The sequence below is a fragment of the Trifolium pratense genome, linkage group LG5, assembly GCF_020283565.1.
Source record: "Trifolium pratense cultivar HEN17-A07 linkage group LG5, ARS_RC_1.1, whole genome shotgun sequence".
Taxonomy (NCBI): Eukaryota; Viridiplantae; Streptophyta; class Magnoliopsida; order Fabales; family Fabaceae; genus Trifolium; species Trifolium pratense.
Window position 1 is genome coordinate 4,559,521 of NC_060063.1, and position 72,089 is coordinate 4,631,609.

Sequence of the window (72,089 nt, forward strand, 5' to 3'; positions counted from 1 at the left end):
TTTCCTTTCAGTCAGAAGAAAGTAAATCAGATGACGATGAGGCCACGAGATAGTATCAGTACCACCAACTCTTGGACTGATAGTTGACAAGATAATCTTGAATAAGACCCTGCACTCATCTGTCAGACCTTTAACCTTTCCCTTCAACTTCATATCAATGCACATCCTGTGCAGAAGTTCTTCTCTGAATCTTGTATCTTTTTCAAAATCATCCAGCACCAAACCAGAGTTGTCCAGACCCAACAACGCATTGAAGTGTATTGAAGAAAAAGTAAGATTGATACCACAGATGTTAGACCTAATCTGTGTACCAGTGAACTCCAAAAGACCCATCTCCTTCCTAGTTTTTCCTTTCAGACTAGGATTTCTTTCGATTGCGGCAAGTTCCTCTTGCTTAGCTTCATACTTAGAGAAAACTCGCGCTTTCATCCAGAATTTCTTCAAAAGATCTGGATAGATAGGGCCATTCAACATGTCGAAATACTTGTTCCATCCTTGAGCAGAGAAGTACGGTTTCACATCATACCCATTTTCTTTCAAACTGTCAAAGTCGACCATCTTCTCAGGTAGTAACGTTAGTTGCGATTCTGGGAATTCCATTTCATTTCCAACAACCTGAAGATGTCTAAACATGAACGGTGGAATCTTTGATGAAGACGAAGACGAAGCACCAGCCATTGTTGGAGATTAGGGTAAGGTTTGGAAGATTAACGAGAGAGAAAGAAATTGTGTTGGAGGTTTAGAGAGAATATGAAAGTGTAGGTTGTGAAAGTGAATAGTGTGCAAGTGTATTGTGTAAGTTTATTTAAATGAGTACAGTTAACACGAAAATAGCAAATTTGGGAAGTTACGCTAATTGACAAAAAGTTGAATACCAAAAATCATCATTAACCACCCACTACCTGACACACGTAGACCACGTGCAGAAAATTTACTCGGTAACTGCTATTTTAATGGACAACTGTTCAGCAGTGAATACTGAACGTTTCCCACTAAAATAATTCAGAGCCTCTGAGTTATTTAAAATTCTCTATCAGAGTCAAGTACTTCAGAGCTTGTGTTTCAGATGTTCTGAATCATAAGTTCTGATATACATAACCTCTTACACTTTAATTGCCAAAAACAATTTTTCATTCAGAGATTGAAAACATGTTCAGATGTTTCTTTATAAAATCAAATCTTTCAACAGATAAGGCTTTAGTAAATATGTCAGCCCATTGATTTTCAGTATCAACAAACTTAATATCTATAATGCCTCTCTGAACATAATCTCTGATAAAATGGTGTTTAATTTCAATATGTTTGGCTCTAGAGTGTAGGATAGGATTTTTAGATAAATGAATGGCTGCAGTATTATCACAATATAAAGGAATATTGTTACTGCTTACCTGGTAATCTTCTAACTGATATTTTAACCAGAGTAGTTGTGTGCAACACTTAGCTGCTGAAATGTATTCTGCTTCTGCTGTAGACAAAGCTATAGTAGTTTGTCTCTTACTAGCCCAGGAGATAAGGTTTTCACCAACAAATTGACAATTGCCACTTGTGGATTTTCTTTCAATTTTATCTCCAGCATAGTCAGCATCACAGAATCCATTTAGCACATAATCATTGGATTTCTTATAGAGAAGTCCAAGATTAGTTGTTCCTTTCAGATACCTAAAGATTCTCTTTACAGCAGTAAGATGAGATTCTCTGGGATCTGACTGGAATCTTGCACATAAGCAAACACTGAATAGAATATCTGGTCTAGAGGCTGTCAGATAGAGTAAGGAACCAATCATACCTCTGTAGATCTTTTGATCTACCTTTCCTTCATCATCTGACTTGCCCATGTTGGTAGTTGGATGCATAGGAGTATTCATTATCTTGCAGTCATCTAGATTGAATTTCTTCAGAAGTTCTTTAGTGTATTTTGATTGATGAACATAAGTTCCTTCCTTCTTCTGATTGATTTGAATTCCAAGAAAGAACTTCAACTCTCCCATCATGCTCATTTCAAATTCATCCTGCATTATCTTAGAAAAATTCTTGCACAAAGCAGCATTAGTTGAACCAAAAATAATATCATCAACATAAATTTGAATAATTAAAATGTCTTCTTTGGTTGTTTTTCTAAAGAGTGTGCAGTCAACCTTTCCTTTTTCAAAACCTTTTTCAAGAAGGAAATTACTGAGTCTATCATACCAAGCTCTGGGAGCTTGTTTCAGACCATACAGTGATTTCTTCAGTTTGAAAACATGTTCTGGGTTTGAGATATCTTCAAAACCAGGAGGTTGCTTAACATACACTTCTTCAGAAATAAAACCATTTAAGAAGGCACTTTTAACATCCATCTGATATAAGGTTATTCCATGATTAACAGCATAAGATAGAAGTAACCTGATTGCTTCAAGTCTAGCAACTGGTGCAAAGGTTTCAGTATAGTCAATCCCCTCTTGTTGACTATAACCTTGTGCAACCAATCTAGCCTTGTTCCTTACCACTTCACCTTGTTCATTCAGCTTGTTTCTGAATACCCATTTTGTTCCAATAATGTTCTTGTGTGAAGGTTTAGGCACTAGAGTCCATACATCATTCCTTTGGAATTGATTCAGCTCTTCTTGCATTGCTACAATCCAAGCATCATCCTTCAGAGCTTCATCAATCTTTGAAGGTTCCATCATTGAGATAAGACCAACTAATGATTCCTCATTTCTCAGTTGAGATCTTGTCTTTCTTGGACTATCCTTGTTGCCTAAGATCAGTTCCTCTGGATGTGATGACTTGTATTTGAACGTATTTCTTGGGGGCTCATCATCTTCAGACTCATCAACATCAGGTTCAGCAGATGCTTCTGTTCTTGGTTGTTCAGAGTCTGTAGGAACTATTGTGTTCAGAGGTACTTCAGAGAATGGATGTTCTGAGTAGTTTGGAATATCTGAATATTGATCCTCTGATACCTGAAATCTAGATAAACCTTCCACAAGCTCTGACACTTGGTCAGGCTCTTTGTCATCAAATTTGACATGCATAGTTTCTTCCACAGTATGTGTTTCAGAAATATACAGTCTGTATGCTTTTGAGCGTTCAGAGTATCCTATAAAGATACCCTTATAACCTCTAGCATCAAATTTCTTTAGATGGACTTTGTTGTTTAAGATGTAACATGTACATCCAAACTGATGAAAATAAGAAATATCAGGTTTTCTTCCTTTGAACAATTCATAAGCAGTTTTGTTCAACTTAGATCTGATATAGATTCTATTTTGAACATAACATGCTGTGTTTACAGCTTCTGCCCATAAAAACTTTGCTACATTTGTTTCATGCATCATGGTTCTGGCCATTTCTTGCAGAGTTCTATTCTTCCTTTCTACAACCCCATTTTGTTGAGGAGTTCTAGGAGAAGAGAATTCATGCAAAATGCCATATTTTTCACAAAAGTTTTCAAAAGGTTCATTTTCAAATTCTCCACCATGATCACTTCTAACTTTTAAAATAGTGTAGCCTTTTTCATTTTGAATTTGTTTGCAGAAGATGCTAAACTCATCATAAGCTTCATCTTTTGTTCTAAGGAATTTTACCCAAGTCCATCTACTGTAGTCATCAACAATCACTAATCCATACTTCTTTCCATTGATAGAGGCAGTTTGAACTGGCCCAAAGAGATCAATGTGAAGAAGTTCCAATGGTCTTGAGGTAGAGACAATGTTCTTAGGTTTGAAAGAAGATTTTGTAATCTTTCCTTTTTGACATGAACCACAAAGTGTGTTTGAGTGATATTTGATTTTAGGTAAACCTCTGACAAGGTCAAGCTTACTAAGCTTAGAGATTAACCTCCAGTTAGCATGGCCTAACCTCTTATGCCAGATCCATTTTTCTTCACTCAAGGTCAAAAGACACATCACTTTTTGTTCATTCAAATCAGAAAGATTAATTTTATAAACATTGTTCTTTCTCAGACCTTTGAATATCATGGAGTTATCAGATTGTTTAGACACAGTACATGATTCCTTATTAAAGACAACTACATAACCATTGTCGCAAAATTGACTTATGCTCAATAGATTATGCTTAAGTCCATCAACTAACCAAACATCATTAATAGATAGGGAGGAATTACCTACTGTACCTGTACCTATTATCTTTCCTTTCTGATTTCCTCCAAAACCAACAGAACCTCCTTCTTTCATAGTCAGCTTAGAAAATAGTTGTTTATCACCAGTCATGTGCCTTGAACACCCACTATCCAGATACCATGAATGATTCATGATACTTCTTTGAGTGACAGGCTGTATGAGAAACAACTTTAATCACTACGGTGGAACTCTTTATCACAGTTAATGATAAGGTCATCCCAATATTCTTCCTCTTCATTTATCAAGTTCTGATTGTTCACTTGAGAACTTGTCAGCCATTGGTCAAGGACATAAGCCCTTCTTCCTTTGCATAGGACTTGTTTCCATACTTTAGGTAGGACATATCCTTTCCTAGTTGGTAAATCTGAATGATACATGATTTCAGCTTTTGGTACCCATCTTCTGGGTCCACGCTTGTTAGTCCAAACATGCTTATTATGTTGTCTAGTGTTAGAGAAAGACCTTGGTTTGGAATAATAACCTTTTTGAAATCTTTTCTTTGTTTGAAATCTGTTATTGTTCCAAGATTTGGATTGTTTATGATCCCAGGGTTTGTATCTATTATCAATCCCATTTTCTGATTGATTATATCTACTGACTCTAGAATCATAAATAGTCTGAGTCTTGTACTTCATCTGAGATTTAGAATTTTTCCTTTTAAAAACTTCTGATGTTTTAGGTTGACTTGCTTCAGGTACTGAAGTTCCTTTGAATCCAGAATTTGAAGTCTCAGATGTTGAAGCTTTCAGAACTTCTGAACTGATGTTCTCAGGTTCTGAACAACTTCTATCTTCTGAACTTTCCTTTCCAGATCCTGAGGGACTAGGTTCCTCTGAGCTATCAGCTTCTAAATCACTCAGATCATCATTGTCATTTTCACAAATGCCAGGATTCTTTCCCTCTTCACTTGTTGGAACAACATAATAAACCCAAGATTTTCCAACCTTTTTGGCAAAGGTCTTCAGCTTTGAATATGTTCTACCATATTCATAGCCAAGTCCTTCTCCTCTATGTCTCAAGACATTATAAATTCTATTAGCAGCTTTGCTCTTCCCAAGGTTGAGATGCACAAACTGTTGAAGAGCTATTTCCTGCTCATCAATAGGTTTGTGACAAACAGCACAACCCTTTTCAAAGTCATCTACTCTATTCAGAGTTTCTTGATATAGACCTTGAAAATGTTCTGCTTGCTCAGTCAGAGTGTTAAGCTTTTCTTGTAAAACTTTTTGTTTACTTAACACTCTGAGATGTTTCTCAATGACCTTGTTAAGTGCAATTATAAGTTGAGATTTAGAGCAGTCAGAAAATACCTCATCAGTTACTTCTGAATCTGATTCTGATTCATCATCTGAGTCTACATCTGAGTCAGCTGAAGCCATCAGGGCTAGATTTGCCTCTTCTTCTTCCTCAACTTCTTCCTCAGATGATAGCTCTTCAAAAGTAGCCATCAGACTCTTTTTCAATTTGCTCTTGAATTGTTGCTTCTTTGAGCTGTATCTTTTGCTTTTGTCTTTAGCAGACATTTCTGGACAATCAGCAATAAAGTGTCCTGGCTTCTTACAGTTGAAGCAGTTCTTCTGATCATCCTTTTTGCTGACAAAATTTCTGGAGCTGTTACCTCCTCTGAAATTTCTTTTGTTAAATCTGTTCCATTGCTGAAACTTGGTGAATAAAGCAAACTCATCCTCATTCATCTCATCCTCTTGACCATCAGCAGAAGATTCTTCTTCAATATCAAGAAGCTGAGTCTTAAGAGCCTTAGAAGTAGTCTTAGTTGACTGTAAAGCCACTGACTTAGACTTCTTCTTAGTTTCTGAGTCAGCATCCAGAACCATCTCATGGCTTCTGAGATTACTTATCAGAGCTTCAAGACTCAGAGTCTTGAGATTTTGAGCTTCCTCTATTGCAGTGACCTTAGGTCTCCAAGCAATAGGAAGACTTCTCAGAATCTTCTGAACATGGTCATAGGTTGAATAACTTCTCTTAAGAGCTTTAAGACCAGATACAAGGATTTGAAACCTTGTAAACATAGTCTCAATGTTTTCATCTTGTTGCATAGTGAAAAGTTCATATTGCCTTATCAAAAGACTAGCTTTAGCCTCTTGAACCTTTTCATTACCATCATAGGTAGCACACATAGAATCAAAGATAGATTTAGCAGTAGACTTGTTCTCTATTCTGACATAATCCTCATGTCTAATAGCACCAACAACAATGTCCTTTACTCTATGATGTTTTGTGTAGATTTTTAGGTTAGCTGGTGTGAGTAACTTTCTATTCTCCATGGACAACCTACCATGTTCATTCAAGTTTTCAAAAGTTACTCCCAACTCAACCAAATCCCACAACTCATGATCAATAGCAGTAATATTGCTGTACAGTCTCTCTTTCCACCACTCAAATAATGAAGCATCACCATTGAATATAGGGGCTTTTCTATTGCCACTATGTTCATGTGATTCATTACTTAAGTAGTCATAACCAAAGGCATTTCTAGGACCACCACCAGCACCACTGGCCTCACCTTCACCAGTAGTTCTAGTACTACTATCATCTCCTCCAGACATAGTGTTCTCACAAGATCTTTACTGTCTCACTGTTAAGTGAAAGTAACAGACCAGGCGCTCTGATGCCAATTGAAGGTGTGAAAACACAAGAAGGGGGGGGTTGAATTGTGTTTTAGCTAAGTTAAAACTTTTTCAAGTTCTTAACTCAACTACGTTAGCAGCGGAAAAGTAACACAATAAATAACAAGTTAAGGAGATAGAGAGAGAGAGATCACACAAGCAATTTATACTGGTTCCTCTCACAAAACGAGAGTAGTCCAGTCCCCTTGCACTTCCAAGGGAGTTCACTATAATCACACAAGATTACACCTGCTCAAGCACACAAGCAAGAGACTTCACAACTATGCTCAAGCACACAAGCTTAAGACTTCACACTTAAACACACAAGTTTAAGTCTCACACTTAAGCACACAAGCTTAAGTTACACACGTAACAATAAAGTATATAAAAATATACAAGTGCTCTTAGATGAACCTAAAGAGAGCAAATACAAATAGTACAGAGTATTTGGCTAAAGTGCAAAAACACTTGAGAAAGGTTCAGAGCTTGTATATCACAGAGTTCAGAGTTTGTTTGTTCAGCGCACGTTCAATTCTTGATAATAAAATTTATTGCAGCTGATCCTTCTAGTATATATACCACTAGAAAAGAGTCGTTGCAAAAAGGAGCCGTTGGAGTTGATAACCTTTTGTCTTCAAGCAATCTGTCTTGATGCAGTTTGGTTGTATCCAAAACTAAGAAAGAGTTTCAGTTACTTTGACTACTGCAGAGTGGACTTTCCTTATTCAGCTAACAAAACTGAAGACCCACGTTCTCAAGATAGGACAGACAAAACAGAGATAGCTGAACTGATCAGGCTTGAAAAGTCCTTTTCTCCATTGGTAGAAGAGTTGACTAGCAAAGGGAATCTTCACAACTTTCAAAGAGATCTTCAGAGTTTGATGAAGCTTGTAGACAGACAGGAACTTCTGAAGTCTTCATCCTCTGAACGTTGTAACCTCTGAAGTCCAACATCTTCTGAGCGCTTGTGAACTTCTGAATTCACATCCTCTGAACTCCACTCAGGACTTAAATGATGCTTATATCTGCACACTTAAAGTAAATTTTTAGTCCTTCCAATTGTTTATTAATACTTTGTTATCATCAAAACCTTTACAGATTTAGGGGCAAACATTTTTAAATCAATTTTGTTCCAACATTAAGCACACAAGCTTAAGTTTCCTCAAGTAATAGAAAAGTATATGAAGATATACAAATGCTCTTAGAAGAACCTAAAGATAGCAAATACAAAGAGTACAGAGTATTTGACTAAAGTGCAAAAACACTTGATAAGAGGTTCAGAGCTTGTATAAACAGAATTCAGAGTTTGTTCAGCGCACGTTCAATCCTTAATAATTGTTATATTTAATGCAGCTTATCCTTCTAGTATATATACCACCAGAAAAGAGTCGTTGCAAAAAGAGCCGTTGGAGTTGATAATCTTTTGTCTTCAAGCAGTCTGTCTTGATGCAGTTTGTTTGTGTCTAAACTGAGTAAGGGTTTCAGATACTTTGACTACTGCAGAGTAGACTTTCCTTATTCAGCTAACAAGTCTGAAGACCCACGTTCTCAAGTGAGGACAGACAAAACGAGAGTAGCTGACTGATCAGGCTTGAAAGGTCCTTTTCTTCATTGGTAGAAGAGTTGACTTGCAAAGGGAATCTTTACAGCTTTCAAAAAGATCTTCAGATGTTGATGAAGCTTTAGTCACTCAAGAAGTTCTGAAGACTTCATCATCTGAAGGTTGTAACTTCTGAAGTCCAACATCTTCTGAGCGCTTGTGAACTTCTGAATTCACATCCTCTGAGCTTCACTCAGAGCTTATCTGATGCTTATATCTGCGCACTTAAAATAAATTTTTAGTCCTTCCAATTGTTTATTAATACTTTGTTATCATCAAAACCTTTATAGATTTAGGGGCTAACATTTTTAAATCAATTTTGTTCCAACAATCTCCCCCTTTTTGATGATGACAAACATAAGTATTAATTGACAATTGTTGTTAAATTAACTTATCATGTTTCTCTTAGGTTTATGAGGTTTGCAAGCTCCCCCTAAGATTGATACTCCTTAAAGCCAAAGCTTTAAGTTTTATCCATGATATTTTAATTTAGTATAAGATTAAGATAATTTGAAATAAAACAAATTTCATATCTTTCTTCAGAGTGAGAGGTTTGCAAGCTCTCCCCCTAAGTCTCATAAGGCTACGTTAAAATTGCACTTTTAACTTATCCTTACTTATGAAATTTATTTCAGTTTCAACAAACTTAGTCTCCGCATTGAAATACGTAAAACAACTTAAAAGTGACAACTTATAACTTAACGGATAAAAGCGAGATAAAAGTGTGGTTTCAGTTTTGGAAACTTATCACTTATCAATTAATGCGTAACTACTCCCCCTTTTGTCATTATCAAAAAGTAAAAAAAATTTATATAACCAAGACAGTCAAAGAAAAAATCCAAAATAAGACTTTGTTCAGACAAACTAAGGAAAATATAAATATCAAGTTCAGAAAATAACAGGAAAACAAAACAACTTAAAAACTACAGTGCATAGAATCCTAGGGTTTCTTAAGGAAGGCTAAGAGTTGGTCGAATTTGTCATTTAACGATCCCACATTGGAAACTAGACCATCCACCTTGGTTTCCAATGTCTCTTGAGCAGCTCGTTGCCTTTCCAACCCTTCCTGTTGTTCCCTCAGAGCTTGTTGTAGATGTAGCAACTGTTCTTCAACTTGAGGAGCCTGTCCTTGATCAGAGGAGGGTTCACCTTCCTCTTGATAATCAATCATAAGGACATCATCTTGATTCTGAACAGCCAGAACATCATCTTCTGGGACATCCTCTGGTTGTAGCTCATAGGCCAACTGGGCAACTCTTGCAGCAGCTTCTTCTAATCTTTCATTCTCAGTCCTCTGAGCTTCAAGACTCTGAAATAACTTGGAATCAATCCAGCAGACCTTGAAAGCATTTAAACGTTGTTCAGTAGCAGCAAGGGCTTCAAGCTTAGCACGCTCAGATTCTTCATGATTGAAGGACGTTAACCTTTTCAACTCAGCCCTAGCCAAACTGACCTTCATGAAGCTTAAAACATCCAGATCTCTTCTTCCAACGACAGCCTTAATCTCTTCAGCAGCATCATCCAAAGCATTGCAAATCCTTGCCTTAATGCTTGACACTTCTAGGTCCACATCAGAAGGACATACTAAAAACCTGTCCTTTAGCAGAGATAATCTAACCAAGTCATCATGAAACTGAGTGGATAGATTACTAAAAGGGTTAGATAATGAGGGTGAAGGATTGGGAATGGTAGAGAGGTTTGGTGTTTCAGTAGCAGGGTTGTCAATAATAACAACTTCTGCCTCTGAAGGCTTGGGGGCACAAGTATGAATACGCTCAGGAGAAGCATATTCAGCACTTGGTTGAGGTTGAGGTTCAGGAATTGGTTCAGAAGTTGGTTCAGGGTTTGATTGTTCAGCAGGTTTAATTGGAGATGGTTGTTTTGTGGTTGAAACTTGTTCAGGGTTAGGAATAAGGGATTCAGGTTCAGATGGTGAGATGATAGGTGTTTCTTTTTGGGGTTGAGGTTGAGGTGATTTAGGTTTAAGGGGTGATGAAGGTTTCTGGGTGAAGGTTTGATTATTTAGAGGGTCTGGACTAAGATGTTTCTCTAGTTCAGACAAAGAGTTGTCAGAGGTTGGAATATTAGAGGTTGAAAGTACAGTTCTGAGTGGTTTGGTGTAACCTATTCCAATCTCAGTTTCATTAAAGATGTACTTAGAAGACTTACCTTTACCTTTAGGAACAGGAACAGGTCTTCTACGAAGTCTTTCAGCCAGTGTCTCTTCATCAGACTCAGTCTCATCTTCAGATTCAGACTCTTCAGATGAACTGTCAACTTCAACAACTATAGGCTCTTTGGAAGCTCCTTCAGCAGCCTTGGTTGCAATTTCTTCATGCTTCTTCTTTGTTCTCTACTCAGCCAAAGATTTTTCCACCTTAACCCTCTTCTGAGCCAAAAGATCTGGCTTAGGTTGATCAGCTTGAGGTTCAGCCTTTCTCTTTTGTCTCCTAGAAGGGTTATACAAATTTGCAGGAGCAGGAGGAATCATACTCCTATCAACAATGAATCCTTCTTTTCTGAGCACCTCTAAATAATCCTGAATGACATGCTCAGCATCAGCTTCTGATATTACAGGGTAACCTTCCACATACAGACGATCTTCAAGTTTAGCAGATAGCTCTTGTGAAGGTGCAACAGGCTTAGATGCAATAAGACGCATCTTAGTGAGGAAGCTGGCATTCAGAATCTCTGGTGAAAACTTCTTCTGAACTAGTTCTGGGTGGAACTTCTTCAGATTCTGAACCACATGACCTTGATATAGAAGGTCTGACAACAATCTAGGATAAACTATAGTAGTTTTCCTCTGAGATTTACTTGCAAAAATGGCTTCACAAATCCTTTCAAAGAAATAATCTCCAAGATTTACCTTCTTCCTTGTCAGAAGGAAATACAATAAATGACGGTGCGTCCAGGAGATTGTATCAGTCCCTCCAACTCTTGGACTGATAGCAGCTAAGATGATTTTGAAGAGAACTCTACATTCATCAGTCAATCCTTTTACTTTCCCTTTCAAGGAGAAGTCTGTGCAGATGAGATGCAGAAGATCATCTCTGTATCTTGTATCCTTTTCAAAAACATCTAACTCTATCCCAGAGTTAGGCAGACCAAGCAGAGCATTAAAATGAATGGGCGAGAAACCCATATTCATTCCACAGATGTTAGACCTAATCTGTACACCTGTATATTCCAGCAGACCCATTTCCTTCCTAGTTTTACCCTTCAGACTAGGATCCCTCTCTATTGCAGCAAGCTCTTCCTTCTTAGCTTCATGCTTATCAAACACCTTTGCTTTCATCCAGAATTTCTTCAGCAAATCTGGATAGATAGGACCATTAAGCATATCGAAGTACTTGTCCCAACCTTGAGTGATAAAGTACGGCTTAACGTCGAAACCATTAGCTTTCAAGCTGTCGAAATCTACTATCTTTTCTGACAGAAACGTGAGTTCAGATTCTGGAAATTCCATCTCGTTCCCAACAATCTGAAGGTTCTTGAACATAAATGGTGGAATCTTAGTTGACGAAGAAGACGAAGGTCCGGCCATTGTTGGAGATTAGGGTAGGGTTTGGAAACTAACGAGAGAGAAAGAAAGTTTGTTGGAGGTTTAGAGAGAAAATGAAAGTGTAGGTTGTGAGAGTGAATAGTGTGCAAGTGTATTGTGTAAGTTTATTTAAATGAATACAGTTAACACAAGAATGGCAAATTTGGGAAGTTACGCTAATTGACAAAAAAAATGAATACAAAAGGTCATCATTAACCACCCACTACCTGACACACGTAGACCACGTGCAGAAAATTACTCGGTAACTGCTATTTTAATGGACAACTGTTCAGTATCAAATACCAAACGTTTTCCATTTAAATAGTTCAGAGCCTCTGAGTTTTTAAAATATTCTATCAGAGTTAAGTACTTCAGAGCTTGTGTTTCAGATGATCTGAATCATAAGTTCTGATATACATAACCTCTTACACTTTAATAGCCAAAAAAAATTTTTTATTCAGAGATTGAAAACATGTTTAGATGTTTCTTTATAAAATCAAATCTTTCAACAGGTAAGGCTTTAGTAAATATGTCAGCCCATTGATTTTCAGTATCAACAAACTTAATATCTATAATGCCTCTCTGAACATAATCTCTGATAAAATGATGTTTGATTTCAATATGTTTGGCTCTAGAGTGAAGGATAGGATTTTTAGATAAATGAATGGCTGCAGTATTATCACAATATAAAGGAATATTGTTACTGCTTACCTGATAATCTTCTAACTGATATTTTAACCAGAGTAGTTGTGTACAACACTTAGCTGCTGAAATGTATTCTGCTTCTGCTGTAGACAAAGCTATAGTAGTTTGTCTCTTACTAGCCCAGGAGATAAGGTTTTCACCAACAAATTGACAATTGCCACTTGTGGATTTTCTTTCAATTTTATCTCCAGCATAGTCAGCATCACAGAATCCATTTAGCGCATAATCATTGGATTTCTTATAGAGAAGTCCAAGATTAGTTGTTCCTTTCAGATACCTAAAGATTCTCTTTACAGCAGTAAGATGAGATTCTCTAGGATCTGATTGGAATCTTGCACATAAGCATACACTGAATAAAATATCTGGTCTAGAGGCTGTCAGATAGAGTAAGGAACCGATCATACCTCTGTAGACCTTTTGATCTACTTTTCCTTCATCATCTGACTTGCTCATGTTGGTAGTTGAATGCATAGGAGTGTTCATTATCTTGCAGTCATCTAGGTTGAATTTCTTCAGAAGTTCCTTGGTATATTTTGATTGATGAACATAAGTTCCTTCCTTCTTCTGATTGATTTGAATTCCAAGAAAGAACTTCAATTCTCCCATCATGCTCATTTCAAATTCATCCTGCATTATCTTAGAAAAATTCTTGCACAAGGAAGCATTAGTTGAACCAAAGATAATATCATCAACATAAATTTGAATGATTAAAATGTCTTCTTTGGTTGTTTTTCTAAAGAGTGTGCAGTCAACCTTTCCTTTCTCAAAACCCTTTTCAAGAAGGAAATTACTGAGTCTATCATACCAAGCTCTTGGAGCTTGTTTCAGACCATACAGTGATTTCTTCAATTTAAAAACATGTTCTGGATTTGAGACATCTTCAAAACCAGGAGGTTGCTTAACATACACTTCTTCAGAAATAAAACCATTTAAGAAGGCACTCTTAACTTCCATTTGATACAAAGTTATTCCATGATTAACAGCATAAGATAGAAGTAACCTGATTGCTTCAAGTCTAGCAACTGGTGCAAAGGTTTCAGTATAGTCAATCCCCTCTTGTTGACTATAACCTTGTGCAACCAATCTAGCCTTGTTTCTTACCACTTCACCTTGTTCATTCAGCTTGTTTCTGAATACCCATTTTGTTCCAATAATGTTCTTGTGTGAAGGTTTGGGCACTAGAGTCCATACATCATTCCTTTGAAATTGATTCAGCTCTTCTTGCATTGCTACAATCCAAGCATCATCTTTCAGAGCTTCATCAATCTTTGAAGGTTCCATCATTGAGATAAGACCAACTAAAGATTCCTCATTTCTCAGTTGAGATCTTGTCTTCCTTGGACTATCCTTGTTGCCTAATATCAGTTCCTCTGGATGTGATGATTTGTATTTGAAGGTATTTCTTGGGGGCTCATCATCTTCAGACTCATCAACATCAGGTTCAGCAGTTGCTTCAGTTCTTTGTTGTTCAGAGTCTGTAGGAACTGTTATGTTCAGAGGTTCTTCAGAGAATGGATGTTCTGAGTAGTTTGGAATATCTGAATATTAATCCTCTGATACCTGAAATCTAGACAAACCTTCCACAAGCTCTGACACTTGGTCAGGCTCTTTGTCATCAAATTTGACATGCATAGTTTCTTCCACAGTGTGTGTTTCAGAAATATACAGTCTGTATGCTTTTGAGCGTTCAGAGTATCCTATAAAGATACCCTTATAACCTCTAGCATCAAATTTCTTTAGATGGACTTTGTTGTTTAAGATATAACATGTACATCCAAACTGATGAAAATAAGAAATGTCAGGCTTTCTTCCTTTGAACAATTCATAAGCAGTTTTGTTCAATTTAGATCTGATATAGATTCTATTTTGAACATAACATGCTGTGTTTACAGCTTCTGCCCATAAAAATTTTGCTACATTAGTTTCATGCATCATGGTTCTGGCCATTTCTTGCAGAGTTCTATTCTTCCTTTCTACAACCCCATTTTGTTGAGGAGTTCTAGGAGAAGAGAATTCATGCAAGATGCCATATTTTTCACAAAAGTTTTCAAAAGGTTCATTTTCAAATTCTCCACCATGATCACTTCTAACTTTTAAAATAGTGTAGCCTTTTTCATTTTGAATTTGTTTGCAGAAGATGCTAAACTCATCATAAGCTTCATCTTTTGTTCTTAAGAATTTTACCCAAGTCCATCTACTGTAATCATCAACAATTACTAATCCATACTTATTTCCATTGATAGAGGCAGTGTGAACTGGCCCAAAAAGATCAATGTGAAGAAGTTCCAATGGTCTTGAAGTAGAAACAATGTTTTTAGGTTTAAAAGATGATTTTGTAATTTTTCCTTTTTGACAAGAACCACAAAGTGTGTTTGAGTGATATTTGATTTTTGGTAAACCTCTGACAAGGTCAAGCTTACTAAGCTTAGAGATTAACCTCCAGTTAGCATGGCCTAACCTCTTATGCCAGATCCATTTTTCTTCACTCAAGGTCAAAAGACACAACACTTTTTGTTCATTCAAATCAGAAAGATTAATTTTATAAACATTGTTCTTTCTCAGACCTTTGAATATAATGGAGTTATCAGATTGTTTAGATACAGTACATGATTCCTTATTAAAGACAACTACATAACCATTGTCGCAAAATTGACTTATGCTCAATAAGTTATGTTTGAGTCCATCTACTAACCAAACATCATTAATAGATAGGGAAGAATTACCTACTGTACCTGTACCTATTATCTTTCCTTTTTGATTGCCTCCAAAGCCAACAGATCCTCCTTCTTTCATAGTCAGCTTAGAAAATAGTTGTTTGTCACCAGTCATATGCCTTGAACATCCACTATCCAGATACCATGAGTGTTTCATGATACTTCTTTGAGTGGCAGGCTGTATGAGAAACAACTTTAATCATTGCGATAGAACTCTTCATCAAGGTTAATGATAAAGTCATCCCAGTATTCTTCCTCTTCATTTATCAAGTTCTGATTGTTAACTTGAGAACTTGTCAGCCATTTGTCTAGGACATAAGCCCTTCTTCCTTTGCATAGAACTTGTTTCCATACTCTAGGTAGGACATATCCTTTCCTAGTTGGTAAATCTGAATGATACATTATTTCAGCTTTTGGTACCCATCTTCTGGGTCCACGCTTGTTAGTCCATAAATGCTTACTATGTTGTCTAGTGTTAGAGAAAGATCTTGGTTTGGAATAATGACCTTTTTGAAACCTTTTCTTTTGAAATCTGTTATTATTCCAGGATTTGGATTGTTTATGATTCCAGGGTTTGTATTTATCACCAATCCCATGTTCTGATTGATTATATCTACTGACTCTAGAATCATAAATAATCTGAGTCCTGTACTTCATCTGAGATTTAGAATTTTTTCTTTTAAAAACTTCTGATCTTTTAGATTGACTAGCTTCAGGTACTGAAGTTCCTTTGGATCCAGAATTTGAAGTCTCAGCTGTTGAAGCTTTCAGAACTTCTGAACTGATGTTCTCAGGTTCTGAACAACTTCTATCTTCTGAACTTCTTTCTCCAGATCCTGAGGAACTGGGTTCCTCTGAGCTGTCAGCTTCTAAATCACTCAGATCATCATTGTCATTTTCAACAATACCAGGATTCTTTCCCTCTTCACTTTGTGGAACAACATAATAAACCCAAGATTTTCCAACCTTTTTGGCAAAGGTCTTTAGCTTTGAATATGTTCTACCATATTCATAGCCAAGTCATTCTCCTCTATGTCTCAAAACATTATAAATTCTATTAGCAGCTTTGCTCTTCCCAAGGTTGAGATGCACAAACTGTTGAAGAGCTATTTCCTGCTCATCAATAGGTTTGTGACAAACAGCACAACCCTTTTCAAAGTCATTTACTCTATTCAGAGTTTCTTGATATAGACCTTGAAAGCGTTCTGCTTGTTCAGTCAGAGTGTTAAGTTTTTCTTGAAAAACTTTTTGTTTACTTAATACTCTGAGATGTTTCTCAATGACCTTGTTAAGTGCAGTTATAAGTTGAGATTTAGAACAGTCAGAAAATACCTCATCTGTTACTTCTGAATCTGATTCTGATTCTGATTCATCCTCTGAGTCTGCATCTGAGTCAGCTGAAGCCATCAGGGCTAGATTTGCCTCTTCTTCTTCCTCAACTTCTTCCTCAGATGATAGCTCTTCAAAAGTAGCCATCAGACTCTTTTTCAATTTGCTCTTAAATTGTTGCTTCTTTGAGCTGTATCTTTTGCTTTTGTCTTTAGCAGACATTTCTGGACAATCAGCAATAAAGTGTCCTGGCTTCTTACAGTTGAAGCAGTTCTTCTGATCATCCTTTTTGCTGACAAAATTTCTGGAGCTGTTACCTCTGAAATTTCTTTTGTTAAATCTGTTCCATTGCTGAAACTTGGTGAATAAAGCAAACTAATCTTCACCCATTTCCTCCTCTTGACCATCTGCAGAAGATTCCTCTTCAATGTCAAGAAGCTGAGTCTTAAGAGCTTTAGAAGGAGTCCTAGTTGACTGTAAAGCCACAGACTTGGACTTCTTCTTAGCTTCTGAATCAGTATTCAGAACCATCTCATGGCTTCTGAGATTGCTTATCAGAGCCTCAAGACTCAGAGTCTTGAGATTTTGAGCTTCCTCTATTGCAGTGACCTTAGGTCTCCAAGCAATAGGAAGACTTCTCAGAATCTTCTGAACATGGTCATAGGTGGAATAACTTCTCTTAAGAGCTTTAAGACCAGATACAAGGATTTGAAACCTTGTAAACATAGTCTCAATGTTTTCATCTTGTTGCATAGTGAATAGTTCATATTGCCTTATCAAGAGACTAGCCTTAGCCTCTTAAACCTTTTCATTACCATCATAGGTAGCACACATAGAGTCAAAGATAGATTTAGCAGTAGACTTGTTCTCTATTCTGACATAATCCTCATGTCTAATAGCACCAACAACAATGTCCTTTACTCTATGATGCTTAGTGTAGGTTTTTAAGTTAGCTGGTGTGAGTAACTTTCTATGCTCAATGGACAATCTTCCATGTTCATTTAAGTTTTCAAAAGTTACTCCCAGCTCAACCAAATCCCACAACTCATGATCAATAGCAGTAATATTGCTATACAGTCTTTCCTTCCACCACTCAAATAAAGATGCATCACCATTGAATATAGGGGCTTTTCTATTGCCACTATGTTCATGTGATTCATTACTTAAGTAGTCAAAACCAAAAGCATTTCTAGGACCACCACCAGCACCACTGGCCTCACCGGCTTCACCGGTTGTTCTAGTACTACTATCGTCTCCTCCAGACATAGTGTTCTCACAAGATCTTTACTGTCTCACTGTTAAGTGAAAGTAACAGACCAAGCTCTAGATACCAATTGAAGGTGTGAAAACACAAGAAGGGGGGGTTGAATTGTGTTTTAGTCAAGTTTAAAACTTTTTCAAGTTCTTAACTTAACTACAACAGCAGCGGATAAATAACACAATAAAACAAGTTAAGAGAGAGAGAGAGAGATCACACAGGCAATTTATACTGGTTCCTCTCACAAAACGAGAGTAGTCCAGTCCCCTTGCACTTCCAAGGGATTTCACTATAATCACACAAGATTACACCTGCTCAAGCACACAAGCAAGAGACTTCTCAATAATGCTCAAGCACACAAGCTTAAGACTTCACACTTAAGCACACAAGCTTAAGTTTCCTCAAGTAATAGAAAAGTATATGAAGATATACAAATGCTCTTAGAAGAACCTAAAGATAGCAAATACAAAGAGTACAGAGTATTTGACTAAAGTGCAAAAACACTTGATAAGAGGTTCAGAGCTTGTATAAACAGAATTCAGAGTTTGTTCAGCGCACGTTCAATCCTTAATAATTGTTATATTTAATGCAGCTTATCCTTCTAGTATATATACCACCAGAAAAGAGTCGTTGCAAAAAGAGCCGTTGGAGTTGATAATCTTTTGTCTTCAAGCAGTCTGTCTTGATGCAGTTTGTTTGTGTCTAAACTGAGTAAGGGTTTCAGATACTTTGACTACTGCAGAGTAGACTTTCCTTATTCAGCTAACAAGTCTGAAGACCCACGTTCTCAAGTGAGGACAGACAAAACGAGAGTAGCTGACTGATCAGGCTTGAAAGGTCCTTTTCTTCATTGGTAGAAGAGTTGACTAGCAAAGGGAATCTTTACAGCTTTCAAAAAGATCTTCAGATGTTGATGAAGCTTTAGTCACTCAAGAAGTTCTGAAGACTTCATCATCTGAAGGTTGTAACTTCTGAAGTCCAACATCTTCTGAGCGCTTGTGAACTTCTGAATTCACATCCTCTGAGCTTCACTCAGAGCTTATCTGATGCTTATATCTGCGCACTTAAAATAAATTTTTAGTCCTTCCAATTGTTTATTAATACTTTGTTATCATCAAAACCTTTATAGATTTAGGGGCAAACATTTTTTAAATCAATTTTGTTCCAACAAAGTTATTAAAAGTTGTTTTTTAGTTGTTTTACGTATTTCAATGCGGAGACTAAGTACTTTGAAACTGAAATAAATTTCATAAGTAAGGATAAGTTAAAAGTGCAATTTTAACTTAGCCTTATGAGACTTAGGGGGAGAGCTTGCAAACCTCTCGCTCTGAAGAAAGATATGAAATTTGTTTTACTCTAAACTACTTAAGTCTTATACTAAATTAAAATATCATGGATAAAACTTAAAGCTTAGGCTTTATGGAGTATCAATCTTAGGGGGAGCTTGCAAACCTCATAAACCTAAGAGAAACATGATAAGTTAATTTAACAACAATTGTCAATTAATACTTATGTTTGTCATCATCAAAAAGGGGGAGATTGTTGGAACAAAATTGATTTAAAAATGGTTGCCCCTAAATCTATTAAGGTTTTGATGATAAAGTATTAATAAACAATTGGAAGGACTAAAAATTTAATTTAAGTGTGCAGACATTAGCTTCAGATAAGCTCTGAATGAAGCTCAGAAGATATGTATTCAGAAGTTCGCAAGCGCTCAGAAGATGTTGAACTTCAGAAGTTGCAACCTTCAGATGATGAAGTCGTCAGAACTTCTTAAGGTCTAAGCTTCATCAAACTCTGAAGATCTTCTTGAAGTTTGTAAAGATTCTCTTTTGCAAGTCAACTCTTCTACCAATGAAGAAAAGGACCTTTCAAGCTTGATCAGAACAGCTACTCTCATTTTTTTTCTGTCCACTCTTGAGAACGTGGGACATCAAACTTGTTAGCTGAATAAGGAAAGTCTTCTCTGCAGATGGTCAAAGTGTCTGAAACTCTTACTCAGTTTTAGAAACAACCAAACTGCATCAAGACAAGCTGCTTGAAGACAAAAGGTTATTTACTTCAACGGTCATTTCTGCAACGACTCTTTTCTGGTTATATATATATACTAGAAGAATCAGTTGTAAAATTATCAAGGATTACACACGCGCTCGAACAAACTCTGAATTACGAATACAAGCTTTGAACCTCTGAACTAGTGTTTTTGCACTCTTAGTCCAAATACTTTGTATTCATTGTATTTGCTCATTAAGGTTCTCTTAAGAGCAGTTGTATTCTTTCAACTATTTTATTATCTCTAGTACTTGAGAAATCTTAAGCTTGTGTGCTTAAGTGAGAAATCTTAAGCTTGTGTGCTTAAGTGAGAAGTCTTAAGCTTGTGTGCTTGAGCATTGTTGTGAAGTCTCTTGCTTGTGTGCTTGAGCATCTGTAATCTTGTGTGATTATAGTGAAATCCCTTGGAAGTGCAAGGGGACTGGACTACTCTCGTTTTGTGAGAGGAACCAGTATAAATTGCTTGTGTGCTTTCCCTCTCTCTTATCTTGTTATTATTTGTGTTACTTATCCGCTGCTAACTTAGTTAAGTTAAGAACTTGGGAAAAGTTTTAACTTGGCTAAAACACAATTCAACCCCCCCCCCCCCCCCCCCCCCCCCTTCTTGTGTTTTCACACCTTCAAGCTAGACCCTGGAATGAGGTCAATTTGATGTTGAATATCTCGCATGGGAGGAAATTTATTTGGTAATTCCTCTGCGGTCAACTCCTGGAAATCCTCTAAGATCTCTAGCACTTCTCGTGGAATCGTTTCCTCTTTTACAACATTCATCAACCCTTTTATCACCACTGGACAGAAACATTCAGTTTCTTTAACAGCCTCATCAAGCTCCTTTTCACTTTGCGTCTGTTGGAACAAAATTGATTTAAAAATGTTGCCCCTAAATCTATTAAGGTTTTGATGATAACAAAGTATTAATAAACAATTGGAAGGACTAAAAATTTAATTTAATTGTGCAGATATTAGCTTCAGATAAACTCTGAATGAAGCTCAGAAGATATGTATTCAGAAGTTCACAAGCGCTCAGAAGATGTTGAACTTCAGAAGTTACAACCTTCAGATGATGAAGTCGTCAGAACTTCTTAAGGTCTAAGCTTCATCAAACTCTGAAGATCTTCTTGAAGTCTGTGAAGATTCTCTTTTGCAAGTCAACTCTTCTACCAATGAAGAAAAGGACCTTTCAAGCTTGATCAGAACAGCTACTCTCATTTTGTCTGTCCACTCTTGAGAACGTGGGACATCAGACTTGTTAGCTGAATAAGGAAAGTCTTCTCTGCACATGGTCAAAGTGTCTGAAACTCTTACTCAGTTTTAGAAACAACCAAACTGCATCAAGACAAGCTGCGTGAAGACAAAAGGTTATCTACTTCAACGGTCTTCTTTTATGCAAGGACTCTTTTTCTGGTTATATATATACTAGAAGGATCAGTTGTATAACATATCAATTAATCAAGAATATACACGCGCTCGAACAAAATCTGAATTACGAATACAAGCTCTGAACCTCTGAACTAGTGTTTTTGCACTCTTAGTCCAAATACTCTGTATTCATTGTATTTGCTCTTTAAGGTTCTCTTAAGAGCAGTTGTATTCTTTCAACTATTTTATTATCTCTGGTACTTGAGAAAACTTAAGCTTGTGTGCTTAAGTGAGAAGTCTTAAGCTTGTGTGCTTGAGCATTGTTGTGAAGTCTCTTGCTTGTGTGCTTGAGCATTTGTAATCTTGTGTGATTATAGTGAAATCCCTTGGAAGTGCAAGGGGACTGGACTACTCTCGTTTTGTGAGAGGAACCAGTATAAATTGCTTGTGTGCTTTCTCTCTCTCTTATCTTGTTATTATTTGTGTTACTTATCCGCTGCTAACTTAGTTAAGTTAAGAACTTGGGAAAAGTTTTAACTTGGCTAAAACACAATTCAACCCCCCCTTCTTGTGTTTTCACACCTTCAGCGTCATCACCAAGAAACTAGACTTCTTTCCATCTGGATTGTTTTCAAAGTGCAAAACAGGAGCCATAGCAATTTTATGTGTGCCCCATGTAAACATCATCACGTTATCCCGTCCTCGATAAATGATATCATTATCAAACTGCCAAGGTCTACCAAGTAAAATATGACAAACATCCATATCAAGAACATCACAAAGTACCTCTTCTCTATAATGTTTTCCAATGGAGATAGGAACTCTGCAGGCTAGTGTTACCTGTTGAAATACAAAAGTAAGTATGTTTTTATCGTCTCCACAGGGACTGATGCGATATCGATGCCGTTCAACAATTAATATAATTTCAAGTAAAGGATTTCAAAGATGGTTGATTACGAAAGTTGCGAATACATGAAAGTAGTAAAGATGATTAATTTAACAGAGAGATTAAATTGCTGGGATTAGATTTCAATCACTCATTCATACATATTCCCCTAATCAGTTACACAGGTTCTAGTCATCTATCAATATTATCACGTATCGCTCGTCGAACGTTTCCGTGTCCAGATAACGTCGAGATATCTATTGCATCTATTAACATCCGATGTCTCGGGTCGTCAATCAATACAATAGCATTAAGATTCGATACTCTAAGTGAATATTAAACCTAAATCTATTCCTAGAATTTAGAGTTCGATAGATATTATCCTAGTTCTTAGATTCAAAAGGTATATGTCTATAACAATTCAAATCAAAGATTAAAACAATGAAAACAAAGATAACATCAATATTGAGAGATAACTAAAACCATATATAAAACCATGATTAATAGAAACACATACTAATAGAGTAATTTACACCTAATCCCAACAAAAGAGAGAATTAGTTATACATAATAACCTTACAATACATAGCTAGAAAAGATGGAAAGATGATAAAGATAATTCCTCTGCTCTTCTTGGTAGCTCTCAATCTCCTCTGCCTTCACCCTCTCTCGTGAAGTTTTGTGTGTTGTTATAAGAGTGAATCAATTGCCTTTTCAAGGAATGGCTTCACATGCCTTTTATAGGCTTTTAATGCTAAGCAAATTGCACAAGGCGGTGCTTACACTATGATGATATCCTTCATGGCTAAATTAGCTTTTATAATTAAGAATAAAAACACTGCTGCAACTCTTTTTGACCAATAGAAAATCTTCTTATCACTTTAAACAAGAGGACAATTGTGCCTCTTCATAATTTTGGTCCAATGACAATTTTTCTTAGTCTCCAATAGGTCTCATTGCTTCTATTTTTCCATTAAGCTCATAAAACCTACAAAAATGTGTTGGAATTAGGTAGAAATAACATAAATGACTAATTTGTTAATTAAAACTAATATTTACAATTAGTTGGTTTTTTTATATGAAATTACTTTTAAAACAAGTCAATAAGTGCCCAAAATATATATGTAAAATTACCACTTTTTGGCACTTATCAACTCTCCCCAACTTAGAACTTTGTTTGTCCTCAAACAAAAGTCCAAAATAAACTCTCAAAATATGGTTCAAACCTCATCCGTGCATGATTCAATCAAGATTTATGATCAATCAAAAACTTTGGATTTCAATCATTTCAAGTTTGCTTGATTCAATGTATTGCAAGTTCAAAATCAAACCTTCATAATCATCAAAAAATCAAAGCATGAATGTGAAATAGTTTCAAGATTCAAGTAAGATTTCAAACTTTCCAAATCAACAAGACAATCAACTAGAATCACAATTCTCACAAGTGTTTCAACTCAAGGGTGTAGTGTTTCTCTCAATCCAAGCAATGTGTTCACAACAAATCAATTCAAACATACATCTCAACAAAATCACAAGACATATTATCAATCATGGATCACTAAGGTCTTTCTTAAGCTTGTAATGGGGCTAGGCTACAAGAAATCATTGTTTTTCTTTGGATTCAAAATGCCTTAAGGATAAGAGAGCATAAACTTTGAGTATCTTCATAACATTACATAAGTTATTCATCCTCTTTCACTTTCCCCATTCTTTACTTTTGGTGATTCTTTTGACACAATTTCTATTCATTTCCTTTTCTTTTGAAACACATTTTCTTTGATTTTCATTTGTGTGTCAAATGACTTACAATGTTTTTCTTTTTCAATCACCATCTTCAACAACTCATATTTTTCAACTACTTTTTTTTTTTTTTTTCAAACAAATAACCTCTTTCTCCCCAACTTGTTTTCAACCCTACTTAAACTCAATGCTCAATCATCCTAAGACAAGGGTCAATTCATTGTTTTTCTTTATTGTGGTTCAAGAGTTCAAAACAAACAAATTTTCAAATTTTTTTGGCTTAAGGGGGTAGCAAAGGATCACACTAACTCACAAGGTAGGTTATTTTGGCTTAAGTAGTTACCACTCAAAAAGAAACAAGGCCTTGATCATATCCATGACTTCAAACACATCAAGTAATAGCAAGATTCAGTTAAAATCAACAGAGTTAAACACAATTGTCGGCTCTCAAATATATAAACAATGGAAAGTTCACACAATCTCACCCGGCTAGGTCTACGTGATTCATAATCAATTAATCAAGTTAAGAAGGAATGAATGAAATCAAATTGAATAAAGCTACTTGGTTCAAATTCATCCTATCATTCAAAGATAATCACAAAATTTTGACCTCAAACAATGCAAGTTGAAAAAATTATTCTAATCATGCATTTGAATTTGATTAATCACAAACCTAAACTTTTCAATCCATATGCACATGATATTCAAAAATCAAAATTTTGAACCATTTTTTCAATCAACCATCAACATGTTGTTCAGACCACAAGAGAAATATAAATTAAGATAAAGCATAAATTTAACCGAAAGCTATTTAAAATAAACTTCACAGAGTTTTGGAGAGCTTTCTCGGTCTATCTTTCTCTTGTCAGTTGTCTGGCTCTTCTTCACTTCGTTGTCCCGTCTCCTGGTCTCCATTTCCAACAGCTCCACTGCTACCAACATCATGTTGTCTCACCTCCTCCGGGTAAAATGGCCTTTTCACAGGCCATGCCATTTGTGCAATACATTCCTCCTTGGTGCCATATATCTGATCATCCCTGAAGTTACAAAACATACGAGCAAGCTATCCATCTTACATCACAATCAGATTTATCCCAACCAGAGACAAACCACTCTCTTAATCAAATGCTATATCACTCCTTCACAAATATGAGACACCGGCATACCAGACATAAAATGCAAAATGATAGTCTAGTAAACCAACACACCAGAGCTAAGGCCAGATACCAAACATGAAAAATCAGCCTATCAAATAACAAGGTTAAAAAAAACAAGGCTCATTCACTCCTTCAAAGGCTTGAACCACCAGCAAACAATGCTAATGTTTTGTCAATAATCAACTTTAGACTCCATAAGGTTCTAGCCAACAATCAACATGTCAATATCAAGTCACAATTCTAACTACTCAAAGTAAGCAATTTAAAAGTCAAAATTCATGTGACAAAGTGAGATACATGTTATGAAAATCAATAAGCAAATGGGAGAGAAACAAGTGCTTAACTTGATCAATTGATGTCTTTTTGAAAAAATAATAAGCACATAGTTCAAAAGGGCAAACAAAGACACACAACAATCAAGTTTCTAATTAAGGTGATCACCAAGTCCATCAGGTTTTTCATTGAATTTGTTATTACCAATGTTTCCTCCATACTCAACTTTAAACTCACAAATTGTCCTGCAAAAAATGTTAAGTCCCAAAAAAAACTTTTTGCAGCTTAAACTTAAGGGACTTTGTTCTTCAATCTATTAATCCACACAAAATTTCTTCCATTATCTCTGACCTCTCGCCCTCACATCCTAAAATAGAAAACCCTAAAGAGTAGATTTCAATCCCCTTTTCAAAAAATTAACAAAGTAATCAAAAGGGTTTAAGCAAATCAAATTAATTTCAACCTTAAACAATGATAGTTCAGCGAAAAACCAGAACAGCTCCTAATCAACCCAATTCATCAAATTCAATTCAAAAGTAACTAGACTGAAAAAAATGTTTCAAAAGTTTTTTTTTTTTTTTTAAACCATAACAATCATTCCTTTACTAGTTACCAACAACACTTTAACAAAGGTGGCGTTTTCTTAATAAGTAAAGAAGAACATATACATATATACTTGAAATTCATGAAAAATTAAGAACAGATTTGTACCTTCTTCTCAATTTAAGATGCACAGAACTGAAAGGAATAAAATCAAAAGGCCCTTTGCTCAATTGAAACCTGAGGATGTGAGTGAAATGTAGTTTTGCACAAAATTTTGATTTGTAAGAGAGAAGAACCAAGAGAGAAAAAGTTTTGATTTTAGGGTTTAGAAGTGATAGTGGTAGTGAGAAAATGCAGAGAGAGAATAGTCTCAGAAGTGGTAGTGGTTGGTGGAAACTTGTAGTAATGAAAATGAAAACGTGTGCAGTGCTTTTTTTTTAACAGAAAACACAGAGCTAGTGAATTCGCTTAGCGAGGGAAAAGTGGCTCAGCGAATTTGACAGGGAAAGCAGGAAAATTAAAATTTCACACCAGAGGTTCAGTTTTAGCTTACTAGCAACCTTTCAAAACATGCTTAAATATACTAAAATGATAAATTGCAGGAATTAAATAGTAAAGATAGAAAATTGGGTTGCCTCCCAATAAGCGCTTGGTTAACGTCGGTAGCTCGACGCCTGAGATGTTAGGGTGGCCAAAATGAAACGGACAACACATCATCCGTCTTTTTCCTTCGGTTTGGGAGGAACTCCATGAACTTTAGATATAGATGTTGCGGAGTCCATATCCTCCCCAATTCTTTTTTGTTGAACAAGGCACAAATTTCGTCTATTACCCGATCAATCAACGCCTGGTTCTCCATCTCCCTCTTTTGTTCACATGATTCTTCCTTGCTAAATAATCCTTCATTTTCCTCCGCAACCATCATCACTTGTTCCTTATCAACAGTGTTAGCTTCCTCCGTACATGGCAATTCTTGAGGAAGTTCAACTTCATGCGGTGTATCTATTTCTTTCACTATTTTCTTTACACCACATCCTTCGAACATTCTTTCCTCATTTAGAATATTATCTTTCTCGTCAGGAGTGGTTTGTGTGTTGGTTTGAAATGTTCCTCCTTGGTTATTGTTATTGGCTAACTGTTTAGCCAACTGAACAAGCTGATTTTCCAAATTTTTGGCCCGTGCAAGACTGTTTTTCAGATATTGTTGGTGTTGGTCTTGCCACTGTTGGTTTTGTTGCTGCTGCATTTCCATGAATTTAATCATGGTCTCCTCCAATCTAGCCTCTGAAGTTTGTCCATAATTATAAGGAGGAAACTGTTGATATGATTCATACTCACCCGGAGTATAGAAGTTGTAATAACCACGATCAGTCATGGTTTAACTTTTAATGGGGAATCTGAAAAAGGATTTAACAAACAAGAAAAACAATTTTCTTTGTCTAGCAAAGAAGGATTAGTACAAGAAAAACTATACAATATAAACAAATATACACGAATACTTAAAAGAATATAAATTGTTGAAATGCTCCAATATCTAAACGCCAGTCCCCGGCAACGGCGCCATTTTGTTGAAATACAAAAGTAAGTATGTTTTTATCGTCTCCACAGGGACTGATGCGATATCGATGCCGTTCAACAATTAATATAATTTCAAGTAAAGGATTTCAAAGATGGTTGATTACGAAAGTTGCGAATACATGAAAGTAGTAAAGATGATTAATTTAACAGAGAGATTAAATTGCTGGGATTAGATTTCAATCACTCATTCATACATATTCCCCTAATCAGTTACACAGGTTCTAGTCATCTATCAATATTATCACGTATCGCTCGTCGAACGTTTCCGTGTCCAGATAACGTCGAGATATCTATTGCATCTATTAACATCCGATGTCTCGGGTCGTCAATCAATACAATAGCATTAAGATTCGATACTCTAAGTGAATATTAAACCTAAATCTATTCCTAGAATTTAGAGTTCGATAGATATTATCCTAGTTCTTAGATTCAAAAGGTATATGTCTATAACAATTCAAATCAAAGATTAAAACAATGAAAACAAAGATAACATCAATATTGAGAGATAACTAAAACCATATATAAAACCATAATTAATAGAAACACATACTAATAGAGTAATTTACACTTAATCCCAACAAAAGAGAGAATTAGTTATACATAATAACCTTACAATACATAGCTAGAAAAGATGGAAAGATGATAAAGATAATTCCTCTGCTCTTCTTGGTAGCTCTCAATCTCCTCTGCCTTCACCCTCTCTCGTGAAGTTTTGTGTGTTGTTATAAGAGTGAATCAATTGCCTTTTCAAGGAATGGCTTCACATGCCTTTTATAGGCTTTTAATGCTAAGCAAATTGCACAAGGCGGTGCTTACACTATGATGATATCCTTCATGGCTAAATTAGCTTTTATAATTAAGAATAAAAACACTGCTGCAACTCTTTTTGACCAATAGAAAATCTTCTTATCACTTTAAACAAGAGGACAATTGTGCCTCTTCATAATTTTGGTCCAATGACAATTTTTCTTAGTCTCCAATAGGTCTCATTGCTTCTATTTTTCCATTAAGCGCATAAAACCTACAAAAATGTGTTGGAATTAGGTAGAAATAACATAAATGACTAATTTGTTAATTAAAACTAATATTTACAATTAGTTGGTTTTTTTTATATGAAATTACTTTTAAAACAAGTCAATAAGTGCCCAAAATATATATGTAAAATTACCACTTTTTGGCACTTATCATTACCCGAACTTGGGAGCCCTTGCTTACCCAACCAAGGGTGTATGGCTTCTCATGGGGTTTTGTGGACAACTTCAAATAATCTACCAATTTTTGCGACACCAGATTCTCTGTGCTGTCATTTTCCACAATCATATTACACACCTTTTTTTTATAGAACAATGTGTTTTGAACAAATTATTGCGCTGCCCTTCTTCTTTAGATGCTAGTAACATCCGCTGCAACACAAAACTCACCCTTTCATCAGATTCTTCTTCAGCAAACTCTACCTCTGCATATTCATCATCATAAGGTTGTTCTCTCTCATCATCATCATCTCGTTCTTCCACTACAGCTGCAACTCTCCTTGATGGACAGACATTGGATCGATGACCTTTCCCATTACATTTAAAACAAGTATCAATAGTGGGTTTGGCATATGGATTGTTTTGTTTTTGGGTTGGGGCCTTGCCATGTGGTGCACTGCTAGAACTGCCAATTGCCTTATTACCAGGAGTAGAATCCCTGGCTGCTGCACTCTTCTCTTTGTCACCTGATGATTCAGTATTGTTTTGGGGAGAATACTTTCTGAAAGAGGAGAAATTTCTGGGGGATTTCTCCATCAATTCGTCCTTCAAAGCTAGGTTGGACGCTTCAGCAACGGTCCAAATGGTTTGCAAACCCATCTTCTCCTGCAAGGATCCTTTCAATCCACTGATATAACGAGCCACTTTCTGATTTTCTGATTCACCCAATTCATTACGTTCAGAAAAACGCAGAAATTCAGCGGTATATTCTGTCACTGATCGCTTGCCCTGAACACATTCAATATACATCTTATACATAATTTAAAGCATTACGTACAAGGGAGTTTGATAGAGTGAATTACACGATTACAATTGATCAAAAGTCACATGAATGCTTCCTCCATAACTCTCACCTAAGAACTCTCAATCTTGATGCTTAATGTGTCATGCTTCTCTTGCACATCATCATCCTCTTGCTTGATTCTTGCATCATCTCCTTGTTCTTTAGCTAAGAAAGTCGAGAGAGTTACGAGATCGCGCCAAAATATGAGTCTGAGATCCAAAAAGTCGAACCCCTGCACTGGAAGCTCTGTTTCCTTTTATAATTTTATGAACCTGCGCCATGCGCAGGCCCTCGCGCCCTGGCGCAAAGAGGCAATTACAATGTTTGTGTTTCAAATTCAAAATACGTAAAATTGGCAACTGTCATAAAAACTTAATTTGAGTTTGGCACAAATTTATGTTTTCACGTTAAATTCATTGATTTGTTGCCTTAAATGATTTCAAATTGTTGACTTATTTACCATTGCCAAGACATGATGATTTAACAAATATAGAATCATTTGATCTACTTTAATATGAAAATGAATTTTAATATGAGAATTAATTGTCAAAATCACATGAGAAGAGAATCGTTTTCATGATGCCATGTGTACATCAGACCTTGTAAAATAGGTCTCAAATAATATATTAATAGAGAGTACTATTTTAAGTGATATAATCAAATTAATACGTATAGAAGTACCAAAACAAAATAAAAATATTTTTCAGCCTCATATCAATTTTGATATATATGGTATAACATCTCATCTTTTTATCGGATCTTGTATCTGCAATATACAATAAAAACAATTTTAGTATTTTAGATAATATTCATAAATAAATCCATATAGTATTCAATTGTCATAAAAATATGTATAAAAATTAGTACAAATAAGCCATGAAATATAGGCAAAAGAAAATGCTCATATACAATCACACAAAAGAGGTGAAGAAAAAAATAGAGTAACTCGAGATCATGTAGCTGAAACAAAAATAAAAATATATTGGATTTTAATGACTAATGCATATAATAGTTTAATTCACGCTAAACTTTTATCAATTACCCTATTATAGATCTTCCGTTGCATGTTTTTTGGTTACACATTTCGTTGTCATGTCGGTCGTTGATCAATTTTAACCTGAAACTTTGAAAATTCTAATAAAAGATCAAATAAACAAACAAACTCAAAAGAAAGAGAGAAAAAACAAAAAATTAACACACAAAAAATCAATATAGATAGAATTAATAAGCATGAAGAAAAAATGAAATATTTTGTGACAAATGTTTACAATTAGAAGCTATATTTATAGCAAAATAAGGTTAAGAGAGACATGATGGAAACAACACAATAAAAAAAATCAACTATTCAATGTTTAATTGATCGTGATTTGTGGGTCATCAGATATAAATGGTAAGGGAAAATGCTAAAGCTAATAAACTAATAAATGCATTACTTCATTCGTAATGAATTTGAAATATTTCTTTTATTCCTTTTATTTCTTTTATAATATAATAATATACATGGTTTTTCTTGACCGAAAAAAAAAAAGATACATGTTTTTTTTTTGGTGAAATATTGTACATGGTTTTAACATTGCACTTAATATTGCTAAAGAAAAATATTCCTTTGTTTTTTGGTAAGTGCAAAAATAAAAAATAAGCGTAAAAAAAAGTTTTACTAATGCAGTAATGCTATATAATTTTTATTTCCCCATATACATAAAATAATACAAAATAATTTCGTTGATTTATATAAATATTTATAAACAAATTAATGTTTTTTTTACAAAAAATTTCATTTTTTTTAGTTGACTAATTGTTACGTATTGATGATATGAGAGAAGATTGGAAAAATGAATTTTTTTTTTCTACCCCAACAATTTTCACTCTACCCCAACATATTTTTCAAAATTCCCATTTTACCCTTATCAAATTTCAGCATATTTTAATATTTTTTATTTTATCGTTTTATAACTTTTTTGGTAGACTATTCCGGTAAGTTTTTATCTTTTTCGGTATGTTAATTTTACCGGAACACTTTTCAAAGTGATCCGGTTTGTAAAAACTATGAACGTGTGTTCCGGTATTTTAAACTGTTCCGGTAGGTAACAACACAGCTTCCTGGTTTCCTTCAACAAAAAACGTTATTCTTGCGCCAACGATGATATTGGTCAGATTAGGATGAAGATTGTTAGGAATTTATTTCTTTAAATTCTATGAATTGAACAATCAATTGAAGAAATTATAGAGTAGTCCAACAAGAATAGGAAGAAGAGGTGATAAGATAAGTGACGAATTTCAACCTCCATCAAATTGCTTATAGGATCAATGAATTGGGCAAAGTGAAACTTTAGATTCAGAGCTTCAGATACTAGTATTGGCTCGTGTTTTTTCTAATTGAATTTCCAACCAAGCAATGAAAAGTGAAAACCAACAAATAAAGAAGAAAGTAGGTAAAGTGAAACTTCAGATTCAGGTACTAGTAGTATTGGGCCGGTGTGTGTGCTTGAAGTGGATCCTTCAAAGATCTCGGTGAAGCGGTGAAAACTGTAGAAGGCAAAATTTCCAATTTATTTGAAAATCAAAGAGCGACAAATGGGAAGCACAAAAGCTGCTTTATACGCGTTTCGTCGGTATAGCCGAGAAAAAGCATACCGATACACTTTGAGAAGTCTGCCGGTTTGAAATAGTTACCGGTACTCTTTTTTTCAAGTTGATCGGTATGAATATTCATACCGGCAAACTTGGAAAAAGAGTACCACACTTTTTCAAAGTTAATCGGTATAAAATTTTTCACATACTCTCTCTTTTTCCTCTAACTCACATGGCACACTTTTTTTTGAGTACGGTAGATTTTTTTTTTACAGTGTTATCTTATATATATATATATGAGGGCATATTTGTCATTTCAATTCAATATGTTGGGGTAGAGTGAAAATTGTTGGGGTAGAAAAAAAAAATTCTGGAAAAATGCTTTAATTGTAGTTGACCAATATAATAATATTCATAATAATATTGCTAAAAGAGTGATTGCGTTCTTTGAATTCCTTTGAATTGTAGTATCCTTGAATAAAATGTCTTTTAATGCATCAGATTTGAATTTGAATTGAGGAGAATGATATTGAATTATTAGGACAATTGATGTTTTTAATGAGTAAATGCAATAATGATATTGATGGCCAAATGAAAGAGTGAAAAAAGTTGCTGAGAGGCCAATATTTTGAAGAAAGAGAAAGGTAAATAGGTCTGGCTTTTTACATATTATAGATTATAGATTATAGATAGATATTTTAAAATTTAATTAATGTTAGCTAATTTCTTTGATGTACCTTTGAATGGAATGGCACAGCCTCAAAGTCAATGAAACGTGATTTTGCATATTAAATTGAATGAGGACCAATACATGGACAAAAACGTAGGATGGAGAATTTTCAAAGCTTACCCAAACACGGCAAGGACGAATTATAAGCCAACCAATATGAGAATTTACAACCAATTTAATATATTTAGAAGACCCAAAATATATTTAACTCTATATAATATGGTATTTGTGTGTAAAAAAAAATGGTATTTGTGTGAAAATATATAGTCTTCAGGAGCTTAATTCAGTTGGTAAGGACATCATATATATTATGTAGGAGCCGAGATTCGAACTCTAGACACTTCACTTATTCAGCTTTAAAGTAAAATTTATAGCTACTAAACAATTAGGAAAAAAAATGTTATTAGTAGTTCCCGCCATATGCATCTTGTACGTGTATTGCCCACATCTTTGGTTCTTAACTCAAGGGTCATGCTAAACAGTGTCTCAGGTACTTGTTAAGCATACTAAAAAAAGAAATTAAAGATAAACTTAATGCTAGAAAAATGACTTTTTTATATTTTTAAAGTATTAAATGCACAAGTTTCAAGATAAAGCTTACATATTAATATGTTAAACGAATGCTCAGACACTATTTAGCATTTTTCTTAACTGTTTAGCGATTCCTTACTCCTCTCCTCTTGATGCAATTTGTTCTATAGTTTCCGCGTTACACGATATAATGGAATTTCCAAACTCGATATTTTATTGGACGAACTAGGGTTTTATTAATTTGGGTTCCATTTAGATTATCTAATTTCATACTCAAAATGGGGATTCAATATGCATAAATTTGATTTTTTTTTGTTAGGTAGCCTAGTGGCTAGAGTTCGAATCTTAGCTCCTGCAAATATAGTGTGATGTTCCAACCAACTAAACTAAGCTCACGGGACCGATATACATAAATTTAAACATTTGAATTTGTACACTTTAGTAGTATGTGATAAGAGAAAAATAATTCAAAGTAAAATATTGTTGTTTTATTTTTATGATGTGAAAGCCATAATTGTCCAAATTAAAAGTTATTTTGGCATTTCGTATAAATTATTAATATTATGTTATGTTGTGTGAACTTTGAGGTGAAACTTGTTAGGAGACAAACGAATATAGTTGTTCATACTTGGGCCAGTTTTCATAGTTTTGAAAGTATTCCTTTTTGTATTGAATATTTATTGATTGGTGAAATGAATTAAGTTTTTTTTTGTTAAAAAAATAATTTATATGATAATTAATTTTATATTTGTGAAAAAGAACTTATGAGTAATTTTATAAAATTTAAGTCGTTAATCTACTTAGGTTGAACCGTTTGAGAGAATTTGAATTTAATTTACTTACATCCCTATTGAACTCCATATATTTTATTTTTCTTACACATACCATTTATAAAAAATAAATTTATAAATTACATATAATTTCTCATTCTCTTACATAAATAACTATATTTCTTAATTGACGTAGGAGAGTAAAAGTTTTTTTTGTTCATTTTTTTTCTCAAATCTTTGATAATGTTTTCTAGGAGACATCCCTTTAATTAGTAAAATTTGTAGTTAGTTTTGAAGATCTATTTAATTATGTGTGAATTTAAGTTAAAAATAAAATGAGTTGTTAACCGTAAATTTCAAAAGTAAAAGATATATACGACCAAAATTACTTTAGAGTTTTCTCTTTGATTTTTTTACTTTCAGAGTTTTGTTTATAAGTCTAGTAGCTAGATTCATACATATATCTTAACTGTGTAGATAGAATTAGAGAGATTCTATTTCAAATTCAAGCGCCTATATATCAATGTTTCACCGATTATCATCAATTGAATTGTACTTTACGATTTATGTATAGATAGAGATATAAAATTAGGTTCTCTTTGGTAAAAGAAATAGCAAATAATTGATGTTCTGGACTGGGATTAGAAGCTCAGATATTGAAGGACCACGAGCAACGGCTTTCGAGCAAGCCCTAACACAAGGACGCTCGGCAGCGTATTCAATCCGCCAACAGCCACAACGCCAACATGTATTGTAACGGCCTTTACCGGAATGATGAGCATTAATTGATCATTATGGCTCTCCAGTCGTTTTTCGGCAGCCACTTGATGGTCATTAATGCCATCAAGGGCCTTAGCCTAGCGCTGGGGGCTATATATACGAAACCAATTGCAATTTCTCAGGGTACATATTATCTTTTTGAAAAAGGGGTACGTATTATCTAGCTAAGAAAACCTCACTCCACACTTAAACTGACTTGAGCGTCGGAGTGCCTGCAGGTACATAATCCCCTCCGTTTCAACAGGGGCCTTCGAGAACAAATGCCGGCGCGGTCGCACATTTCTGATCAGGTATGATCAATTGATATGATAGTTTATAGCGGATGAACTTACAACGGATAGCTTATAAGCTAGCTTTTAACTTATAACGAATAAACTAGCTGATTGAATTTGTAGTATTTAGTAACATTATCGGTAGAACTAGCTTATAAGTATGAAATGACGTACATAGAAAAGATATTTTTAATGAATATTTAATTTTTTCATGTAAGATGATAGGGGTAAAATTGGAAGGAAAAATAATAAGCTATAAGTTCATAACCTACTTGAAGAATAAGTTATAAGCTAGTAAAATAAGCTTTAAGCTCTTTTCTAAAAATTGTTACCAAGCATAGCTTTTAGCTTATAAAATATAAACTACCTTACTTTTCTTCCCAAACAAAGTCTTAACGTTAGTAATTGTTGTCATTTTCTCTTATGAAATTTCGATGAAAGTTGGAAGGAAATTACATTAAGCACCATTCATTACACTATAAATTGTCTTTAGCTAGACCGGAATATATCATATGTTAATTTCAATTTCAATATCAATATCAATATCGTGGGATGGCTTATATCTTCAACATATCTTCAATTTCTTTGCGCTTTCTCATTTTGTTGATAATCGTCTTTACTTTATTTATGCAGTTGATTCCAGCTATTAATGCAGGTTTGTCTTTGTCCAAATTGAAATTAACAAAAAGCATGCGTATCCTAATGTTTAGAAATTAATAGGATTTAATTAATCTTCAAACATGTACTATTTCGAATTGTTAATCGATACATATGTTTAATTTTATTTTTTTACCATGCAGCGCATACATACATACATATATATATATATATATATATATATATATATATATATATAAATACATGAACCGTTAATTTTGATGTGTCACAATAGCATATCAAATGATTTTGAATTTGTCTGAAAGTTTTACATAAATGATCTATAGGATATAAACTTTCAATCCAACGATGAATTTTATAAAATTTATATCGGTGAAAACTTTATTGAGAGGTGTAACATTTGATGTCATACTATATATATATATATATATATATATCACACATGAATTGAATAAAATAATTAAATATTTTTTTTACCATGTTTAATTGAATTTGTAGATATGAATATGAAGATGAGGAAGTTGGGAAACTTGCCAAGTCCACCTCCTGCACCAAAGGTTGACCGATCTGCAGTTCCAGGCAACGGTGAGACCCACCCATAAAAATAGAAAATTACTAATGTGCCCATGGTACCTTAATAAAATTACACATTTATATTATAAATTTTTGTTTGCGCAATAAATTAAGGAGTTGAATAAGTAGCCGAGTGGCAACTGGCAAATGGCATGCTTGTGATTCAAAGGGGGCCGAGTATCAACTTTTTTTTTTTTAACCAAATAAATGTATTGCATTTCATTAATTATCAAAAGTTCAATACATGAAGGAATAATCTCAAATTTATGAAAATTAGTCCAAGAATTGGCCGCTCTAGCTAAAGTGTGAGCAACCGAATTCACTTGTCTCCTAATAAACTTAACTTCAAAGTTCACACATGATAACATAACAAGAATAATTTCATTAACGATTGAAAGAAACTCTGAGTTGTCTCGCCGTTTGGTACGAATAGCATCGACCAACACTTGAGAGTCACTTTCAAATTGGACGCTTTCAAAACCTCTACTCTTAGCTTCATTCATAGTTTGCAATAATGTCCATGCTTCACCCTCCTCTGTTGATAAAGTCAGTTGCCGCCACTGCGTAATTCCAGTCATAAACTCACCAGAATTATTACGAAAACACAAGCACCCATCGCGGTCCTACTTGCACCGACAAAAATGTTGCATCTACATTGCACTTTAACCATCCTATATGAGGCTTTTCCCATCGATTGGTGCTGACAAGCAGAACATCATGATCATCGTTACTTCGCAACTTATGGACTGCAAACCACTCGTTCCAATGATCAAATGCAGCCCGACCAATTTGGTTTGGACTTCTAACATTATCATTCCAAATTTTATCATTCCGGTTATGCCATATACTCCATAACAGCGTAGCCACTCTACCTATAGTAGCGTAATCCTCATTCCGACACAAGGCAAACACTTTATCTGCCACACTACCTTGCTGACAAGCTGCGGAACCCAAGACAGATGACAGTCCAGCTGCTTGCCAACTGGATTGAGCAGAAACGCAGGTGAAAAAAGTGTGTACATCATCTTCTACCTCATCTTCACATAATGGGGAATAAACATCACAATCAACATAACGTTCTAATAACCGACGCCTCGTTGGAATACATCCCCTACATAGTCGCCAAAGAAGATGCTTCATCAACAAGTTTGGTAATCTTCTTCTTACTGCGAGCTGAAGCTGACATGTGAAAAAATCGAGTATTCAAGTCACCTTCTTAAAGCCAATGCATCTTGGCTCGCTGCTTCCAGTACCCTTCCTCCTGAACTAGTAAAGTAGCATGCCTATCAGAGCATTCCTGAAACCTCCTATTCTCTGCGTCCCCCTGATTATCCCTCAACGCCTCCATCTCACAGACACATTCTTCAATCTCCTGTTTAAACTTCACTCTTTTCCTTTTGCCCCACTTTTGTAACTTGTTAGCACAACGAGCAACACGATCAACTATCGCAATATTGTCATTCGCACCCCAGCCATCAATCACCGTCTCTTCCAAATCAGGTTCCTTCAGCCATTTATTCTCAAACCGAAAAAAACCATTGAAACAGACTGTTATAGTAGGAGGGCATTGAAGTAAAATTGGACTATGATCCGAATGTGAGGCCAAAAGGTTAGATAGTCTTACGTCAGGAAAAAGATGCAGCCAACTCGTACTAGCCGTAACTCTATCCAACCGCTCTTCAATAACATGAGGTGTACCTCGACTTTTGATCCAAGTAAATGTGTGTCCTGCAAGAGGAATATCGATTAAATTACAGTCATTGATCGCTTGTCTGAATCCCATACACAACCAATTGGGATGTGGGAGAGTATCAACTTTAGCAAGCACCAAAAGGGAATTTGAACATGTGACCTTTTCAGGAGCAAAATAGCAAATCAAACCATTCAAAAGAATAATGTTTTTCATAGTTTTTTGTTTTTACGATGTTGACAATGAAGATCGAACCTATAAACTCATGTATACTACCCAAATCTCTCATTACTAGATCAACCTTAGTGGCTTTTTTCATAGCTATATACCTATAAATTACACATTCGAAAAATTGAATGTATCAATATACACGTGATCCTTAAATTAATATTTTTTTTTAAAATGATAGACTAAGAAATATCTTTCAAAAAAATACTTATTTACCTATTAACTTAAAATCTAATATAAACATGAATTCAAAAGCTTCTTTTGTGTGTGAATAAAACACAATTTTTTTTAGGAAAAAATACAATGCATGGTGCACACAGGATAAACAATCATGATAACTATTATATCATGTTTTTAATACATACTTGCTCATAATAATATGATACGATTATTTAAATGACAAAATTACCTTTGTAAATCAATTGTTAATTTTTAAAAATTATTTTGTAATACTTTGAATTTTTTAAATAAATAATATAAATAAGTAATCAAATAACTTTATATAGTTTTAAATAAAAAACATGAGAAAATAATAAAGTTTAATGTTTTATATGAATCATGATCAAATAAATAACCCAATGATATATACATATAGATGAGCTAAATAAATATATGATATATCTCATACGTAAATAATAAAAATACCATTGCAAAATAATTATATTTAATTTCTTATAAAATTTAAATTAATATCCATATTTTATGATTTTTTAATAATTAGTTTACTTTAAAATATTGTAATTTTAGTATAATTTTGATTTTTTTAGATTATGTAAATTACAAAATTACCCTTGTGAGAAAATCAAGTGTATATTTAAAAATTAATTATTTTATTATTAATTTACTATAAAATTATTTTATTATTTATATTTTATTAATTTTCATTTTTTTATTTTAAAATATATTTTATAGAATAAATCAGTAAAAAAAAAAATTATCTTATCCTGCTGGTAACCCAGCTCAAATTCAGGATAAAAATTTTAACTAGAGAGACAGGATAGGATAAGTTACAGGATTAACTTATCATATCCTGTTGTGTCACCAAACACTGGACTGAAACAGGATATGATACAGTTATACTATCATGTCTCTTATCATGTGCTCCAAACGGGCCCTAAGTTCTTTAACTTAAATAAAATAGATTGAAAAAGGGAAGGTCTGATGATGAAAGTACAAAAGCAAGTATTTTCGTTATATCGTATCCACAGGGACTAGTGTGATATCAAACGTTGATTTGCAATTTCCATGATTTTAAGTGCGGGTTTTTGTAAGATTTGTTTTGAAAACATAAAAGTGCGATTGGTTAAAAGGATTTTTAAACTTTCGGATAACAAAAAGTTGTCGGAACTAGATTCATTATCTCGTTAGCATGTATCAATCAACCTCACTATATATATTTCATTTACCAATCATTATTATCACATATCACACATCGAACGTATCCGTGTCCGGATTACGCCGTGAAATCTATTATATCTATCAACGTTCGATGTCTCGAATCATTAATCGACATAATAGCATTAAGATCTGATATTTGACGTGATTATTAAACTCGACATCTATGTCTAAACATTGAAGTTTAATAAGTGATTATCTTTTACTCTTGATTCAAACAATATATGTCTATGTCGTTCAAATCTTTTAGAAATAGACGATTAAAACAAGATAACACTTATAATGATTGATAAAGAAAACATATATATTAAGATTGAATTGACTACATGATCACAAAATAACTACATCTAATCCCAACAACAAAGGAATTTAGCTAGACATGATAAAAGTAAACTTACAAGAACAATGATGAAAAGGGATGAAGAACATCTCTTGATTTCTCAAGTACAATGATGAATCCACCTTCAAGAACTCTAAAAACTAATGTTACTTCTGTTTCTGAACTATTACAAAACTCTATATCTAAGAGAATGGCTTCTGAGCTCTATTTATAGATTTTCAGGACAGTGGAGTTCGCTAAGCGAAATGACGTTCGCTGAGCGAACTAGTTACTTAAGCAAGGGGTTTCTTGACACGTAGCAAAAAGCTTAACTCATCACTTTGTTCGCCGAAGCTCGCTATGTCTCGCTATCAGACCATTCCTCCCGGGTTGTGCTCGCCATCTCTCGCTATCTTTCGCTGAGCGAATGTTTATTTTGTTGTCCTGCTCGCTGAATCTCGCTGAAGCTCGCCATGGACCCTTAACCCACTGGTTTTGTTCGCTGCAGCTCGCTATGGTTTCGCTGAGCGAAGGCTTCAAAATCCTGCTTTTCTAGCCATTCCTAACAAAATGCCTTGGGATCAATTCCTCTTTGATTTAATGTTATATTTACACCAAAAGGGGTTTTAATCAAGATTTCTTCATAAATGTATTGGTAAGTGCCCATAATTCATGATACATTTTAACTAAAATTTGGCACTTATCAAATCTCCCCAACTTAGGACTTTGTTTGTCCTCAAACAATAGGTAATATTTCAAAAATACAAGCTCAAAAATTTTAAATCTCAGGAAAGGTTTGTAATCAATCAAAGTTTTTGAAATTTCTTTTCCTAAGCATGAGTAAAACAATGCCTACTCAAGACTATTCCTTAAAACATTCAAAAGAACAAAGCATGATCATGAATTGATTGCTATGTCTAAGCAAAATTCTCAACATCTTTATCAAACAATCAAGACTCAAGTGTTATCAAAAATTTCTCACCAATATATCACTCAAGGGTAAGTGTTTCACTCAATCCAAACAATGTGTATGCAACAATTCAATTCAAACATTCATCAGAGCAATGTCACAAAACATGTCGTCAATCGTGATTCACTAAGGACTTTATTAAGCTTGTAACGGGGCTGGGCTACAAAAAAATCATTGTTTTTCTTTGGATTTCAAAAGGCCTCAAGGATAAGAGAGCAATAACAAAACTTACAGAACTTCAAATTCATCTAAAATTTCGCATTCATTTACTCCCTTTCTTTCCTTTCTCCCCTATTTCATTGGTGATTCTTTTCTTTCTTTACAATGACACTTTCTTCACAAAATTTTTTCTTTTTCTTTCTTTTTTCTTTTCATTTGTGTCAATCTTTTATTTTTCAACATTTTTTTTTATTTTCAATCACCCAATCCACTACTTTTCCAAATCATTTTTGTAACATCTGTAACCTACTTCTCCCCAACTTGAATCTTAACATGACCCTAATTGAAATACAATTGCTCTCCTATCCTAAGACAAGGGTAGAGTAGTTGTTTTTCCATTCTTTCGGTTTCAGGGTTTATAAAACAAACAATTTTCAAAATTTTAAGGCTCAACAGGGGACACAAAAGATCACTATCTCACAAGGTAGGTTAAGTTTGGCCAAGTAGTTATCACTCAAAGAAGAAACAGGGCCTTGATCATATCCACAATATCAAACACATTAGTGACAGCAAGATTAAGTTAAAATCAAATGAGCATACATCATTGCTGGCTCTCAAAAATTTATGTAAACAATGGAAAGTTCACACATTCTCACCCGGCTAGGTTGATAACACAAGCTTCAATCATGTTCAACAAAAAACATTGAAAATCATCTTAGAACAATCAACACAATTCAAAACCATGTTAGGTTCCTAAGCTTATTTCAAGGACTAATCAAGAAGTTTAGACATAAAGTTCTACAAAACATTATTACCATGCTTGATCATTGATTTACCACAAACCTAACTTCAGATTTTTCCTAATCATGTGAGCTTGTTTGCAAAAAGCTATTCACAATATTCACACTACTTAAAAACTTGTCACCAAATATCAAACATTAACATTTAAAACATTAAAAGACATTGTCATAAAACATTGTCAAGTACCACACCACATGTTCAAAATACAAAAGCTTAACACAACCACATAAAACATGAATTAAACTTGTTCCCAACAAAACAACTAAATAAACCAACTAGTAAAAGAAATAAATGACTGAAAGCTTGTAAATTTTCACTCATTTTTGTGAGCTTTCAGTCATCATCTGAATCTGCTTCTTCTTCATCTTCTCCCGCCATGCTTGCATCACCCTCACCACCATCATCTTCTTCATCATCATCCTCCATACCAGCTTCCTCATTGTCACCAGCATCAGCATCTGGTGCCATCCCTCCTCCAATGAAAGTAGGCCTGACCTCAGGCCAATGAACATAGGATTGAAAATCCTCAGGGTTCATTACTGGCTGGCCTGTATGCGTCCGATAGATGGATTCATGAACAGCTGTCATTGCCCGAAAACCTGCATCATTCTGATCATATAAATGAGTAAAGAAATTATAAAAATTTTGATCAGAGAATCCGGAGGTGGCTGGTTGAGTAGGTGGCTAAGGTGGTGGTGGTGGTGGTTGTCGTGCCCTTCTCCTCTTTGGCTTACAGTAGCGGTCAACATAGTCATCATTGATGGTGGGAATTTCCTCATTCCCAATCTGAGGAAGATGCAATCTGTTGGCCGAGCACAATCCCATAATGAGACATGGGAAACCTAAAGGACTCTTGCTCTTTACCTTGCTAGACTTAAGTGCCCTATCCGAGTGACCACTTAGAACAATTTCTTTCATCCATCTAGAGATTATTCCCGCCACATCTATTTCCAAATCCTCATTTATGTAATGGATGAGGCCCAGGATGTTCATGGTGGCATCTGAAGGGTGGGAATTAGGTTGGATGTTGTACAAAACCAGGTTAAACAGCAGCACAGTGAAGGTTTTCATATCCTCTCGCATTGCCCTCAAAGGTGTTTGGGTTGCATTAAAGACAAAATCAGTGTTTGGTCTAAGTAGCTTACTCCTCATGGACTGAGCATCCCAAGTTCCTCGATTCCGTTGTTTTTGGAATGCACACAGTGTTTCATTGTGTGGCAATGTGAAAGGGTTTCCAAGGTAAGCATTGATGGCATCGCGGTCGAATCGGATGGTTCGACCACGAACCATGGTGGTGTAGGGGAAAGGTCCATCACCTTCTGGGAGAGCATTAGCATAAAACTCTCTTACAATGACCGGGTTGTAGGTGGTTGGTGGGTGCACAATTTTTTCCCAACCCCGGAGTTGCACAATTCTTGCAAACTTCTCATAATCTCCATGCTCAAAGATGTCAAAGATCCTCTCACTCAAAATTTTTCTCTTTTCTAATGCCCTAAACCGATCAAATTGTTCTTGCCCTTTGAATCGGTTCATGTCCAACTCTTCGGTTTGGTGGAAAAAACTTGCGATGGTTTTCTACTTCTTACCAGCTGAAGGCTTCTTTGGTGCCATTTCAAAATTGGGTTGCCTCCCAACAAGCGCTTGTTTAATGTCGTTAGCTTGACATTCTTCTCGGATCTTCATGGTTCGGAAAGTGGAATTTTTGTGGTGACTCGATCAAATTCGCCACCAAAATACAGTTTCAACCTTTGACCATTCACAGTCCATGTTTCATTTGTTGTTGGATCTTCTAACACGACTGCACCATAAGGCTTCACCTCATGTACTTTGAACGGACCGGACCATTTTGATTTCAACTTTCCCGGAAATAGTTTCAACCTTGAATTGAAAAGTAAAACCATTTGACCCGGCCTGAAATTTTTGTTCACGAGCCGCTTATCATGGTAGCTCTTCACCTTTTCTTTATACAGCTTTGATGATTCATATGCTTGGTGCCGCAATTCTTCCAACTGTTGCATCTGAATTTTTCTTTTCTCTCCGGATTGGTTCTCATCAAAGTTCAGAAATTTTAAAGCCCAATAGGCTTTATGCTCGAGTTCCACCGGAAGATGACATGACTTACCATATACCATCTGAAAAGGTGTTAGGCCTATCGGTGATTTGAAAGCTGTCCGATATGCCCATAGTGCTTCATCTAGCTTCATCGACCAATCTTTTCTTGAAGCGGACACTGTTTTCTCAAGAATCTTCTTTATTTCTCGGTTTGAGACTTCAGCTTGTCCGTTGGTCTGTGGATGGTATGGTGATGCAACTTTGTGCCTGACTCCATAATGCTCAAGTGCTTTTGCTAATTGTGAATTGCAAAAATGCGAGCCTCCATCACTAATGAGCACACGGGGAGTTCCAAAGCGAGTGAAAATATTTTTCTTTAAGAATTTGATCACCGTTTTACCATCGGCTTTTGGTGATGCAACTGCTTCTACCCACTTTGACACATAATCAACTGCTACCAAGATATATTCATTTGAAAACGATGAAGGAAATGGCCCGACAAAGTCAATGCCCCAACAATCAAAAACTTCAACAACAAAGATATTCTGTAGCGGCATCTCATTACGCTTTGAAATTCCGCCGGTTCTTTGACAACTGTCACACTTTTGAACATATTCATAAGTATCTTTGAACAATGTAGGCCAAAAGAAACCTGACTGCAAAACTTTTGCAGCAGTTCTTTCTCCATTATAGTGACCTCCATATGGTGAATTATGGCAATGCCACATGATGCTTATGGCCTCCTCCCTGGTTACACATCTCCTCAACAAATTGTCAGCTCCGATCTTGAATAAATAAGGATCATCCCAAACAAACTGATTAGACTCACGTAAAAACCTTTTTTTCTGGTGCCAACTTAAATCATCCGGTATTAATCCGGATGCTTTATAATTGGCCATATCAGCAAACCACAGCCTCTCTTGCACCATAAGTAGCTTTTCATCAGGAAATTCTTCAAGGACTTCACGTTCATGTTTCGTCACCTCAATATTCACAAGTCTAGACAAGTGATCAGCTACCAAGTTCTCCGTTCCCTTTTTATCTTTTATTTCAAGATCAAACTCTTGTAGTAAGAGCATCCACCGAATAAGCCTCGGCTTGGAATCGGACTTTGTAATCAAGTACTTGATAGCTGCATGGTCTGTATACACAACAATCTTCGAACCAATCAAATAAGAACGAAATTTTTCAAGAGCATACACTATTGCAAGTAATTCTTTTTCAGTTGTTGCATAATTAATTTGAGCTTCATTCAAGACTTTACTTGTGTAACATCCCGGATTTTTATCCAAGATATTAGTTAGAAATTTGCTTAGTTTGAAAACGTGCGGCTACTTTTTTTTTTAAATAAAATAATTCTAAAGATAATTGAAATAGAATTCATAGAAATATAAACTTAATTAATTTGAACAATAGTTTGAAAATTTCAGCGGAAGAAAATACAACAAAGAACTATTTATTACATAAAATTCACAAATTACAAAACCCATTTTTTTTTTCCCGTTCGTACGCGCTTCAAGCATCACATCACATTCAATCAAAGCTTTCTCCTTGAGTACCTAAAATGTTGGTTGTAAGGGTCAATTTCCTTATCCATATTGAATCATACTCACCACAAGAAAAATGCCATAAAACAATAACAAAACTCTTCACCAATCAAAAGATTTTCAAAAAATATAATTAATTTATTTATTATTCAAAACTTTTTTTGTCAAATGATTCGCGATGCAATGCAATGTGACCTCAAATAGTACATGCTATGCGAGACACATGATCCGGATAATACATATCATACCAATGGGGAAAATCTGCCACACAGGCTCCTGCCACACAGGCTAAAAATATAAGTTCTGCCACACAGGCTAAAAAAAAAAAGTTCTGCCACACAGGCTAAAAGTAAGTTCTGCCACACAGGCTAAAAATAAGTTCTGCCACACAGGCTAAAAGTAAGTTCTGCCACACAGGCTAAAAGTAAGTTCTGCCACACAGGCCCTAAAACATGCCACACAGGCTCTAAATGAACTCTCTTATATACACATTCTATATGATGCATGTCTCGATAATAGATCATTTTTCTTCAAAATCAACCTGACGTGTTACCGACCGAAACAAGTAAGGACGAACAAATAAATTTATCAATACATATACCAAACAAATTACAAGTAAAGCTAATAATATATTTCACAACCATAACAGCATATATAAACAAATTCATGAAGGTATAACACCGTATAATTACACACATATAAGTAACATTTTTCTTTTAATTAATCAAAAATACTTTTTATTAGTTTCTTTCGATAGACAAAGGTTCTACTACCATCTCACAACACAGTTCCTATGTAGCATGAATGTATGGGGAAAAAGCCCTTACCTTATAGGCGCTTTACTTCCTAATTGAAGAAACTCTAAAGCCCACGAAACGATGCTCACGAAATCAAAGCTTGACGATCACTTGAAATTATGAGAGAAGAAATTTATAGAACTTGGAATAATTGGTGGAAAATGTGCGTGGTAGTCTTTTAGTTGGAATGAAAACTAAAATTAATAGGAATGGCTAAACTGACTATATACGACCAAATTGATGAAATAGGAGTTTGGTTTCATAGACTTGGTTATCTACCGTTGCATATATATTGCCTTGTCAATGATGTAACTAAAAACGCATGGCATAACATTGAAACCAATAATAATAGGTTAAAGGTAATTATGGTATGAATATAATGGTTGATGATTAATAGGTTAATTATATGGTATTAAGACAATTGAATTGGAATGAATGGGAAATAATGCACCCGATCAAAATGGTGAAGAAGAAATATTTATTTCACCTCTATCAGTAACTTGGTTGGCAAATAGGAGGCTATATTAAGAAAATACTATAGACTTTATGGTTAATGAAATCATGGAGTATTTTTGGCTAACTATCATACTATTCACGTGATAACTATTAAGGATGAACCAAATATGGCATTTTTTGGCTAACTAGTCAAATTTGGTTTGGTCACTCTTAATTCTAAAATAATAAAACAATTGATTTAAAACACTTTAAATAATTTTACTAAAATGGATCATAAAATAATTAACCAAACAAGAAATAAGGGAACAAATTATATTTGATTAAATAATAAATTAATAAAATGTGTGTATAAAATATCGGGGCGTTACATTATTACCCCCTTAAAAGAGTTTCGTCCTCGAAACTAGAAAATATATAAAAAGATAAGTTAGATAGAGTTCTCTCGTTAAATAAAATCATAGTGTAAGAAAATCACTTTCCAAAATAGAAATTAAAATGTTTTAACTTGTAAATAGAATAAAATATTTATCTAAAAATAAAGTTTTTGGGTCTTACATTCTACCCACCAAAAATTTCGTTTCGTCCCCGAAACTAGGCAATAGAAAATTTTGAAGTATAATTTTCGAAAACTCTTTATGTAAAGTACTTCTTTAAATAAATTTTGACAAGATAAGAATGTTTGAGAATAAGGTGAGACATAAAATATATTGAACGTCGTATTTCTGCTGCGCACTCTGATCTAAATAAAAGCCAATAACATAAGTAGCAAGAAAATTGCAAAGATAAAAATAATTTTTTAATTTTTTGCAGCTTTAAGAAAAACCTCTAATCTCTAATTCAAAATATGTAAAAGCATTTTTCTGAAAATCATATTACTTCATAGGTATTCCCTAAGAATTTACTTATCTTAAAATCATCGTAAAAAATAATTCTTCACAACAAAAGACCACAAAATTATTCAAAAATATTTCACTCATAAAAATACCATATAACATATATTCGTCCTAAAAAAATTCATTCCTTTCAATTAAAAGAGTATAGACTTCTCAATAGAAAATTCATAAAAGCAAACATAGCTTCTAACAATCACAAAATCATTTCCTTTAACAAGAAAATCATACAATCATCTTATGAGAAACACACCGAAAAATATCAATAATAACAAAGTCATACATAAATCACGCGACAATCAAAACATGAGTCGTAAAAATAAAGCATCGCTCCCACCCCAAAAATATTTGTCCGAGAATTATTGCTCTGATACCAACTATAACATCCCGGATTTTTATCCAAGATATTAGTTAGAAATTTGCTTAGTTTGAAAACGTGCGGCTACTTTTTTTTTTAAATAAAATAATTCTAAAGATAATTGAAATAGAATTCATAGAAATATAAACTTAATTAATTTGAACAATAGTTTGAAAATTTCAGCGGAAGAAAATACAACAAAGAACTATTTATTACATAAAATTCACAAATTACAAAACCCATTTTTTTTTTCCCGTTCGTACGCGCTTCAAGCATCACATCACATTCAATCAAAGCTTTCTCCTTGAGTACCTAAAATGTTGGTTGTAAGGGTCAATTTCCTTATCCATATTGAATCATACTCACCACAAGAAAAATGCCATAAAACAATAACAAAACTCTTCACCAATCAAAAGATTTTCAAAAAATATAATTAATTTATTTATTATTCAAAACTTTTTTTGTCAAATGATTCGCGATGCAATGCAATGTGACCTCAAATAGTACATGCTATGCGAGACACATGATCCGGATAATACATCCCATACCAATGGGGAAAATCTGCCACACAGGCTAAAAATATAAGTTCTGCCACACAGGCTAAAAAAAATAAGTTCTGCCACACAGGCTAAAAGTAAGTTCTGCCACACAGGCTAAAAATAAGTTCTGCCACACAGGCTAAAAGTAAGTTCTGCCACACAGGCTAAAAGTAAGTTCTGCCACACAGGCTAAAAGTAAGTTCTGCCACACAGGCCCTAAAACATGCCACACAGGCTCTAAATGAACTCTCTTATATACACATTCTATATGATGCATGTCTCGATAATAGATCATTTTTCTTCAAAATCAACCTGACGTGTTACCGACCGAAACAAGTAAGGACGAACAAATAAATTTATCAATACATATACCAAACAAATTACAAGTAAAGCTAATAATATATTTCACAACCATAACAGCATATATAAACAAATTCATGAAGGTATAACACCGTATAATTACACACATATAAGTAACATTTTTCTTTTAATTAATCAAAAATACTTTTTATTAGTTTCTTTCGATAGACAAAGGTTCTACTACCATCTCACAACACAGTTCCTATGTAGCATGAATGTATGGGGAAAAAGCCCTTACCTTATAGGCGCTTTACTTCCTAATTGAAGAAACTCTAAAGCCCACGAAACGATGCTCACGAAATCAAAGCTTGACGATCACTTGAAATTATGAGAGAAGAAATTTATAGAACTTGGAATAATTGGTGGAAAATGTGCGTGGTAGTCTTTTAGTTGGAATGAAAACTAAAATTAATAGGAATGGCTAAACTGACTATATACGACCAAATTGATGAAATAGGAGTTTGGTTTCATAGACTTGGTTATCTACCGTTGCATATATATTGCCTTGTCAATGATGTAACTAAAAACGCATGGCATAACATTGAAACCAATAATAATAGGTTAAAGGTAACTATGGTATGAATATAATGGTTGATGATTAATAGGTTAATTATATGGTATTAAGACAATTGAATTGGAATGAATGGGAAATAATGCACCCGATCAAAATGGTGAAGAAGAAATATTTATTTCACCTCTATCAGTAACTTGGTTGGCAAATAGGAGGCTATATTAAGAAAATACTATAGACTTTATGGTTAATGAAATCATGGAGTATTTTTGGCTAACTATCATACTATTCACGTGATAACTATTAAGGATGAACCAAATATGGCATTTTTTGGCTAACTAGTCAAATTTGGTTTGGTCACTCTTAATTCTAAAATAATAAAACAATTGATTTAAAACACTTTAAATAATTTTACTAAAATGGATCATAAAATAATTAACCAAACAAGAAATAAGGGAACAAATTATATTTGATTAAATAATAAATTAATAAAATGTGTGTATAAAATATCGGGGCGTTACAACTTGCATAGTGTATATCATGAAAAACTTTGTTCTTCCTTTGTCCGAGAACTGCACCAACCGCATAATCACTAGCATCACACATAAGTTCAAAATCAAGTTTCCAATCTGGTGCTATGATTATGGGTGCAGTTATCAGTTTTTCTTTCAAAATTTGAAATGCAGATAAACAATCATCATTAATATTAAAACACTTATCTTTGTTAAGCAGGTTGCTTAACGGCTTTGCAATTTTGGAGAAGTCTTTGATGAACCGCCTGTAGAAACCGGCGTGACCGAGAAAACTTCGAATTCCTTTGATATTGATTGGAGGTGGAAGCTTCTCAATGACTTCTACCTTTGCTTTATCAACTTCGATGCCTTTGGAAGAGATTTTGTGACCTAATACAATGCCTTCGGTCACCATGAAATGACACTTCTCCCAATTAAGCACCAAATTTGTTTCAACACACCGCTTCAGTACGGTGTCCAAGTTCTTCAAACACAGCTCATAAGACGGACCAAAAACTGAGAAATCATCCATGAAAACTTCAATACAATTTTCTATCAAATCTGAAAAGATGGCTTGCATACATCGCTGAAATGTTGCAGGAGCGTTGCACAAGCCAAAAGGCATTCTTCTGTATGCAAAAACACCAAATGGACATGTGAAGGCTGTTTTTTCATGATCTTCGGGATTGACTGAAATCTGATTATATCCCGAATAACCATCCAAAAAGCAATAGAATTCTTGACCTGACAACCTTTCTAACATTTGATCCATGAATGGCAATGGAAAATGATCTTTTCTGGTAGCTTTGTTGAGCCTCCGATAGTCTATACACATTCCCCAACCTGTGACTGTTCTTGACGGTATCAACTCATTCTTGTCATTTGTGATTACCGTCATTCCACCTTTCTTCGGGACCACCTGGACCGGACTCACCCAAGCACTGTCAGAAATAGGGTAAATCATGCCAGCTTCAAGCAACTTCACTACCTCCTTTCGCACCACCTCTTTCATTGTTGGATTTAATCGACGTTGAGGTTGAGCAACAGGTTTGTAATCATCTTCCATCATAATATTATGCATACAATAAGATGGGCTAATACCTTTGAGATCGTATAAAGACCACCCGATTGCTTCTTTGTTTTCTTTCAGAATTTGAATCAAGCTCTTTTCTTCATCAGCTGACAATGAGTTGCTAATGATCACCGGCTTCTTTTCTTCTTCTTCAAGGAATGCATACTTGAGATGAGATGGTAATGTTTTCAACTCAAGCTTCACTTCACTCAGTTTTTCATCTTTCTTAAGTTCCTTAATCTCTGCTTCTAAAGGAGTTGCTTCTTTTAAAGCATCCAGTTGCTTTAGAAAACTTTCAACCTCTTCTTCTTTTTCAGGATCAAGTGTTGAAAAACTTTCAGTTAGGGCTTGTTCAAGTGATGAAGGTTGATGTGCCTGCTTTCTCACATCTAAGATGGCTTCATCAGTAGCATCTAACTTAAAACATATATCCTTCTCATTTGGATGCTTAATAGCTTCCCACAGATTGAAGCTAACTTCCTCATCTTGTACTCGAACTTTCATCACCCCGTCATCAATATCTATCATCATACGAGCTGTCTTCATAAAAGGCCTTCCAAGAATCAACGGAACATCGTCATCCTCTTCAATATCCATCACCACAAAGTCAATCGGAAACATGAACTTATCAACCTTTACAAGAACATCTTCCGCCATTCCCGAAGGACGTGTGATTGACTTGTCAGCTAGCTGTAGTGTCATTCTTGTTCGGGTAACATCAAGACCACCAATCTGTTTTATTACTGATAACGGAATGAGGTTAATGCTTGACCCTAGATCAATGAGAGCTTTTCCAACATCTACATTACCAATGGTGACTGGTAACGTAACTCTTCCGGGATCTTTTTCTTTTGTCGGAAGAGTGCGTTGGATGATAGCACTGCAGCTTGCATCTAACTGGATAACTTCATCATCATCATACTTTCTCTTTTTTGTAAGAATCTCTTTCATGAACTTCGCATATGTCGGCATCTGTTATAAGGCCTCGACAAATGGAATGTTGATTTGTAACCTTTTGAATATGTCGAGAAACCTTGCATATTGCCTTTCCTTGTCTTTCTTTGATGGAGCATGTGGATATGGTAGGTGTTGAACATGAGGAGTTTTCTGAATGCTTTTCTCTTCTCTTGCCTTTTGATTCTTTTTCTTCTTCTCACTACTCACTTCTCCCTCAAGCTCTTCTTCTTCTTTTTCATTTTTTTCATTTTCAACTAAGTCTCCCTCTTTATTTTCTTCAACTCCATTCTCATTTTCTTCTACTCCCTCTTTTTCTTTTCTTCTTAACACCTCCCCTTCAGTTCTCAAGTTGTCACCAATTCCCTTGCCTACTTCCTTACCACTTCGAGTTGTAATTGACTTACATTGCTCTTTTGGATTTGGTTCGGTGTTGGCTGCAAAAGTACCTCCTTGATTTTTATTGTTGGACATTTCCCTTGCTATTTGACCAATCTGAGTCTCCAAGTTTCTTAACACCGCGTCATTCCCTCGTTGGTATGTCTGCATTTGTTGGTGTTGTTGTTGGTTTTGCTTTGTTTGCATCTCCATGAACGATTTCAATGTCTCTTCTAAGTTTGTTTGTTGTGATTGTTGTGGAGGTGGATGACTGTAACTTTCATACTGTCTTTGCCTATTTGATGAACCAACATCTTGTCTCCAACCTTGGCCATAGTTTGAATTGGTACCTCTTTGATAGCCAGCATTTTGGTACTGACCTTGCCTTTGTTGAGCTCCCATGAAATTCACTTCCTCATTAGACGGAGGACAATGACCTGTTGGATGGTCTCCGGTACACAATTCACACGCTGCAACCTGTTTAGCTTTAGTTGACACTTCTTGAAGAGTCATCAACCTTGACATTTGTTTGGATAACTCCTCCACCGTGTTGGTAAGAAGCTTATTTTGAGCCAATACAGCATCTGATGGATCAAGTTCAAGAATCCCAGGCTTTCTTTGAGTTTTGCTGCGTTCACCTTGTCGATCACTAAGTGACATTTTTTCAATGATAGTCGTAGCATCTGCAGCACTTAATGATAAAAGAGAACCACCTGCTGTTGCATCTAAAAGGAGCTTTGAATCCTGCAAAAGACCATTTCTAAAAATATGAATTTGGGTTAGTTCATCAAATCCATGATTAGGGCATTTACGCAGCATTGCTTTGTATCGATCCCATGCTTCACATAGAGTCTCATTGGAGCCTTGAGAAAACACCGCGATTGATGTCTTTGACTCCATGAATTTATGATGTGGAAAGAACCGATCAAGAAACTTCTCTTCCAAGGTATTCCAATTTGTCATAACTTGAGCTGGTAAATCAAGGTACCAATCTTTGGCCTTTCCTATCAATGAATGTGGAAACATTCTCATGAACACCGCTTCCTCCTCCGCTTCAGGAGCACCAAGTGAACCGGCAATTTAATAGAATTTGACCAAATGGTTGTACGGATCTTCATGTGACAAACCTGTAAAAGGGTTAGCATATAACAATTGCAAGAGTCCGGTTTTCATCTCCGTTTGTCTTGCACCTCTGGGAGGCCTTGTAAGATGAGCAAGTCTCCGTGGACTGTTGTGACATGGCCTTATACCGGCACCTTCGTTACGTGGCGGATCGTCAGCCATCTCTTCGGCAATTGAGGATGTTGAAGAAATAGAAGTTGAAGTTCCTTCTTGCAGCTTCTTTTGTTTGGCTAGTTGTTTTCTTTTCTTTCTATGACTATTGTTTCTCCTTGCTGTTCTTTCGATTTCTGGATCGAAAAGTAAATTTTCTGCAGAAATCTTTCCTCGCATAAACAACTTAACCAGACAAGTTAGCGTGCACAAAGGATAATAAATAATAACTAAAAAGTACAAAATTGCTTAAAACGACAGAAATCATAATCAAACTTATCAATATCAAACGCCAGTCCCCGGCAACGGCGCCATTTGATGAAAGTACAAAAGCAAGTATTTTCGTTATATCGTATCTACAGGGACTAGTGTGATATCAAACGTTGATTTGCAATTTCCATGATTTTAAGTGCGGGTTTTTGTAAGATTTGTTTTGAAAACATAAAAGTGCGATTGGTTAAAAGGATTTTTAAACTTTCGGATAACAAAAAGTTGTCGGAACTAGATTCATTATCTCGTTAGCATGTATCAATCAACCTCACTATATATATTTCATTTACCAATCATTATTATCACATATCACACATCGAACGTATCCGTGTCAGGATTACGCCGTGAAATCTATTATATCTATCAACGTTCGATGTCTCGAATCATTAATCGACATAATAGCATTAAGATCTGATATTTGACGTGATTATTAAACTCGACATCTATGTCTAAACATTGAAGTTTAATAAGTGATTATCTTTTACTCTTGATTCAAACAATATATGTCTATGTCGTTCAAATCTTTTAGAAATAGACGATTAAAACAAGATAACACTTATAATGATTGATAAAGAATACATATATATTAAGATTGAATTGACTACATGATCACAAAATAACTACATCTAATCCCAACAACAAAGGAATTTAGCTAGACATGATAAAAGTAAACTTACAAGAACAATGATGAAAAGGGATGAAGAACATCTCTTGATTTCTCAAGTACAATGATGAATCCACCTTCAAGAACTCTAAAAACTAATGTTACTTCTGTTTCTGAACTATTACAAAACTCTATATCTAAGAGAATGGCTTCTGAGCTCTATTTATAGATTTTCAGGACAGTGGAGTTCGCTAAGCGAAATGACGTTCGCTGAGCGAACTAGTTACTTAAGCAAGGGGTTTCTTGACACGTAGCAAAAAGCTTGACTCATCACTTTGTTCGCCGAAGCTCGCTATGTCTCGCTATCAGACCATTCCTCCCGGGTTGTGCTCGCCATCTCTCGCTATCTTTCGCTGAGCGAATGTTTATTTTGTTGTCCTGCTCGCTGAATCTCGCTGAAGCTCGCCATGGACCCTTAACCCACTAGTTTTGTTCGCTGCAGCTCGCTATGGTTTCGCTGAGCGAAGGCTTCAAAATCCTGCTTTTCTAGCCATTCCTAACAAAATGCCTTGGGATCAATTCCTCTTTGATTTAATGTTATATTTACACCAAAAGGGGTTTTAATCAAGATTTCTTCATAAATGTATTGGTAAGTGCCCATAATTCATGATACATTTTAACTAAAATTGGGCACTTATCATCTGACGTATGATTTTCTCTTCCCGGATGGTTCGAGGCCTTGACGTATGACTCGTGTCTCGGATTGTTCTCATTCCCAAACATTAAAAAACACTAAATAACAAGAATGAAAAAGGTAGGGTCTGACGCATGACATTCTCTCCCCGGATGATTCGAGGCCCTGACGTATGACTCGTGTCTCGGATTTTTCTCATTCTCAAACATCAAAACACTTAAAAAATAACCCCCTTAATCTTTTCTTTTGATTTCTTTAAATAAAATTAAAACGACTCAAGATAAATAGAATAAAAAAGAGAGGCCCTGACGTATGACTCGTCTCTCGGATTGTCCTCATTCACGAACATTTTCACAAAACTCCTAAAATCCACTCAACACACTCAAACCTTTTCTCTGCTCTTGCGCGCAGTAAAAGTAAAACTCTTTTCACAAAACAGGTGACGTTTTTGTCTGTTCTCCATAACAGAAACAACGCTTAAGCCTCCACAGTGCGAGCATACAAGCAGCGTTTAAATACGAGAATGCGACATTCTTCGTAATTACAAACCATTCTTAAGCCTCCGAAGTGCGAGCATAGAAGCAGCGTTTAAATACGAGAATGTGACTTAGACGCCATTCGTCTAAAAGCAACCAACCCACAAACATTTTTTACCCTGAACTACGAAGCCTTGAGTTTCCCATTGCACCTGGGAATACGTAGGAGCAGGATTCAACATCTTGTCAGGCATAATCATAAAAAACAAACTTTTTCCCCATATCGATGAAGTAAGAAACAAACATTTAAGCAAACATAGAAAACACATTAAATCAAACAAACAACTTCCCTCTAAAAGGTTCTCGTTGAGTACAACGGATGTGAGGGGTGCTAATACCTTCCCCTCGCATAACCAACTCCTGAATCCATCTCATGGTTCTCGGACCATTTTCTCTCAAGGTTTTCTCGATATTTTCCTTTCCCTTTTTGGGATAAATAAAATTCGGTGGCGAAACTATTTTTTTTCCGAGTGTTTACACTCGAGCTTTTTTCGCGCCGCGACAGGAATCACATCTGAACGACAAGACAAAAATGAGGAGCCTACTACCAAAAATCCGTCGTTCACATTCAGTCCGTAAAGCTTACTCTTTGTGAAATTAATTTTCAGACCCGACACCAATTCAAAGCCTCTCAGTACCGTTTCAATGGTCCACAAATTTTCCCAAGAGCCCTCTCTCATCAGAATCGTATCATCAGCTAATTGAAGGATTTGAACTTGTAAAGTTTCATTAACTTTGTATCCATGAAATTTGCCAATCTCGACTGCCCTTCTGACCATACCTGTTAGTCCTTCAGCTACAATTAAAAACAAAAAGGGTGATAGGGGATATCGCCTTGTCGTGAGACTTTACAAACTTTGAAATCCTCTGTTGGACTCCCATTGACTAGAACCGACAGAACTTTCAAAAATACATGCTCGTATCCACTTTAACCAACCTTCCGCAAATCCCATTTTTCTCATCATACGCTCTAAGAAACAGCAGGTGACAGTATCATAAGCTCTCTCGAAGCCGATTGATATTTAGAGATTAATTTTTCCAGTACTCTTTTTAATCTAGAGGCCAAAAGTTTAGAGAGAATTTTGTAAAATCATCCGATCAAACAAATGGGTAATCGAAGAGGTCCTGCGGATGGTACTTTTTAGGAACAAGTGTCAAGAAAGAGGCTGTCAGAGCTTTAGGTAGAACATCATAATCATGAAATTCTGCTAGAAAGGCCATCACATCTTATTTCAAATTAAATTCATCCGGTCCCAGACTTTATTTCTGTCAGAACTCCAAATAACTTCCCTGACTTCTTCGGCAAAAGGTTCCGACAACAAAGCATTATCCTCATTAGTAAGCATATTAAAATCAATACCTTGTAAGAATGGCCTACTATCCTACTCCTCTGTAAAGTTCCTTGCGAAATGGTCCTTCACTTCTTTTTTAATATTGTCCACCCCTTGAATCCACTCTTCTTCCTTTTTCAAAGCTGTCAATTGATTTCTTCATCTTCTGCCTTTAATACTAGCATGAAAGAACCGAGTGTTGGAGTCTCCCGGTTGAATCCATTTTTCTTTCTAATTTAAACTTTTTACCAGATATTTTTAGTAATTACAGTTTGTACTATTATTCATCAAGAGCATTGATATATATGGAGGAGAGAAGATTAGAAGAGAAGAGAAGAGAAGTGAAGAGTGAAAGAATATAATTTGTCTTATTTACTAAGAGTCCACTTTACATGATGCATGCATAAGATCTATTTATTGATAAATATAATGGGCCAATAACATGGACCAATAATTTATATGGACATCCACTAATATTCATAACAAAAATATATTTTTTTTAAAATTATATTTTTTTCTTGCTTAAAATTAAAGATGATTAAATTGTTAGTTTTTTTTTTTATTAACATTTTTATGCTCTAAATGTAATATATCAATTGTTATAAAAATAAATATAGCCTGTCAATTCACACCATAAAAATCAATATTCTACGCACCAATACAGTCTGGTGCATCGCACGGGTACACAGACTAGTTATTTGGAAGAAATTAATATTAAGCGGATGATCAATTTCAAGTAGTACATGTGAGACATTTACAAAAATGGGTAAATGATCATTTACCCCCTGCAAAATAAGTGAATTTTCGTTTACGTGCAGATTTTTTTTCTGGTTACCCCCCTGCAAAACATAGATTCCCTCATTTTGCCCCCTGGGTGTACAGCAGGACATGTGATTGTGCACATATGCTGACGTGGCTTGTACACGTGGAAAAAAATCATTTATATTTTTTTTAAATTCCAGGTCAGATAATATATTTATTTTTTTCCTAAAATAAAAAAAAACGAATTTTTTTATTTTGCACCAAAAATAAAGATTTACTCCAAGATTTTAAAGATTTATTTTCAAATCTTTTTTAATTAAAAAAAATAGAATCTTTATTTTTTAAAAACAAAACTTTACTTTTTTCTGCATAATTTAGTGTTGCTGATATAGTGCAAGCTAAAGTTGCCGCATAATTTAATATCACATAAGAATTGAAGCTTCAAGAGAATAACTTCATTAAGAAATTAAGTTTGCTGCAGATATAGTGCAAAATAGCACATAAGAATTTCATAATAATATCATTACATGATTCCAAAAAGTAAATCTTGGAGTAAATCATTATTTTTTGTGCAAAATAAAAAAAATTCGTTTTTTATTTTATTTTAGGGAGAAAAATTATTTTTTTTAAAAAAAAATAATATATTATTTGACGTGGAATTTTAAAAAAAAATATAAATGATTTTTTTTCACGTGTACAAGTCACGTCAACATATTTGCACAGTCACATGTCCTGCTGTACACCCGGGGGAAAAATGAGGGAATCTATGTTTTGCAGGGGGGTAAACAGAAAAAAAATATGAACAGGGGGTAAACGAAAATTCGCTAATTATGCAGGGGGTAAATGATCATTTACCCTACAAAAATTAAGGAAATATGTTTTTAATATTTTGTTTAAAAACTAGAATAAAATGATTTTTACAAATTTATCCTTTTGTTTATAATGGATTTGAATAAATAGAATTGATATTTTATTCAATACTTAGGGTCTTTTTGGATTAACTTATTGTTGAGCTTATGCAAACAGTTTATGCAATATAAATTAGGTTTTATACTATTTTATAAGTTCACACTAGTGAAAATTGTATTTTTTATAAGTTATTTTATCATAAACTATCTTGACAAACTTATAATATATAAAAATTGCATAAGCTGTTTGCATAAACTCGAAAAGAAGCTAATCCAAACAGGTCCATAGTGGGAGTAGGATTGCTAATTTGGGAATTGCTAATTTTTAGTGGGAGTATGTTAGCAACCCACATATATATATTTGGGGATTGTTAATTTACTCCCACCTAAAAACATGTGGGAGTAAGTTAGCACGCCAACTCCCACATGCTTTTGACCAAAAAACCAAATTACTATTATTTAAACTAATCTTAAATAGAAGGGTAGTACTGTAACTTTCATTTAATTAATTAAATTAAAAACCGGAAACCTCTTTTGGACCAAAATACACTTTCATAGGTATCTATTGTGAGTGAAATTTTAATTCATATATGAATTCCCTTAATGTTTCAATTATAATTTTAATTCATATATGAATTCCCTTAATAGCTTTTCCCTAATATTCAAACTACCCTTCTATTTAGAAAGAGAATTAATTAAGAACTACCGCAGGAAAAAGAAATTACAGAAACCATTTTAGTTAGTACCTATGAGACATTTACCAGAATGAAGGAAACATGTTTCATTTGTTTTGTTTTTAAAATAGAATAAAATGCAAGTTACAAATTTATCCTTTTGTTTAAAACATGTTTGTTTTAATAAATAGAATTGAGTTTTTAGTAAATACATAGTGGGAGTAGGCTTGCTAAGTTACTCCCACATGTTTTATATAAATAGTGGGAGTAAATTATTTATATATATATATATATATATATATATATATATATAACACTCATTCATTTTTATGAAGGTGTGTATTAGCATGGTTCACCCTTTTGAATTGGACAAAAACACCCTTGTTTAAAATTAAAAAGATATAAATTTGGGGGTAAATATGTAATTGTGTTGTTTCTTCTTAATCCTCCATCTTGCTCTTACGACACAGTTAGCTTAAAACTACCAAGATTGTCATATTTTTTATTTTAAAATGAAATCATGTTCCTGTAATTCATGTTTGTCAATTTAAAATGAAAAGCTAAATTAAGAATTAAATTAGTAATTTGTTCTTCCTAACTCGTTTTTTTTACTCGCCGAGTCTCTCTCGTTTGATTAGCGTCATCAAGAAGATGGAGAGAAGTGGGAGGAGTCGATAACAAAATTAACATTTGTGTGTGTGATCCTTGTGGAGTTTGATTATTTTAGCTTTTAATTTTATTTTTATAATAAAACATACTATAATATTTTGAACCCTTATTTTATAAATAAAATTAAAATGAACAAAATACAATATCATTAATGAATTGTGATAAATAATATATTACGATGAAAAAATATAAATCTATATATATTACTCTTACTATATATTACTCAAAAGCACGAAGTCAACAAAAAAACCATTTATCCAATCCAATTTATTTTCACTTTTGATGGGTAAGAATTCTTTCACTAGTGTGTGGGAACTCTTTGAAAAAAAGATACTTTTGAGTTAAAAGAAATTACCCTAACATAAGATTATATGACGTGTCCAAAAACTTTAGGTTGAAAAAGTAGGCACATACATTAATTTGGATATGTACATGGGGCTTGAGGATTTCTTGTTTGAATTCTTCTTATAAGTAATTAAGTAAATTTGTACATTACTTGAGCAATCATGCATGCCTTAAAGCGGTAAATAAATTCAATTATTTCACATGTGTTTCCCATGTGATATTGCTGATGAAATAGAGATAAACTACTTGGGGTTCACGAGAATGACCAAGTTAATGGTGAATGATTTCGTCAAGTCTTTCACCGTACATAAGTTAGGAAATACTGCTATAATAAGTAATTTTTTTATAAAATTATTTGTTGGATTGAAAGTTTATATCGTATAGATCATTCATAAATATTTATAAAAAAAAATTGTAAATCATTTGATATGTTATTAAGACCCATCAAAATTAACGGTTTATGGATTTTTATTGAATACCGTTAATCTTGATGAGCCTCAATAACATATCAAATGATTTTCAAAAAAATATAAAAAATTTATGGATGATCTATATATATGATATAAACTTTTAATTCAACGATAGATTTTATCAAATTTTTTAGTCGTTATACTAATATCGAAGATTTGTGTACCATGAAAGACTTTAGACAAAGCCTCATATTGTTAAATTTTTGGCTTTGGGTGAGAATTGAATTTATCACTTCTTTATCACTCTACTAGTTAACTCATTCATAGTCATTAAGTCATTCTTATAACTTTAAGACCAAAATTTCGATGCTCCAATATTTAGTTGAGCATTGGTATTTTGTAGACAAAATTTAATATCGAGTATATTAGTATTACTATATATCGCGAGAGTTGCATCTGACGAAACCAACACAAAGTCGCACAAATATGTGATGTGATGCTATACACATATATAGATTTTGTTGTTCTTCTTTAATCAGTAAAAAAATCCATGAATCCAACACATGTTGCACACTTACACTAAACCGAGTCACACATGCCACTTTAAAGAATCTCTCAAAGTCATCCTTGCAACATGTTCCTCATGTTTTTCATTTTTTTAATAGATTGTTCTTATTTTTATTTGAGTAATATACTTATTTTAGTATCTAAATGTGTGAGACTCTATTAGTATTACACTATTACGCTCTCTAAATGTATAAAATATATAATACATTTCAAGTGCCTCTTTTTTTTATATTTTAAAAAAAAAAATATTATAGACTAAATTAACTACTAAAAAATAAATTTGTGAACCAAAATAATTAAAAAAAGTCATATTTAATGATCAAAATTAGTTAAAGACACTTAAAAATATATTTATAATTTGATGTATATAAATATATATATATATATATATATTTTGACAAAAACAAACTTATAGTATTTCATTAATTAAAAAAGGTTCAATACAAGAAGGTAGTAATTCAAATAGGTAGCGACTAGACCAAGAAACGGTCACCCTAACAAGCGTATGAGCAACCATATTCGCTCGTCGCTTGGTAAAACTCACCTCAAAGTTTGAATGTAAAGACAACAATTGCTTAATTTTACAAATTAAAATACTAAAGTCAGAAAGCCCAGCATGTGAACGCATATTGCATCCGCTACATTCTTAGAATCTGTTTCAAATATGACATTAGTGAGACCCCGACGCTCCGATCATAGATTCAAACAAGGCAAGAGCTTCCCCTTCAATTATGGAACATTTCCCTTTAATCCATGATGTACCGGCTAACACAAATTGACCCAAGTAATCTCTAACACACCATCCCGCGCTTGTAACACCTTGCTCGATGTGAATACCCGCATCAACCATGCACTTGAGCCATCCAAATTCTGGTTTTTTCCACCGTGTATTCTGCTGATGTACTTGCGGTCTGCTGCTGTTCCTGTCGCGAATTTACTGAACCGCGTCCTGTTGAATATTGCCTTGAAATAATGTAAAAATCAGAAAATCATGTTTTGGTAGTTTCTGCCTGCTCACGCCCAGGCGTGGGAGCTGGCGCCCAGGCGTGAAAAACTGGGCTGAACTCTGCCTGCTCACGCTCAGGCGTGGGAGGCTGCGCCTAGGCGTGGGAGGCTGCGCCCAGGCGTAGTGTCTGCGAGCCTATATATATGTTATGCGTATTCTGACTTTTTTAAGGTGATTTTAGGGTTTCTAAAGCCAACAAAAGACTAGGGTTTATTAGAGAACTTCTCTTGGGCATACTCTAGGGTTGGGGATTGATTCATCACCTTGTAAACACTTATTGATTGAATCTCTTGGTCACGGGGAGAGATTCGGGAAAAGGGTAGAATTTAGGATCAAGACTAAATTCTTGCAACTCTTGTATTGAATCTTTGTAATCAAGTTTTTCATTGATAGTGGAACGGAGAGTCTCTCTCCCCCAGACTAGGTTGTTATAACCGAACTGGGTAAACAATATCTCGTGTTCTTTACGTTTTCGCGGTTTATCTTTTGTTATTGTTATTATTGTCATTCTCGCTTGTTGATTGCTTTAATCCATTTGCTCCACACACATCAAGGTATTGATGTGATTCAATCCGAATTCACAACAATTGGCGCCCACCGTGGGGCAAGGATCAAAGGATTAAGGTATCATGGGTTCTGAGTGGGAAATTGAGAAGTTCACCGGGAGTAACGACTTCGGGTTGTGGAAGGTGAAGGTTAGGGCAATTTTATTAACTCAACAAAAGTGTGATGAAGCTTATGAGGAAGGCTTTGAGAGTGCGGGAGCACTCATAGTCACAAGCTGGGAACGATAGATGATTGTTCGTCCTGGAGAGGCGGTGGAATAATACTCAACATCAGCCTGGAGAGGCGGTGATAAGAATACTCAGGCTCAGCCTGGAGAGGCGGTGGTAATAATACTCATCATCAGCCTGGAGAGGCGGTGGTAATAATACTCAACATCAGCCTGGAGAGGCGGTGGAATAATACTCGGGATTATGTTTGAAACAACAACTTTATTATTGTGAAAATGCGGATGTGCTAGTGTGGTGAAGTTGGGAATCAATGGAGTTGAAGTCATAGATTTTGGATGCTCCGATCACATGTGTTTTGAGGAAGGAGTACTTTGAAGCCCTAGAGCTAGTTGAAGGTGGAGTTTGTTCATCTTGGAGACGGGAAAGCTTATAAGGTTCAAGGTATGGTTGAATTTCTTTCACACAATGCGAGGTATTGTTCTTGAACTTTGTTACTAGTTGTGATTCTCATGGTGTGGATAAGTTGTGAAACTTCGGTTGGTTGTTAGTGACATTGGTTGGTTTTAGTTGTACTAGTGAAATGAAGTTTACTAGGTGGTGGAACTAAACCGGGAAGTGTTGGAGACTAACAATGACTTGATGTGTGTTTCGGAGTAGTTGAAAAGTGTTACGTTACAAGGTGGAGGACATAGTGGATATACCGGTTTGAGGCTTTGGTGGAGGAAACTCGGTTTGAGGTGGAGGTACATCAAAGTGGTATGGCTATGGAGACCTTGTGTGGAAGCAACGGTGATCAAGCTTGGTAACTTGTTAGACCGCGGGAGGTAGTTGGACACAAGGAGAGTTTGAGGTTGCAGCTTGTGAAACCACCTAAAAATTCCAAGGTTGGTTGGAGGCAAGCAAATCTTCAAGAGTACGGAAAGATACAATCCGGGGTTTGAAGATGGTACGGTGTAGCTTGTGGGTTGTCCTAAAAATCCAAGGGCAATTGGAGGCAAGCATTTTTCGGGAGTACGGAGAGGTAGACTCCGGGGGCCGAATAGGGTGGTGTAAACTTGGAGAGAGCAGCACGATGGTTGATGAGAAGTCGGCATCACCATTGATTTAAAGGCAAGGTGGAGAATTGTTGAATATTGCCTTGAAATAATGTAAAAATCAGAAAATCATGTTTTGGTAGTTTCTGCCTGCTCACGCCCAGGCGTGGGAGCTGGAGCCCAGGCGTGAAAAACTGGGCTGAACTCTGCCTGCTCACGCCCAGGCGTGGGAGGCTGCGCCCAGGCGTAGTGTCTGCGGGCCTATATATATATGTTATGCGTTTTCTGATTTTTTTTAAGGTGATTTTAGGGTTTCTAAAGCCAACAAAAGACTAGGGTTTATTAGAGAACTTCTCTTGGGCATACTCTAGGGTTGGGGATTGATTCATCACCTTGTAAACACTTATTGATTGAATCTCTTGGTCACGGGGAGAGATTCGGGAAAAGGGTAGAATTTAGGATCAAGGCTAAATTCTTGCAACTCTTGTATTGAATCTTTGTAATCAAGTTTTTCATTGATAGTGGAACGGAGAGTCTCTCTCCCCCAGACTAGGTTGTTATAACCGAACTGGGTAAACAATATCTCGTGTTCTTTACGTTTTCGCGGTTTATCTTTTGTTATTGTTATTATTGTCATTCTCGCTTGTTGATTGCTTTAATCCATTTGCTCCACACACATCAAGGTATTGGTGTGATTCAATCCGAATTCACAACACGTCCCATTCGTTCCACGAATGCATCACTTTACCGCATTGTTGTTGCCCCGAATCTTTCACATTATTCCAAACCCAATTGTTTCTATATATTATTCCACACTACCCACACTAGCATAGCCAATTTGATGTATATATTTAAAAATTAATTATATTGACAACGCATCACTACCGAACAATTTAAGATTATTTTTTTTGGCTTAATTAGTAAAATGGTCCCTTAAAGACATTTTTTGTTTCAGATTGGTCCCTTAAAGAAAAAAATGTTCAAATAGGTCCCTTAAAGAAAAAAAAAGTCCGAATAGGTCCCTTAAAGACATCTCCGTTAATCAGTTTGGTCCCTAAAAAGAGGTCTAAATAGGACCAAACTGATTAACGGAGATGTCTTTAAGGGACCTATTCGGACTTTTTTTTCTTTAAGGGACCTATTTGGACCTTTTTTTCTTTAAGGGATCAATCTGAAACCAAAAATGTCTTTAAGCGACCATTTTACTAATTAAGCCTTTTTTTTTTGGTATTATTAATTAAGCTGTTACTAAGTGACTATGAGTCTATGACCATATGTTCTCATGTTAGTATAACATGACGTGCAACCAATTCGTTATATTATCACGAAAATTTCATTTGCTTAATTTTACATCCTGAGAAATGTTATCTAGACATACCTTTTGAGACAAAAATACAACATCTACAGATAATTTTGTCATTTCATATCCTATTCTCTTCTGCCATCATTATTTCTTCTCTACCAACTTGTACTTTTTATCAAGGAAATGACATAATTATCCCTAAATGTTGTATTTTTGTCTTAAAAATGTGTCTAAACAACATTTCTCTTAAAATGTCGTATTTTTGTCAGCCAAAATGTGTTTATATAACATGCCTTTTTTCTTTAATATCATATATTTTATATTAATTTATTTTAAAATGAATTAAATTTTAAATAATTTTGTCTACATAATATCGATATATGATGAAACTCTAAAAGTATCTAAACATTTACCTAATTCTAATTAGTTTCAACACAATGATACAAATCTGCCATGTACAATTCAATGCCTAAAAAAGACTCATTTTGTCGAGACTGTATTTAAGGAAAACTTATCACCAAATTAGCATCCTCTTTGTCTTACAAACAACTTGTCAACATGTGTTTGAGATTGATCATAAAAAATCACTTATAGTCAATATGAGAAAACATAAGCAATTTTTTTTCCTTTTGGTATGTGAATGAGATAAAACACTGGATATTTTCATTATTATTGACGGTTTTTCATAAGTGAAAGAAATTAGTTTGATGGTTAAGATTAAAATTTTGGTTTCTCAATGTTCTATTTTTTGCCTTCTAAAATTAATGTATATTGTTAACATGTATTTGACTCTTAATAACAATAGAAAACGCTTACTTGTTATTTGACGTGCAATGGTTTGGTTAATTTGAAAGGCAAGAAATGATTTGATTTTCTCTTCAAAGATTTCTTCTCCTATTGAAGAGAGTCTCTTGAAGTTAGATCCTAGCTAAAAAAGGAAGGAACTTTGTCTTTTTAATGAGTGGGTAGATTAATGAGATGATGTTTATATTCATTTCCAATAAAAATTTATTATTTATTATTATTTTTAAAATGTGGTTACAACTGACTCATTAAATTCAATATTTACTATTATGGGATGGGATGATATAATTAATTTTTATCTTTCAAGAGATAAATATAGTTGTACCCAAACAAAATAAAGAGATCAATATTGTAGTACAATTTAATCACACAACTTAAAAATTGCAATCAACTTGTAATTTATAGGGACTGTCACGAATGAGCACTCATGTGGACCACATTGTTGTTTATATATCATTTGCATGCATATTCCTCTCTTAAATAATACAAGCCTACACTTCCTAAACTTAACTCACTCATCACTCTTTTCTTTCACTTTCTCAAAATTATTATTTCACCTTCTACAACAATGGGAGAAGTTCATGAACTACAACTTCACAAAATGGAGGGTATGTCACTCAAACTTTCATCTTCAATTTTCAAAAATACAAAGAACTTTTAATTATGTTATGAAATTGTATGTCTCATAAAATCAATTAATTGTTGCTTATCTTACTTTTGCTACACTTTTTTTATAATTTTTGTTACCATCAATACCATGAAACATATCATCTATGTTGATATATAGTTATACATGAGTTGTAAAAGAGGTAACCTACATTGTTGCATATATACTAAATAATCATTGTATGTTTAAGAAAATATAATGGCGTGTTTGGTTCGAGAAAATGTTTATTATTTTTATTTTTAAATGTAAAAATGTCTCTTATGGTAAAAAAATTTGTGTTAATTAAAATAATTTAAGACTAAAAAATAAATAAATGTTTTCTAAAACCGAACATGCCAAAATATTTTTGCTAAAAATTAAAGTACATTTTAATATAACAACATACCTTTGTTGATGTATTGACCAATTTGTATGAATTTTGTAGATGCAATTGAAGCCAAAGAGACATTTTCATTGGAAAAAAATAGCTTAGAAGATCAAATCATGAAAGAATCAAGTATAATCAACAAGAAAAAGATTAACTATTTCAAGGTAGCCATTTATGTTACACTTGTGCTAGTAGGCCAATCTTGTGCAACACTTTTAGGAAGATTGTACTATGAAAAAGGAGGAAAGAGTAAATGGATGGCAACATTTGCTCAACTAGCTGGTTTTCCAATTCTACTACCTTATTACTTTTTCATCTCATCAACAAAAAAAATCACCACAAAAAATAAAAATAATAACATCATTGATCCAAATTATCAACCATCCATTTTCATGCTGGCTTTTGTCTATGTCTCAATTGGCTTAATTGTTGCATTAAATTGTTACTTATTTTCAATTGGGCTATTGTACCTCCCTATCTCTACTTTCACCCTAATTTGCTCATCCCAATTAGGTTTCAATGCTTTATTTGCCTACTTCCTAAACTCACTTAAGGTCACACCTTACATAATCAACTCCATAGTCCTTCTAACAATTTCTTCCTCCCTCCTTTTGTTCCAAAGTGATTCATCAAATTCCACACATGTTTCCAAGAAAATGTATTTGATTGGATTCATATGCACTCTATGCTCATCCGCCGGGTGTGGATTAGTTCTTTCGCTTACGCAACTAGGTTTCAAGAAAGTAGTGAAAAAAGAAAATTTTAAAGCTATTATGGATATGATAATATATCCATCAATAGTAGCTACTTGTGCTACACTACTAGGACTTTTTGCAAGTGGAGAGTGGAATGATATAAAGAAAGAAATGGAAGAATATGAAATTGGAAAAGCTTCCTATGTGCTTGTTCTTACATTCATAGCCATATCTTGGAAAGTCTTTAATCTTGGTTGTGTTGGACTTATTTTTGAGGTTTCTTCACTTTTCTCCATGGCTATAAGTGTTTTAGGACTTCCTATTGTTCCTATATTGGCTGTGGTATTCTTCAAAGAAAAAATGAATGGGATTAAGGTCATATCTATGGTCCTAGCTATTTGGGGATTTATATCATATGTTTATCAGCAGTACCTTGATGAGAGTGAGAACAAAAAAGAAAATAGAAACACTAGTAATGTTACTAAAGGTTCTTCAACTTTAGAAGAATGTAATATAAGGGGTTGATTTATATGGTAACATTTAATATGTAAATAAATTAGGATGGTTTGGTTCAATTTATATTGTTGTCAACCAACTTAATGTTGTTGTTAGTGATTGTAAGTTTCATTATATGCCTCTAGTGACTATGGTATTTAAAAAAGTTTGAGAGTAGTTGTTTTGAAGATTTTTATTTTTATTATATGCCTAGTGATTATGGTATTTAAAAAAGTTTGAGTGTATTTTTTTTTTTTTGGTACATAGTGAGTGTAATTTTTATTATATGCCTCTAGTAACGACTATGGTATTTAAAAAAGTTATGAGAGTAAATGTTTTGATGATTTTTATTTTTATTTTTTAAAATGCAGCATATAAAATGAAAAATAAAATATGTTGACATGTTTTCTATAATTATCATTTTTGTTCATTTTTAAATTCTATTTTATTTTAAACATGAGGAAATTATACATGTTGGAAACAAGAAAAGCAGAGTATATATACAACGAACGAAATAATTTGATACGATGAGTCTAGGGTTTCAAATTGCAACCCGCATCCAGAATTGCAGCCCCCGTACAGAGTCGTCCTAAGAGTTTGAGTGCCATGAGGAAGTGATAATTCCTTCAATAATGATTTGCAAATCAATTGCAAAGCTATATATATATTGACGGTAATGTGATCACAACCTGTGAAACACCGACACATAGCCCATCAAGAGAAGACTCGTCAACAAGAGCCAACAACAGATAACATTAGGCTTAACTACACATTTGGTCGCTTGCAATTATTTTAGATTTCAATTTGGTCCCTTACGTTTAAAAAGTATCAATTTGGTCCCTTACGTTTATTTTAGGTTTCAAGTTAGTCATTTCCGTTAGTTTTGTCACTAACACCGTTTGAATAGTACATGCGTCAGTGTGTCCAAGTGCCACGTGTCTGTCCACATAAGCATATTGGCTGCCACATGTGACAAAATTGACGGAAAGAACAAAATTGGCTGCCACATGTGACAAAATTGCATTTTTCCTTTGGATTTGGACAAAAAAATCCGCAGCTATTTCCCGTAGATTTTCTCAAGGATTTTGTTTCCCACCTAATAGTTTCGTAGGTAATTATTTCTTGCAGTTTTTGATATCTCATAAAACTTTCCCGCGGAATATGCTAACGAAAATGAGAAAAAATCCGCAACAATCTTCCCTGCAAAATATCCGCAGGTAATTCTCCTATAAATGTCGTAGGCAACTTCCTAGGAAGCTCGTCTCCGTAGATAAATCAACAGAAAATTTTATCTCTCTGCAAATAAATCCACTGAAGATGTATCTTTTTTTTTTTTTTGCAATAATCATGTTTCTTATGTACAAATCAATTTTTTCTGCGGGTAAATCCGTAGGAAACTTGTGGGCATAATATAAGAGACTGAACCCCATGGAAATTTTTACATGTATTAGTTTTGGAGAGTTTTTGTTGTTGTCCCCTGTATTTTTCGCGCGCCCTTGTTTTTTTCGTTTTTATTCGTCCGCTACTTAAATAATGGATGAGTAAAAATTTAAAAAAATTGAGATAAAAACACTATCCGCAACTTAAGTACCGAACAATTTTGATAAACTTTTATCATAGATTTGACACCATGGGCTGAACCAAGAATGCCTCAAGTGATGCAGGTGAATCCTACCAATCACACAACCCTCTCTCTCTCTCGTGTTCAATGCAATGCGACATTCAAATTAAATTTAAAACATTCCCATAAAATGGCATGGTTAGGAATTGGGATCTCGCAATTTATGTGAGTTTCATTGGTACTTGTCATTTTGTTTACAAACAAAAAAGTAACTATTATATTTATTATTTAAATTTTATTCATAATTTATTTTTTTGAACGAAATAAACTTAATGTATTTCATTAATCACCAAAAGTTCAATACATGAATGAACAATTTTAAATCTATGGAAACTAGTCTAGGAATTGACTGCCCAAGTTAGTGTATAAGCAACCAAATTCATTTGTCTCCCAAATACATAATTTATTTAAAGAGCTAAAAAACAGTGTTGAGGTGCATAACTCAGAAGAAGTGTCAAAATGAAAATGCAATAATTGTAAAAAAGGAAAGAAAAAAAAATTTAAAGAAAAAAAAAATTATTTTTTTTAAGGAAAAAATTATATATATTTATTCTAAAAATTAATATATTTGGTGCCTTATACCGCATGAAATTGGATTCTCTCCAATTTTTTCTCTCATGTTATTCCTCATTTTCTTTATCCATTGTAAATTATAAAAAGCTAAAAAAATATTTAAGAAGAGATAGAAGAAAAGTAAATCAATGGTTAAGATTACAACCACATGACTAACATAACAGAAGAAATTGAGGCGTAGAACACGTAGTCCATATAAAAAATCTGCATCAATCAATTTTTAATATAGTTTGAATTTGAATGAATAGATCAACTATTTGTCCACCATAAAAAAAAAAAATAGACTATTTGCCCACCATAAACGTCACCTTTCATTTTCTATATGAAATTTCATTGAAAGTTCCAAAGAAATTCCTTTTCTTATGTTGACAATCGAAAGATATTTCATATATGAACACTGTATATAAATCGTATTCCCTAGACAAGCATATATAATAGTTAATTTCAATATAGTGGGATGGCTTATATCTTCAACATATCTAATTCAATCTCTTTGCATTTTCTCATTTTGTTGATAGTAACCTTTACTTTGGTTATGAAGTTGGCTCCAGGTTAGTGCAGGTTTGTCTGAATTTTTTATTTTTTTTCCAAATTAGGTTTGTCTTTGTTCGACCTTTACATGAACAAACTATAAAGCATACATAATGGAAGTAGTAATTAATTTTCTAAAACTTTAAATATATTTTGAATTGTTGATAATATTTTGTAGATATGACGATGAGAAAATTGGGAGACAGGCCAACTACACCTCCGCCACCACAGCTTAACAGAAGCCCAGGCCCAGCCCAAATATAAAGTCAATACTGGCTTTAAGCTCTCAATTTGTTAAGATTTTTAAAGCCTAAATTTAGGGCAAAAATATATATAAATAAGATTGTGGATGCATTTGTTTAAACACATAAAAAAAATATTTTTGAAAAAATTTAGAGATTTTTCTAAAAAAAAAAAAACCTACTTTATGTTTATTTACTATCATAAAATTCATTTTTTAAAAAATTGATGTTGGTCTTGCGTATGTGATCTATTTTGGTGATATCAAGCTGGAAGGGTAAAAGTAGTAATCTTAGAATGAATCTCTCTGATGTCTATGATACCTTATATATAAGAGTGCGATGGAAGTAGCGGAGGAGCTTCATTCCCCACGTTCGCTAAACTCATTCCAATTATCCAAACCATATTCTCCAAGGAGGCATTCTTCCATAGACACATGATTTAGGCACACACTCACAATTCAAAATAATTAAAATAAAAATAAAATAGTCGCATCAATTAATATTACTTTAATTATTTTATCTTTTTTTTTTTTTTGCTTATGTGAGTGTGCTTAAGAAAAATTTGTTTATTTCTCTTCTCCAAGTGCTTTTCTGCAGCTAGTAGCTACATTTAAGCTATATC

General features: G+C 34.4%; 3 protein-coding genes and 2 long non-coding RNA genes across 6 annotated transcripts; 3 read left to right on the forward strand and 2 right to left on the reverse strand.

Moving 5' to 3' along the window:
* Positions 1–20,562: 20,562 nt before the first annotated feature.
* LOC123885887 lies at positions 20,563–24,929 on the reverse strand. The gene is made up of 3 exons (XM_045935226.1): positions 24,891–24,929; positions 21,892–22,149; positions 20,563–20,796 (listed from the first exon to the last, which is right to left on the reverse strand). The coding sequence occupies exons 1-3, from the start codon at positions 24,927–24,929 to the stop codon at positions 20,563–20,565; spliced, it is 531 nt and encodes a 176-aa protein (XP_045791182.1).
* On the reverse strand, positions 22,309–28,618 carry LOC123887394. The gene has a single exon (XM_045936718.1). It carries the CDS (start codon positions 27,281–27,283, stop codon positions 26,591–26,593), a length of 693 nt encoding a protein of 230 aa, XP_045792674.1. The 5' UTR covers positions 27,284–28,618; the 3' UTR covers positions 22,309–26,590.
* Positions 28,619–35,686: 7,068 nt separating this feature from the next.
* LOC123887395 lies at positions 35,687–36,610 on the forward strand. Its single transcript, XR_006801462.1, has 2 exons — positions 35,687–35,829; positions 36,291–36,610. It is a non-coding gene; the product is annotated as an uncharacterized LOC123887395 (long non-coding RNA).
* Positions 36,611–66,844: 30,234 nt separating this feature from the next.
* LOC123885888 (purine permease 21-like) lies at positions 66,845–68,530 on the forward strand. The gene is made up of 2 exons (XM_045935228.1): positions 66,845–66,884; positions 67,368–68,530. The coding sequence occupies exons 1-2, from the start codon at positions 66,845–66,847 to the stop codon at positions 68,528–68,530; spliced, it is 1,203 nt and encodes a 400-aa protein (XP_045791184.1).
* A 2,575-nt stretch (positions 68,531–71,105) lies between these two features.
* LOC123887396 lies at positions 71,106–71,592 on the forward strand. Of its 2 annotated transcripts, none has more exons than XR_006801463.1 (2): positions 71,106–71,255; positions 71,404–71,592. It is a non-coding gene; the product is annotated as an uncharacterized LOC123887396 (long non-coding RNA). The 2 variants fall into 2 exon arrangements; XR_006801464.1 differs by having other exon boundaries at positions 71,106–71,245.
* Positions 71,593–72,089: the final 497 nt, after the last annotated feature.

Coding starts and splice junctions, on each gene's coding strand:
- LOC123885887 (XM_045935226.1), bottom strand. CDS start 24,929: ATGGCATGGCCTGTGAAAAGGCCATTTTACCCGGAGGAG. Junction 22,150..24,890: donor GGCCATTTTACCCGGAGGAG/GTGAGACAACAT, acceptor GTATTTCAACAG/GTAACACTAGCCTGCAGAGT. Junction 20,797..21,891: donor TCTTGGTGATGACGCTGAAG/GTGTGAAAACAC, acceptor TTGTTCCAACAG/ACGCAAAGTGAAAAGGAGCT.
- LOC123887394 (XM_045936718.1), bottom strand. CDS start 27,283: ATGACTGATCGTGGTTATTACAACTTCTATACTCCGGGTGAGTATGAA.
- LOC123885888 (XM_045935228.1), top strand. CDS start 66,845: ATGGGAGAAGTTCATGAACTACAACTTCACAAAATGGAGG. Junction 66,885..67,367: donor ACAACTTCACAAAATGGAGG/GTATGTCACTCA, acceptor TGAATTTTGTAG/ATGCAATTGAAGCCAAAGAG.